This window comes from Symsagittifera roscoffensis, chromosome 10, assembly GCF_963678635.1.
Source record: "Symsagittifera roscoffensis chromosome 10, txSymRosc1.1, whole genome shotgun sequence".
Taxonomy (NCBI): domain Eukaryota; kingdom Metazoa; phylum Xenacoelomorpha; order Acoela; family Convolutidae; genus Symsagittifera; species Symsagittifera roscoffensis.
Window position 1 is genome coordinate 4,258,381 of NC_087071.1, and position 72,089 is coordinate 4,330,469.

Here is a 72,089-nt window from a genome sequence, read left to right on the forward strand (position 1 = left end):
TGAAGAACGTGCAGTGCTTGGCCTTCCACTCTCGAGGAGGAAGTTTCGGGTAGCTTCTGAAATTAGCAAAATCTTAACTTAAACGCTACTAAAAAAAGGGCATCCGATTTTTCAAAAATTTCTTTTAAAAAATACTGGGATAAATTTTTTTTTAAATTGCAGTTTGCAATAATCTGCATCGAAAATTGTGCTGATAAAAATAAAACATACCCAGTATTATAAATTTAGGTCGGTATGTTTTGTTTTTATAGGCACAACATTTGGTGAAGATTATTGCAAGCTCCATTCTTAAAAAAATTCTGTTGCCAGTTTTATTGGTCGGTAAAAGTGTATAAAATTTGAACCCAAATGACGTTTACAAAAAAAACTTTCTGTTTTGAAAATTTAGTGTTCATTCAAATCTTCAAACAAATACGCTCCATTTTTTGGAAAACCAGAATTTATCAAAAAAAATCAACGCTTTAAAAATATATAAATACGATGACAGCGATTTGCAAGTAAAATGATTGATTGTCGTAGCATCTTGAGACGATGAAAATTTCATTCATGGTTCAAATCATAATACTTCACCGGAAAAATTTACGTTACACCACGTGAAGAAGGTTTTGTCATCTCAGTTATTGCATAAGTTACGTCATATGAGTTATGTTACGTCACCTGAAGTGTTTTTTGTTACGTCACCTGAAATATTGTTCAGGACTGTCGTCAAAACTAGCCCGCCGCTTCACAGAATTATGGCCAATATTGGGGTGAAAATGTTCCGGGTAGTCGTAGCCAATCGGAACGACTTGTTTCCCGAAGGGAGACTGATAGCCAATTAAATTTGAGGAGGCGCTGAGTCGTCGGTTATCGAAGAACAGTTCTTCAACCTCTTCGTCGTCGTCCTCGTCGCTGATTGGTCGGCTGAGTTGTTCGGCGCGACTTCGTCGACCGTCATTCATCTGCCAAAAAATTGGAATCCAATGAAAAAATCAGAATAATTCAAGTACATGTCTTAAAGCTTGTACCTCTAATTCTTTTGCCCGCTCTCGCATTCCATGGATGAAAATCAATTAAATTTGAGTTTTGTCAGTGTCTATAAAAAGGAAAAATAACCGATTACATTGAACTGAAATTGATTATTTTGCTTTTGTTCACTAAAGCATTAATTAATAATAATCGATTTTTTTTTCATTTTTTGTAGATAAAGACAAAGAAACTCGATTATAGTCGCGATTAGGTTTTCTTTTTGTTGATATGCGAATTTTAATGCCAAAAAAATTTTTTCAAAGTTTCAAACTAAAGATGGTTACTTTTTGTACAGTTTCAACTTTTTTGTCTGCGCAATTTTGAATTTTGTTACTGTTTTATGTTACTCAGTTACTAAACTTCAAATAATTTTTTTCAACAACTTTTTTTGAGGGGGAGAGGGGAGGTAAAACTGGAGATGGAATAATTTAAAAAAGAATGCTATTTTTTGGCCAAAACCCTCCAAAAATGGCATTTTGACTATCTTTTCAAAAATTTCAGCAACAAAAATCAGTCGAAAAGCTTGGAAGAGGGAAACTGGGTCAGAAATTACATCCTGCGTGGGAAGGGGTTGACTTTGTCGAGGAGGTAGGTACTGGTTCAGGTGGGGAAGGGGTTGATTCAGGTAAGGAGTCGGTTCAAGAGGGGAAGGGGTTGGATCAGGATGTTGGAAGGCGGTTGGTTCAGGTGGGGGTGGTTCAAGTAGGGATGGCTCAGGTGGGGGGGGGGGGGGGGCTTGGTTAAGGTGATGGGGGCTTGGTCGTGTAGGCCAAACACTTGTTTTTCAAAAATTCTGCTTTACATATTTCTTGGAACAAAACAATGTAAAAAAAATCCATTTTAAATTGTTTTAAAAGGGTTAAAATTTTAAAAGTTTGATCAGAACAATGGACTATAACTGTTTTGTTATTCCATTTTGCTGTCTGAGGGCAACATGGGAATCAAATATATTGATAACATTTTAGACCACAAAAATCCGTTATAACTGATTTTTTTAAACTTTTCTTAGATGCAGGAGCTCCAACACACAGAAACTTTTGATTAAATAGTACCCACTTTGTGCTTTTAAAAAATTTTTTCACGAGGATTAACAAACAAAAGGCCAAGATACGTGCTTTTCAAATCTTCAAGGAAAACCACTGCTGTGCCCCTGCTTAAGAACTACATGCAGTTTTTGGCTTTTATCTGGGCTAACTACTGTTGCCTCGCCTTCTATCAGCGAGCACAGAGCAAGACGATTCTCAATCATCTGGCCATTTGTGACAAAAGCGAAGACTTAGCCACTTCATTACATATGTTTGCTTTGTACTGAACTTTATTTGACTTATATCTTAGCTCGCCAATGTGTAAGTTGACAAAAAATGGTCTTCGTTATAAACCGGAAGTTCTACAATTTACAATAAAAACAAGGTGGGAAATTGTTTTAATTAAAAACGCAAAACCGTCCTCAAAAAATTTAAAGGGGAAGACAACGTAAAAATAATCACTGACGGAAAATGGACTACACCCGGAGTTCATCCGAGTTTGAAAACAAAATGATGGCAAAATAGTGAAAAATTCACCCAAAAAACTCAAGCTACCAACAATAACCAACACACGGAACTAAAAATAGAGCTTGCAAACACGGGTTCACAACTGGTATTGATTTGAGCCAAAAATCCTGAGAAATTTAGACATCAAAAATGGTTTGAAGGATTGAGAATACCATTCCAAGTATGAAAAAAGCAATCAAGTGGATGAAAAAGTCACCTCGTTGGTTGACTATGTCTCTTGGGGGGCTTTTTCTATACCCCCTTGGTTTTTTTCTGAAACTCAATTTACAAAAGTCTACTTAAAATGAGTTTTGATGTTTTAAACTGTGTTGAAGTATGTAATCGTGACTAAGTGAACAGATTGCCACACACTTTTTCGATACAAAGTGCGGTGTGAACAACTTTCAAACAACTTAATTATGTTAGTCCTCGAGGGGGTGGGAAATTGGAAAAGTGTCATGTCTTAATACAAAAAACTTATCTCATCAAGCAGCTCAAATATTATAATGCATAGTGCACTTAATGAGATAGCTGGGAGGATGCCTAGACATTTAGCCCACAATGATGAAATGGCTTGAAACTATTTTCGATTATCAAATTCGGCCATATGGACACTTTGAAAAATGGATTGAAAAAAAGCAAAAACATGGTGATCTTGAACAAAACAAATCAAAATTTTTCAAAAACTACAGAAATGCATACTACTTATTTTGAAATTTTTCGATTTTATGCTTTTCAAAATTATTTAGACTTCAAAAGGATACAAAAAACAAACTTTTCAATTCAAATTGCATTTTAAAAAATGTTGGTCAAAATCCGTTTTTTTTTCTTTATTTTTTCACGTGAATAGCTAAAAACGGGGCATATTTTCTCGAAAAAAAAATCAAGCAAATGACTTCTAATACATTGACTGGTGATATTTAATTTGAGTTAAATTACACTGAAACACTTCCACGCATCAAAAGAATTGAGCAGAACTCAAATGAAAAACGAGAAAAGGTTATCTGCGAGGAATTGGCGAACAGTGACAGTAAAAACGGTGAACCAGAGGAAAAACTAGTTCAACCAAAAAATTGGCCTTAAAATTGTTGTAAAATGTCCTTTGTCTTACTGGTGATAAATGTTGTACTTCTGACAGTGTGTAAAATCATCACTATCAGTTTTGACTGGGGAGTTGACTATGAGCGGATTCGTTTGAGCTCAAAATTAATTGGAAGATTTGCTGTTTAAAAAAACTACTCAATATATATTTTTTGTGGAAACACTAAAAAAATAGCTGAATGTTCGGCAAAATGGATTGAAATAAACTTTCGCAAAAAATTGTGAAAATCATCAAATTTTTAACAAAGTAACTTAAATTAACTAGCTTTTTGTTTCGAAGCATGAGCATATTGGTATACTCAAGAAAATTTCCATCAGAGCTACAGTGAGCAACAGTCACTCGAAGAGTTTTTTACCGCTAACTATTGCGTTTAAGGGACTCCCTTTTAAGTTGTTTTTGTTATCAACGTTCTAGCCTCAATTTTGTTAAACAGATAACATATGAATTAAAAACTCGTATTAGAAAAAGTCATTTTTGGTGCAGAAAATTTAGATAATAATTATCTTCATACTTTATTTTCAGGCCAAATATCAACCCAAAAAATTTTCTAAAGGCGCCAATATGTACCAATTTTGTACGCATTTTTTGGTCAATATTTTCAAAAATTTTGTCATCTTGGTTAATTTAATTAATCGTCTTTTTCTATATTGCTATATTGCAAAATTAGACAAAAACAGGGTCTTTTTGGTGATTTGGGAGAGCTCAGAAAATAAATTTGGGTTTGGTCGAACTAAAAAAAAATGTCAAGTTTTTTGAAAATTTTGTCGGAAATATTTGCTATTCAGACTCACTTTTCAAAACTTTACCTTTACCTATGAAGCTTTTTTGCAGATTACCTTTAACAAATTATTAGGTATGATGTACGGCATACTATTATCTGCAAAAATTTTTGAAGGAAGTCGAAATAAATTGTTATCATAGACAAAATGTTCAATTGTCTGAAACAAAAACTTTAGACTAGTTTTTCTTGACACTTAGTTAATTTTTTTTCGAATCGGTCACCTGTGAAACTGCAATAAGTGTTACTTTTCTTGACGAGTTTGAGTTTTCTTCAGGTTAGTCACAACTGACTAGAACAACAATTAAACTTGAAAAAGAAGTCAAAACTTAAACCGTAAAAACCAAACTCGAGCTTCATAAAAAACTGAAAAAATTACTTGAGCTAGTCTTTATTCATTGGCGTACGAAAAAATTTTTATAATTTTTTAAAAATATTTTACAAAATCTGCGGTGAGAACAGTCCCGTGATACTTGCACGGCAACCGGATAATTTTGTTTACAATAACCACTAAATCAAATTTTTTAGTTTTGACAAACATTCAGCACGTTATAGTTAACTTCAAACCCTAGCAAACTTGATCTTCTAAAAAACCACATTACTTACCGTTCAATGTGGACGGAATTGAGGTCGATTGTCGTTAACAAGTATTCAAATTTTTGAATTTAGGAAAGTTTCAATTGAATTCAGAAAATAAAATAAATTAACTTTCTATTTTATTCTGTAGTTTTTGAAGCTCAATTATAATTATAGATACTGAAACTATAGTATTTCTTTCAGAAATTTAAACACTGAGATTCCACAGCAAAAATCGCTTAGAAACGAAAACCACGCAGTGACCAGTATTAAATGCACGCATTAATTATGCAAACATTTCACAGGTGATTTTTCATCAATTGAACTTTCCTGCTACAAAATTGGACATTTTATTCTTCTGTAGTTGCTAAGCAAACGACAGTTCCAAACAGCATCTTTTAGAACATAAACTACTTACACTGCGCTGAAAAAATGCTCCAAAAATAAAAATTTCAATTTCAAAATGAAGTATTTACAATTTAATGCAGATATATTTACATGTTTTCTAAATTTACATATTTACAAAATGATTAAATCTATTATGAACAAATGTAATTTATAGCAATAGGTTCTTGATACTAAATTTACCAATTAAATGGCGGGTTATAACGAAATTCATCTTAACTATATTTTATACTGCCATTTACTAGGTCAACTTTATGTTCAAAACGAAAATAATTTCCTCAATCTAAGGAAAGATATTTGAGTTTTTTGGAACTCATCTTTAGTTTTACAGTTTTTAGCTTTCAATCTTTTTAGCAATAGATTTATGAATTCTTTCTTGGGTTTTTTATCCAAGTCATAATTTATCTTTTTGTCTATATTTTGTGCCTTTTGCTCAACTCCTTCCAAAAATCTAACAATAAACTGATAGAAACACTGTTCACAAGAACAAAACGAACTTATTGATGAAAAAAGACATTTAAATCAAAATTATCACGTTTATGAATGTGTTCACACAATTTCGTTTTTCACTGCAATTTCTGTAATTTGTCACTGAAATTTTGTTGATTTTGACAAAAACTTTGTTGATTTCTCGCTGATTTTTGTCTCTCGTCATGATTTGTTCAGTAAGCTTTCAACCATTTCACTGTGATTTCACTCCTCTTTGTAGATATGTTTTGCAGTATTCTTAGAGTTGTTATTGAATTCTGTAAGACAATAGGGCGAGCAAGATACAAAAAGGAAGGGGACATTTGTCACCCCGAATATCTTCCTCGCAGGTCTCACCACTTTCAGACCCTCTCCGAACATTCCACTTCCACAACAGTCGCATACGCCCTCGCTAGAACAGAAGAGTAAAATTAGTTCAAATCACTCCCGAGTTAAGCAGAGAGTTAGGTGCAGAATTGTAGAAACTGGCAAGAGTTTCGAATCACGATTATTGTTTTATTGACATACGATGAGAACGTCACTATGCCAACTTTTTTGCTTCCGCGGTGAAAACTGAAAATAAAAATCATTTTTCATAGTAGAGTCAATCCCACCATTCGCAGGCGATTTACTTTCCATTTACCAAATGAAATTGAATGGAAATTTGAAACAAAGTATAAAATTAAACCGTAAAAAATACATTTGATCGAGAAAATCTTTTTTTTCCGAAAAGAAATCCTACAGCCTAAATGAGGGTGCCGGACATCAAGCCGACGGGACTTCAAGCCGAATCGTAAAATTAGGGACTTCAAGCCGAAAATTTTCTCATTAAGTGACGAAATAAGACTAAATTGAAAACCTTTTTAAAGAATTTCCTACTTTTATGATCTTTTTTCAGTAATTATTGACTTTTTCTTAAAATTTAAGCCTCCAAATGATGTTTAGGAAAGGTGAAATATAAAGCACGGCTGAATGCGATTTTCTTGTTTATAATTTATGCATTTCAAAAACTGTCTGAAGTTATTAACGGATGCCAATCCTAAGTGATTCATTATCATGAATAACGATTATTATGGACTAAACTTGCCTACATTTTTGAAAAGCAACGTTTTACAGATGAAAAAATTGTAATTTGAGGTGCTTGTAATTGTTAAATTTCGGCCTGAAGTCCCGTCGGCTTGTTGTCCTAAACCCCCTAAATGAATGTTCTCATTTCGTCCAATAATAGTTTAAATATAGCCAAGAAATAGTTTCAAAAGAGTCAAGGAATGCAAGGAAACAAAAACTGACTCTCTAATTTCAAGTTAAAAATATATGGCCTTGAAGAACAATTGCAATTGAAGAATCAATTAAATGATTGACACTTTTTAGACAAACAAAAAAAAGCTTAAAAATCTCACGCGCTTCCCACTAGACCATACACGCTAAACGATCGACAAACATTAGCCACAATGTAAGCAGAGAACAGATCCTATAAAATTTCCAATGATACAGATCGTGCTTAGAGCAAAAGTGCTACCAAATAAGTGAAAACTTTTAAAGAACACTTTTATTTGCGAGTTAGATAAGAAAAAAGAAGGTTCGTACAAATACACTACGCTGATCAGTTTCTGGGACATTTTATAACCACTAAAGTCGTTTTAAACAACAAAATTATTTTAAATATCATTTCTGGGCTTTTTCCTCTAAAAGTGCTTCTTATGTGACGCGGGGCGAAAAGAAAAAGAGCATTTTTGAAAAAGATTCTATCAAAAATCAAAGGGTGAAAAGATAAAAAGCAGAACATAATCGGTGAATGGCAAGGATCAGTAATAAGTAATTATGAAGAGACAGTACAGCAAACAAAGCAGAAGCAAGGTACTCAATTAGAAGAAAATTATTAGCGGAATATTGAATTACAATTTCTTTCAGCAGTTAGTCTTATTTTAGTTGGATTTGAAGGCAAGCAGATTGAGAACCAATGATATGTTTCAGGCTTAATCAGTCAATTAAACGCTAAAATGCCTTCATTTTGTTTGTTCTGCTCGTTATTAAGTTCTTTGTCTAGATCAGACTTGTCTCCTTGTTTTTCACCCATAATCATTAACTTAAGAGTGACTTACGGTTCTAGCACGTTGAGTATGTTGGAGGGTAGCTTCTTGCTACCAGCATGTATGTCTATTTTGCTGCGAGTGATCACTGCGCAACACAGATCTTTCAGGCTCTAAAACAAAAAGGGGTTTAGATATTTCAGTAATCACAGACTTTTACTGGATTTTCCGAGATCTGCAAAAAAACAAGGCGATGATGTCGACTTTTAAACTAACTTGCAGACTGTTGCCTTTGGTTGGGACTCCCAGCCCGAACAAGCTCACTTCTATTTTGGCTCTCTCTCCCCAAAAATTTGGAAATTTCTGTTTTTTATGGAGGTTTTTCGTGTAATTATAACTGAATGCGTGATACTACGATGCAAGTCATGAAGAATAAGTCTGTTCCTAATAACTAATTTATTCATCCAGTAAAATTTCCTTACAATTTGACACTAAAGCGTTCAATTTTTTTTTCAAAACTCAAACACAAATGTCTCTTTGTGTTTTTGTGTGTGTGTCGAAGGGGCGGGGGGGGGGGGGTTGATTCGGACGGCGGCGAAGGTGGGAAAGGGGTGGAAAATGTGGAAAAGATCCAGAGCCATGATTTTAACAGGAACAACAAGTGAGACACGACAGACTTACTTGCACATTGTTGCCTTTGGTGAGATTTCTCCACAAGAGAGGGTGCATGAAGTTGTTCCTCACTGCTAGTGACGTCATCCTCCTCAATCTCAACAGACCACAGGGCATGTGAGTCAACTGGTTGCCCTCCACGTTCAACTCCCGCAGATTCCTAAATCACCACAAACACTTAGACTCTTTTCCTCCTCTCCCCCACATCACATAAACATCAAATTTATTATGATGTAACAAGGGGGGTTTTACAAGGTTATGTATGAATATTAAATATATTTGACATATTGTTTAATTAGTCCTCATACCAAATCAAATTCGTAACAATCGAACAATGTGAACAAAAAAATAAATTCTAAAACTCACAGAAGATGGAAAGCAAAAAGGTTCAAAATTTAGCCGGATCTCCCCCTCCCATATATTTTTAACTCAAGCTTTTAGAAAAATTGGCGGGCGTACTAATGGCGGGAGGCCATGACAAATTTATTTGCATATTTTTCTTCATACTTATCCTTGTAGAATCCCTCTTAACAAGGAGAAAAAGGGCCAATTACGATATAGCTTACGCGTGCGAAAATTCTTTTGTTGAACATGCTAGAACAATACGTTGAAAACACTTAAGCATGGCGAGATAGTGAAGCCCGCATTTAAATAAATAATAGATTTTTGAGAGAAAATTTTGGTCTAATAATTGTGGAGAAAAGGGTAAAAACAAAATCCCACAAAAGAAAATCAGGGTCTTCAAAGTTTAACTTGCAGTTCATTCCAATTATTAGATGGTTAGAATTACACACATGTATCTTCTTTGAACAAATAATTCATGTTTTATTTTCATTTATGTTCTCCAATGTCTCTAAGAAAAAAATTTGCTAGTGAACAAAAAAAGTGTGGCACATTTTTTCATCAAACTTTACATCGTGACGTCAAGAATTTAGCCGTAGTACAGTGCTGATTCAAATTAACCGGACAAAACGCGTTAAACTTGAAATTTAAAACCCGTTTTTTTTTCAAATTGGGTTGAGTTTAGGAGAAAACTTATGAAGACAAAACTTGCTTAAAATTTTAGCAGAATTAATATGGTGTAATTTGTTTTGCAAAATTCGGGCCCAAAATTTTATCCCAAAAATGGGTCATTTTGGCTTTTCTTAGTTAATCAAAAATTACGCCAAAAACACCCAGTCGATCACAGACATAATTAGATCAAAATGAGCCTCTTACGTAGCCCAACAAACTTTAAGAAGGGTTAATTCTGCAAAAAAAATTGCAAAACGTTTAAAAATTGTTTTTAAATGAATAGTTGGTATTTTATTTAGTAAAAACGACCTTTTTTGTCTATCAAACAAGATAAATTAACTTATATAATGTTTTGGAGATTATACCCTTCTTAAAGTTTGTTGGGCTACGTAAGGGGCTGATTTTGATATAATTATGTCTGTGATCGACTGGGTATTTTTGGCGCAATTTTGGATTAACTAAGGAAAGCCAAAATGACCCATTTTTGGGATAAAATTTCGGACCCAAATTTCGCAAAATAAATTGCACCATATTAATTCTGCTAAAAATTTAAGCAAGTTTTGTCTTCATAAGTTTTCTCCTAAAGTCGACCCAATTTGAGAAAAACGCGTTTTAAATTTCACGTTTAAGCGTTTTGTCCGGTTAATTTAAATCAGCACTGTAGCAAATAAAATCGGAAAATTCGTAATAAGAGGGAGAGAACCCGGAGAAAACTGTCCCCGGATAGGAGAAAAACAATGCTTATTAATATAGTGGCTATTTTATTGCTATATAATTCTATGAGTTCTCCACGATTTTTTTTTTCGATTCTCTAGTCAATTTTCTAGAAAAATGGTTTTCCAATTCGCCTATTTTACAATAGTTGTCAAATAAGCCTAAACTTTATTTTTTCGTTTAGATCTTTTTTATCACACTACGCAGAAAACCGAGACTTGATTGAAAAAAAAAACTTTTTTGTATTTTTCAAGACTATGGTCGGAACATTCTGTGCTACTTGCACAAATAACCAGTTATCCTTGTTGAAATTTTATTTAACTGCTAAATCTCTAAGCAAAATTTTTTGGTTGTTTTGGTTGTGCGCAAAGGCGGTTCTGCGGAAATGCACCTAAAAATTCAGATATTATTTCGTTAACGATTTCAATATAGCCTGCATATGACTTGAAGCTTGTATCGATTATCCGAAAACCCAAATACACGCTTCAGAAGCCAATTGCCTAAATTCAGATCACTTGTTCAAAAAAATGACTTCGCGATCGAAAAAGTCTCAATAGATTTATAGCGTGATGACGTGCAATTTTGACCTTTAAAGGCAAACGTATCTTAATTTTTTTTGTACATTGTCCAGTAAAAATCTTTTTGACAATTGGTACATGTTTGACAATTGACAACAACCAAAATTAATCAAAATTTTGTCTACATAATACAACACGAATGCTCGTATCAGGGCGAAGGTTTATATGCTTCGACTGCCCATTAATAGGCATAGAATAGTTTTTGGTTAAAGAAGTATTGACAAACTATGAAGTTCAGGCTGATACGATCAATTTCTAAGTCATGAAATTTTCGTCGTGAACGGAAAGAATAAGCCCAATTCAATTTGAAACGCAATAGTGTTGTGCGATAATTAACCACTCGTAAATAATGTAAAATGCTCATTACTTTTTCAGCATCATAGTATAAAACAAGCATTTTAGTTAGACTGGCTTCACAGCGACCGTAACTGAATCATTAGGTAATTTTTTTTATTCCGCTGGCAAATCTGAAAAATGAATTCCAATTTCGAATCTAGAAGTCGACGAAGTTTTTAGTGACTTTAAACTTTGGCTGTTCGGTAGTGGAGTTTGCCTGCTTTCATTTTAACAAGGAAAAGAACCGAAACTACAAAAAACTAAAGCAGTCAGCCCACAAAGAATTACATTTGACCATGAACATCATTTAAAGCTTTTCCTGAATAAAAAAAATTATCACGACCGAAATCAGAGTCTTCACTGCTTCATCGATTCTGAATTAGTTCTTTAAGGGGGTGGAAAATGTTTGCTAGGAGAACCATATAAGGAGAATAATTAAAAAGATAAGCTTATACCCCTCAACGCTAAAATTGGCTTGCTTACTTTTAATGCAGTATTTATTACATACATTTTTCAGAAGCTTAAACAAAGGAAATGAACTGAATTTTAAAAGAAAGTCAACCACGAAAAAGTAATTTTGAGCCTGAAAAAAAATTAAGACCCATATAAGTCCTAAAAAAATCAACACGATTAATACAAAAGCCTCAACTTCGTTCATCGAATCTTAATAAAAAAAACGTTCTTATCTAGAACAGAAGAGTTAAACTTGGTTTCAAAATGTGAATGCGAAAAGGTCAAATGAAGAAACCAGAAAGGGAAAAAAATAATTCTAAGTTATGTGACTCGACTCTTTAACATAATTGGTCCCCTTTCTAAACCTGTGAGATAGGAGCGAATGAAAAAAAGAGCTTATTTCTTGAAAATTATATAAATTAAAACAACTTAATGTCAATTTGAGAAGCACGTACAATTTTGCTTTCAATAATCTGTTATTGACTATTTGCTGGTTGATTTTATAGTTAAATTAAGAGCCCGGAATAGCACCTAGCCCTTTCAAAATTCGTTTTTTTTCGAATATTTAGCAAAACACCTTTTGCGCTTTTCTTACAGAATCTAATGAATACGGATCTCTATGAATGAAAGAACCATAAAACTTGACTGACATGGGACAATACTTTGACCTAAACTGATTTCGATTCAAAAAACAATAACACATCCAAGTCAAATTTCACTATGAAACATAGTTTCAATTAAACATACACGCTAAATTCCATTTCAACTGAGAAATTGAAAAGAATAAATTAATTTTACTACTGCCGGATAATACGGGTATTTCCTACGGGTCTAGGCAAATAGTTTTGCAGCCGGATATTTTGTGAATGAAAGCAATGGTTAGTTTCAGGGCAATTTAAATCCCCTGGAATAACACCAGATTCGCTTCCAAATTGTAAACGCTGGAAAAACCAAGGATCGGGAAGCGTATTCTTTGACTAACATGTAACAAAAGTAATTATAGAAATACAGCAATTACACTCAAACTACAGCAGAATTCAACAAAAATACACAAAACTTGCTCCAATTCATCAAACTATAGCAGAATTTAACAAAAACACAAAATTTGCTCCAATTCATCGAAAAAATCACGAATTGGTTTCGAAAACATGTCAGACAATGTTTGAGTTAATTGGTACCGTCCAAAATTTTGCAAAGTCCTTTGAAATGAAGCGTCTTGGTGTTATTGCATTATGGAGAGAAAATTGAAATGGAAAAGGCCACGAAAAACATAAACCATAAGCACTTTAAAACACTAAATGGCTGTTTTCTGTTATACGGCCCAAATTATGAAATTGTTAATTCAGCTTCTGTTTTTACTGAAAATGCGGAGATTTCTTATTGCTGATATTAATTTCGTCCAATCAGATTCGAGCATCATGATCGAACTTCCACTAATAGCATAAATAATAAATTTTGGGCGGTAAAACAGAACAGACCCGAAAAAAAATCGAAAGCCCCTCTCGATCTCAATAAGTGTCTCGCTATGCCCATCGAAACTGAGGGAAAAAAGTTTTCTCAAAGTTTTGAAGAAAGCGACAATAAAAAACGTTTTAACAACCTACGAAGTACAGACAGATACCTATAGATATTTCAATTATGTCAAAGCGTTATCATAAGCAACTTCATAAAAGACGACGTCAAAACTGTACACCTCATTAAACTGCTTCTGCTGCAAGACTATGAAAACATTGGGACCGATTCATCTAAAAATTTTGTTTCCGTAATGATCAATTTTTATTTCAAAGTTACTGATTTCGAAAACTCAGAAACTTACATCAGAAGCACTCAACTCAGCGATAGTTAACGAAACTTCACTGGGAAGCTGAGAAATTCTGCCGATATAACCTCAGCAAAAGTTTGTTAGCAACAATTTTTCAACAAATTACTATCAAAAATTAACATAGTCAATTCCTATTCGGAAAAGGAAAACAGCAAATTTTCACAGCAACAAATCGACCCCCACAAGCCGAACAATTTGAATCGAAAGAAAAAGATGTTCATTATGAAGAGGATCTACAAAACTAGATTTGAAATTTTATGAATTTTTTTTGAAAATTTCATTAAAAAAACTGCAAACCGTGTTGGAAAATATCAAAGAAAGTCTAGAAACCAAAAAAGCTCGTTTTTTTAAAAAAAATTTTTCACATTTCTAAGAAAAAACATATGGCCTTTGAGCTCTTTTAAACTCAAGAACAATCTACGATTGCCATTTTTTTGATAAATCTACCCAATCCAGAGAACTACTTCATTATGTAAGATTTAAGCTCTGCTGGGACTTCTTTAATCCACTCGTGTTGCCTCAAGGTTCGATTTTCATCCTTTACGCTTTTCAACTTCTGTGTGCATGATGCTCCTTTTGACGATTTTCACAAATTTGTGCAATCCACTGACGTTGTAGATGCTTCCGCTATTTAAAGCACGTTTATAAACAAGCTTCCCGGTTTTGTTTTCAAATTGACACTTGGTTGATCTCCACTTCAAAAGGGTTTGTGAGTGTTTTTAGTTCCCACAAAAAAAGAGTTCAAATCAAACCCAACTGTGTTAATGAATTCATGTTATTACGGTAGTGAAAAATCACGAAGTAATTGCCGTAATTTTGATCCATCTGTAAATTCTGCGGAACACTGCAAACTATCCACAACTAAAGCCGTGCGCCGGATAAAGATCCGGAACATTCTTTCCGGTACAAAATGGGTTCACTCGAAGGACAAGTTGCTTGTGATATACAAGGCTTTAAAAAGACTAACAATAGACAGCGATTCCTCCAAGAGCAGACAACAACTCAAAACGCATCTCTTTCTTGAAGTGACAGGTTGCGCAAGGTTCAGGTCCATCGATCACGCGTCACAACACTATAACCTTTTTTCTCCCAATTTTGCCTGAAATCTTACTTCGAATTTAAAAACCTTGCATTTTTGCAGAGGTTCCCTTCACCTCCCGAACTTATCGGACGAACTTTCAAGTCAAATTTAAAAACGAACTCGACAAAAAAACTTTCGAGAGCAACGAGTTCATGTCTATTAATGGCAACAGCGAGCGACAGCAGTAACTTCGCTTTTAATAATTTTAACACAGAGGCGAAGCTGAGCTTCGCAAACACCAGCGAGAACGCGACAAAAAAGCAGCTCTAATGTGAAATTAAAAAAAAGTAGAAATAAGTCTCGAAGTACTAAAAATTAGGTCAACAAATACTAAAGAGAACAGATGCTATAAAAATTCCAATCCAACAGATCATAAATATAGCAAAAGTTCCCACAAATTGAGAAATTGTATTTGCGAGTTAGTTTGATAAAAAAAAAACAACTCTGAAACAGAGGCGAATCTGAGCTTTGCACCGCTTGCGGTACAAAACAAGAAAACTATTAAGTCGAAAAAATTTTGGAAAATAATTCGAACAAAATTAGATCAATCGATAAGGCTGGTTTTGAAAAAAAAAACGAGCCAAGACAATAGAATGTGAAACTACCATCGAAGTAAAATTTATCAAGCGGTAGCAAAGCCGGAAATACCTTAATAGAAACCCTTTAGGCCGTTACGCGTTACCCACACTCTCAAACAAACAGACACACACACACACAGACACACACTGACTTTATTCACGCGTCAAACGAAACAATATACGGCCACTATGCCGATATAATATTGGCCGAAGCCTATTATGTTAAAACATCAGAGCTCAGATTCAGTTGAAAAAATGGATTCGTTTTGCTTAAAACAAGAATTATATTCTAAAATTCGGAATAAATTTACTGAAGAACTGATCTTACTTGAGCTGTCTGATTTCAGCTGGCATGTATGTCAACACATTGTACCTCAGATCCAGTATCTCTAGATCTGTCAGTTCGAAGAGGGATAGTGGAATTGTTTTGATGTTGCAGTATGCTAGTACCAGACACTTCAGATTCGACAATAGAGAGATGTCTGAAACATAAGAAAAATTTCTACCTATTTCTCTTCTATGTGCCTAGTAACGGAGAGGGGTGGGGCTTTTCTCATGACAGAAGAACCGATTGCGTAAGAAACTGATCTCTTAAAATATTTCAAACCCGTTTTCAAAAGGGTGATATTTCGTTACTAGGTAATAATATTGTGTATGCCAAACCATTGCCTTATATCATTTAAGGATGGCACTTCGTTAATAGGTACCAAAATGGGGGGGGGGGGGAGGCAGTTAAAGAGATCCGGGAAAACAAAGCTCACTCTAAAAAGTCCTATTCATGGACAAATTTAGGGAATTCAACCCCCCCCCCCTCACCAACAAAGGGTCCCCCCTTTGACATTATTTTATGACATCATTTTCGGCCGGCCAACTCTAAAATTTTTCTAATGACGCCTTTAAAATTATTCCAAAACTTAGCCAAAACGGCATTTCGACCAGTTTTTCAATTACGCATCTTCATTTAAACAGTCGAAACTGGACTGAGTTTTCAGTTTTTTTTGCGCTTTTTGAAAACTAAATATTGATTGTCTATATTCGTCGTTTAGCGGGATTCAATCACTCTAGCAAAAGCACTATTTGTATCATAACAATTATCTTCATATAACATAAGGAGGGAAAAAAACTAAAACCCCAGCCTAATTCGAGATTATCTTTCTAAAATCAACTTTCTTTGCTTTCTTCAACCAAACTGCCTGCTAAGGAAATAAAACCACAACCAAAATAATAAGATTCCACCCAACTAATACAGTCTTTTCACTTTTGCAAGCTCACTTTTGAATGAAAAATCGATAACCACTTTTCTAATAGTAATTTTCGAACTCAAACGGATTTATAAGGATAGAATCTAAAAACATTTTGGAAACAAGAACTTAAGAGTGCAGCTCATTTGAACAGCAAACTAGTTTTTAGAAAAACAAGAGCAACAATCGATAGAAAATACACATTGTTATTGAAAGCGAGTCAAAGATTTCATATTTTGAAAGCTTTCTCGGGAATCATTCCGAGAGCTCAAATTGGAATAATACTATTTTTTGGACCCACTAAGTTGATAGCTAACTTATTATCAAGCTGGACATTGGAAGGGCTTAGTAGGTCTCACCAAACCAAACCACCCCGTAGTTTTCTAGTTCCAAATAGATATAAGGCAGTCTTTTCAAACCATTACTTGTTTATACTTTCACCGCCAAGTAGCTGAACATGTTGATCAAAGACTCATTTTAAAATCTTCAATTTCAAGCTATATTCGAAACTCAATTCTAACGTCTCTTTTTTAGATACAAACTGATATTTATGCTAATTGTATGCGGGCAATTAAAATTGAGAGAAGAATAAAAATTCAGCTCAAGTAGTATAGTATCTGTCGCTGGATCCTTACGGGGGGGACACGATATATCAAATTTTGAGGGCTTCCCCGGGATAACTCCCAGGGGCTTAAAAGAACTGAACAGATCCTGTTAAACCTCGTCGAAAGTCAAGAACAATTTATGATTGACACATATTTGACAAAACTAACGCATACATATATACATTTTGATTCCACTTGAAATTCAAAAAAAAACGAAGTCATTCGCGTTTGTTTTTTTCTCGCCTATTCCGCTTTCTTAATTGAAAAGCGCGATTTGCCTTCTTTCAGTATATAAACTTGAACTGAACTAAAAATAAATAAGAAGTCAAACCGCGAACAACTAAATCACTTCGCTCTTTTACACTTAAACGTAGCCAAGTGACACCAAGAAAAAAGTAATGCACGCAAGGAAACAAAAAAACGTTGTTTTTTTGAAAAAACTTCGAACTTCAGAAGTTTAAGGCCCTTAACGCTCTTTGAATTTCAAAAGACTTTTGTGATAGGTGCTATTGTAATAAAATTAAACTAATTTGAGAAAACTGGATCAATAGATAAACTTTAATTACGCTGGGAAATCTGATAATTAAATTCCATTTTCGAAACTAGAAGTTGATCACGTTTTTCCTGCCCTTTACAATTTTACTGTTTGATAGTGGAGTTTACTTCTCTCTTTTACACAGAGGAGAAGCTGCGCTTCGCAAACACTAGCGAGAACACGACTTAAAAGCAGCTTTATTAAGTGAAATAAGAAAATAAATAAGGAAAAATTTGCTACATATCGTATTCGAACCTTGGACCTCGAGATTTTGAGTCTCACTCCCTGCACTCTCGGCAGTGAACGCCCTACAACCGGCAAACACTAGTAAAAAAGCAGCTGCAATAGTATTGTATCTTTAACTGGATCCCTAAGGGGGGACACGATATATCAAATTTTGAGGGCTTCCCCGGGATAACTCCCAGGGGCTTAAAAGAACATTCTGAACAGATCCTGTTAAACCTCGTCGAAAGTTAAACCTCGTAGCTCCTGTTAAACCATTGCCAATGCACCGCAGCAAAAGTGGCACCAAATACAAATAGACACAATTTTGCAAGTATTAATTTGGAATATAACAAACTGAAGGAATCTAAACTAACTTTGCATGCAATTTACTGGAATGTATGAAATTGCATGCAAAATTTATATATAAATTAAGCATTTCAAAAAACTGCGAGATAAATTGAATCACAAAATTTCTGAAATCGAATTTTTATGAATTTTATGCTGTTTGAAACAAATAGCTTTGTTCGGTTCATTTGATGAAATTAAAATGCATCAACTGTGCTAAATTATTACTATTCGAATGTCAGAGCACATGCCATCAAAAAGCCGTAAATGTGCCACTAAAAGTCGGACGAATATTTGCTTTTTAGGTTAGAGAAAAAGATAGTCGTACTATTACACTAACGCTCGCAAAAGTTCGCAAGTGTAAACAAAAGAAGTAAACTGAACTTAGAAAAGAAATCAAAAGTCAAATAGCGAAAAATCAAAAGTGGGCGTAAATAAATTTGAAGACTTTTCCTGAAAAAAAAACAAAAAATCACCAAGACCTATATGCGAGTACTCACTATGTTCATTACTCTTTAACAATCATAATAACAATAACTAATCATAATAATAAGTTAAATTCCAAGCATATGCAAACTTATACACTTGGGAATACGCCAATCATTATGCCATAAAGGAACATCAAAATGATAAATATATCTGAAAGGTAGAAGATCTCTGTTAAGTAGTTATCTCTAGAAGCAGCACTGAACTGACCTTGAGGCAGATTAGTGAGTGGGTTGCTCCTCATCTTCAGAATCTCTAGATTGTGCAAGCAGAAAAGTGCCTCTGGAATCGACTGAAAAGAAAAGATTTCATGTCTTACTCGAGGGTAATGGAAGCAAAAGCGGTTCAAAAGAGAAGAACTTCATTCTTATCTTTACAATTGTATACAAATTGAATCACACCAACAAAACTGAGGCGACACGCTAAAGAATCGGTGGACTCCTTTAAATTTGGTTCACCAAGAATTTAAGTTAAATTTATATTTCAAGCAACTTAAAAATACCAACATAGCTACAGAAGTTGAAAAAGTGTGAAAAAAACCGAAAACAGCTGAACCAAAACGTTTTTTAAAACTTTTGATAAAAAATATCAGGTTAAAGCTCTTTCAATGAAGTGCATTACTAAAAACATTATTAGGTATGAATGCACTTCGATATTTATTAGAGCATTTAACGACTTTTTCCTGAAAAAAAAAAAAAAAAAAAATCATTAAGACCATCTGAAAGACAATCACTTCGTTCATTTACGCTGAAAAAATGAACAATGTTTAATAGTTAGACAAAGACTCTCTCTTAAAATTAAATATAATTACCTTTAGCTCGTTGAAGGACAGATTGATGTACTTCAATGTGTTATAGAGTGGACTCAAATCAGGTAGCGTCTTCAGGAACTGTCCTTTGAGACTGAGAGCCACTCCACCACACACCATTGCATCCAGTACTGCCAACTCGTCCGAAGTGATCAACGCCGATTCCTCCACTTTTTCTTAAAATGACAGCATGTGAACGAAAAGAGACACAGAGTAAGTAGACAGTCAAAATGGAGCTTCGCAACCTTTGCTATACAAAAATATATGCTTTGAAATAAAATTTGGATTTTTCAATGACCATCAAAAATTCGCAACAAAACTCCTATTTTTCAAATATTTCAAACTTTTGAAAAGTAGCCACAACCATTAACATTATTTATCACACTTTGAAAGCATGAAAACTCATTTGACAAACTCAAGACACAGGCGATTGAATCATCGTAAAATAAGAAACTTCAGATACTTTTCAAAATCTTGTCATCAGATAAAATCATAATTTCAGATAGCTTAAGACATAGGACTCCATTCATTGCTTTCTACTGACAAAGAGTAAAAATTTTTTTTTTTTTTTTATTTTTTTTTTTTTTTATTAGCCCCCGGCCTGCTCAGTGCAGGACCAACTGTGGGGGAGGGGGAGATGTCATCCATTTTGCCGCAGCCGGTCCCACCTTGAGGAGGCGGATGACACTGGGACCCCTCCAGCCGTGACCGAAGCGGGATTCGAACGTATGACCCTCGTGTTAAGAGAGATGTGCCTAACCCACTTGACCACGACTGCTCAAAAACATTTCGACACAGCTCATAAATTGCAGAAAAATTACCCGCAATATTGCCAGGACTAAATCAAAATTACTTCTAATCAAAATGAAATATTCAAAACAAAAGAAACGTCCATGTTGCCGAACTTGAACAAATAGACAATCGCAGAAAAAAGATAGCACGACAAAAAACGTTTCCAGCAAAATTTCAATTTTCAAAAATAAGACTCCTGACCGGGCTCGAGCCCTTGATCTTTGTGGTCTACACTACATGCTCAATGAATAATACAAATGCTAACTGAAAGAAAAAAAATATATACATATATTTTGAACAGAGGCCAAGCTGGGCTTCGCAAACAGTAGCGAGAAAACGACAAAAAAGCTCTATAAAATGAAACAAGAAAAAGCAGAATTATGCCTGTTTTGTAAAATTTTTGCTACGCGACGGATTCGAACCAGCGACCTCAAAATTAAGAGTCTCATGCCCTTCCCACTCGGCCGCTGACACTTAACAATCGCCGAACACTAGCCAAAATTAACGCAGAGAACAGATGCTATGAAATTTCCAACATTACATATGATGAGTAAAGCAAGAGTGACAGCAAAGGAGTACTCTTATTTGCAAGTTAGGCTAAATGAGTACGCTGACTAATGTAAACACTATTTGAAAAACCACAACCTTTTTCCTTTTTTCAAAACTTTAAGAAACTTCAAGTTTTTCAAGCCTAATCATGATTAATCTATTCGCTACTACACTTTGAAACTATGATAGCTCATCGGACAAACAAAAACAGGCGATGCAATCATATGTGAAACATAAGAAAAATCAAACAAATTTTCATACTTTCAGATAGCTGCAGACTGCAAAATTTTATGACTTTTCCTGAAAAACGAAAAAAAAAAAAATCAACCCGACCTAGATAAAAGTGAACAAGGTTCATTGACACAAGATCTTAAATCTGGAAAGAAAAACATAACCAAAAGACAGTTGGAAAGAGCCAATGAACGCAAAACTCAGACAAAATACGGATTTGTTGTTTGAAAAAACTTCAACCTTCAAACATTAAAATAAAAAATGGGCTTGAAGCTCTTTCAATTTCAATTTCAAGATCCTCTTATGATTGACACTTCATTGATGACATAAGTCAATTTGAGAAAACTAGATCCATAGATTAAAAAAAATTTTCGCTGGAAAACTTGGAGCATTAAAATCGGCTTTCGAAATTAGATGTTGATCACGTTTTTCATGACCTTAACATTTTGCTGCCGACAATGGAATTTGCTTTCCTTTTAACTACGGAAATCTAGAGAAATCAAAAGTCAAACCGCGAAAAATCAAATTTGAGCCTGAATAATTTTTGAAAACTTTTTCCGGACACAACTAACAAATACAAATCATCACGACCTATATAAGAGTCTTCGCTATGTTCATCGACACTTATTTACAGCTCATTTTCTTTTTAAACCAACTGTCTTTTCATTTCTTGAGCATTCTTACAAAAAACCGCTTCGAGTATTCTGACAAAAACTTTGATCAATGATATTTGTTTAATTGGACAACACTCAACTTCAGCATGTCGACCAAATAATCCTTAGAAAAACCGTTGATCAAATGCTCATTGTCATGTAATGATTATCGCAAAATGAGAAACATAGCCAACTGACAGTTGGACATGAGTAATGAACGCAAGGAAACTGAAAAAAAAACTGACTTGTGAAACTTTTGAATTTCAAAGAAAAAAAGAGAAGACCTTAAAGCTCATTGAATTTGTAGAACAATTTATGATTGACTTTTTTTGTTAAAATTAACCCAATTTGAGAAAACTGGATCAATAGGCAAAACTTTTATTTCGTTGGGAAATCTGATAATTAATTTCCATTTTCGAAATTAGAAGTCGATCACGTTTTTTGTGACCTTTACACTTTTGCAGTTCGATAGTGGAGTTTTCCTTCCTTTTAACAAAAGTACTGAGCTGAACTTAAAAAGAAATCGAACAAATCGCGAAAAATCAAAATTGAGCGTGAACAAGTTTAGGACTTTTTCCAGAAAAAAACAAAAAAATCGACCTATATAAGAGTACTCACTACGTTCATTACGCTTAAAAAACTTCATGGGTACCGAATCCTGATTGAAATTTTTTGCCAATAAAAATATCAACTTTGAGTACAGATAACAGTGCTAGAGATTTTAGCAGACCGGTTTTTTTAGCTAGGCAAACTTTTAGCAGACTCAGAACAATTAGCAAGTCAGAACGCTAACTTCAAAAGCGGCCTTGGTGATTAGCGGCCGCTTGCTCCTCTGCGCTTCTATTCATCACAAGTGATATTATGCGCATAATTCTTTGTTTTTCACCTAATTTAGACTAGTGCGTTTTTGAAGTTGATAGTTTTGTTGACAAAATTGTGGAATAATTGTTTTAATTAGGAAAGCTTGTCCCAAGACTGAGCGTGTTTTTGAGTCTGTCAATCACGAATGCATCACTTTATAAGGTTGGCCTGCCAAAATACTCATTTTTCACTTTCTATGCTAAAAGATTGGCCAACTAAACGATCGGTTCCCACATATCACTGATTCTGAATTAACATAACGCATGTAAAACAGAATAAAATGATTGAAACTTAAAAAAGCAGCTCTGATTTGTTACTTATCAACATACTAAATGATTGATGATGTTTTGTTGCACTTACGTCCTTGGACACCTGATTTGAACAACAACAACAACATGAACAAATTCAGATAAAAAACTGGATGGAATTACAGACTGTGAACAGTCTATTATTTCACTTTCATCTATTTCGCGTTTATCTATATAACCATGTACTCAATGAATAATTGTTTTCCTTTTTGAGCTCGCATGCTGCTTTTTTGAATATAAGGAAATTTGGCTCTTTTCCAGCTCCCCCCTTTCAAATTCAATTTTGAAAAGCTTATCTAACGTTGTCATAATGCAATGAAATTTGGCGTGGTGACAAATCGAAAATTCTGAACAGATTTGTTCTTCATACTTTACAGCGTAACAACACGCATTTAGTCGTAATAACACGTAAAACAAACATAAGACTCGGTATTTAGAAAGGGGGGACTTAAAAAGAGCAGGAAATTTAAACTCTTCTGAACTTAGAAAACAATTTTTGCATAAATAATTTCAAATATACGATCTTTGAGCATGAGCAATGGACTTCGAACCCTAAACTAAATTATCAAGAGTTAATTGATAAGGCTGCTTGGTAAAAAAAAGATTTCTCTGAAAAAGGAACTGGTATTTAATAATCATCAAAACACATGGTCAGAATAGTTGGACTTATGAAAACAGACATAATTTGTCCAAATGCAATCCAAATTGGTTTTTTTAAGTGAAATTCAAATAAATGAAAACAGCCTTATATTTTTGTTTCGACTTACCAATTGGCGAGTCACTCCTTTCTATGTTGTCAAAAAATTTGGCGGTTGTGTATTGATATACATCCTCCTCCGATTTCAGTACATTGTCGAATCTAGAACAGAACGCGGTCTGATTGACAAAAAGTGATTGATAAAATCTTTCTATTGTTTTAATTTTTTTCTGAACTTATTTTTTCCGAAGCAGATGATGGAAAAAAAGAAAAACAGACGAGAGACAGTTGGAAATTGTTCCATCAATCAAAAGCTCACCGCGAAACAATAATGCAAAAATGACATTTTTCGGAAAAAAGTAAACACCCTGATTAAGTGTTAAATGTCTTCGCTTTGTTCATTAACACTAAATAACAGCAGAATAAAATTAGGATCATCGCATACCACAGGCAGGGATCTAGGATTTTACGATAGGGGGGCGGGGTATGGGTGGGACTTGGCTAAGATTAGAAGGCGCCCTTAGAAAAATTTTAGGGACGGCTAACTAAAAACGGATGTCCTACAATAAAACTAAATGGGTACCCTTTGGGTGGTTAAAGGAGGTTCGGATTCCCATATACAGTACTATCATACAATTTCAAACTGACTACAAATTGAAATTATTCCACCTTTTTTCGGCTATTTTCCAGTCCCCCTTTTTGGAACCTGATCTAAACTATATTTTATGATTGGATAAATTAAATGTTTTACCAATGTAAAGTATTTAATATTAACCAATCATGATCCATCTAACTAACAACCCACTTATTTGTAAGTGCTGAAGTTACTTGTAATTTCAGCACCAGAGAGATTTGAATTTAACTTAGAAATTAGTTGGACTCTCCCGAGCACTTCAGCAGCCGCAATAAACCAGTATACCCTAGATCTATTGAGCCTAGCAGAGACTAGTTAAACAACCTGAGACTAGATAGTATAAGAGTAAGATTAGGATCGGTATTAGACTAAGAAGTTGCACGAATCTATCCGGCCGAAAATAAGATAGCGTGACGAGCAGACGGTGTACCCTATCCGAAATTACTCTATGAGTTATACACCCCAGTCATAACTCATCTGGTGCGACCATAAGTCTCGAACAAGACCTTACTAGATTAGAATTGACCAAAATTAGATTAGAAATTAGACAAAAACATTTACAAAATGTTATACGACAATAATTTAATTGAAATGTCTCTCCGACTCAATAGATCAGAGCCAATATTCCGAACCATAATAGAACTACCCGGAATTGGAAGAAGACCTCGAACCAAAGACGACATACGACAAAGTAGAAACTTGCCGTATAGTTATATGATAGTTCGGCAAAAGCCAGAACAAACTTTTATATTTCGAATACTACTTGCAATGAATTTAGATTTCCATTTGCAAACATAAAACCTTGAAGTTACTCTTCAAAATCATTTCAGGCGCTAAACAAAATTAATATTATACAATAACGATTGATAAAAAGATCTAAGATCGTTTTCCTAAAACTCTGCAGTATTATACAAAACATGTTTGAAAAATATTTATTGGAAAATAAAAATAAAAATTAGTAGCATGACAATAAATGGTTAGTAATCATAAATCATCCTGTTGTTCCAGCTTCATCACCTAAAACATAACAGCAATCATCAACTCACTAATATCATCAAAACACTAAATCTTTCCTTTACACAAATTTAAAACTTTATTAAAACTTAAAGTCACTTAATTTAAAATCAGATCATCAAGGCTTATCCTTGGATCTTAAATCATTTTCTACTTAATTAAATTTCAAACTTGATCATCAAGGCTTATCCTTGGATCAAACAGAACAACTTTGTTCTCCCCCACCCACTTAATTAGTGTCTAACGACCTCAAACGTCGATTCACTATCCAACCCTCTCTAAAAACCCAGGACTAATAGAAATTTTTAAACAAAACTAATCATTCAAATTAGGATAAATAGTGAAGAACTTCGGTTATTCATCCTTCACTTGACCCCCCCCCTCTTAACAGACCCAGGATAAATCTTAGACTTAGTAAGTTTAAAATAGTATCTAACGAACTACTCGCGTTCTAATTATACCTGAACCTTGTGGATCGATTTACTATTCTCCAACCCTTGAACACAATCACTACCCCTAAGTAAGATTAAGTAAGTTAACACCTTAGCTTATACTAGTCACGAGAAAGTAAAAATCATTCTTCGGAATCGATATACTTTTCTCTCCAACCCTGAACAAATAGACCCAGGTTAAGCTAACCAAAAAATCGTAAGAACTAACAGTTTAGGAAAATAGAAATCATTTAACAACTTTTGCATCCGTCATCCTAAACCTTATGTCATTTAAAAACCTAGGAAATAAACAAACAATCGTTTTACACAATTGTGAAATAGATAACAAAAAATACGACCTTGTAATCACACCTCATACACAAACAGTTGGATACATTCGCACAAAACGACAAACACTAAAGAGGAAAATAATAACTAAACAAAGACAAATAACACGAAAAAGATTTTCAAAAAATCGAAACGCATTTTCAGAATCAGAAACCAACAGTTTAGACGAACTTTACAAACTAAAAGAATCAATAGATAAAAATTGCCCACTTCACGATCAAATATATTTTTCTGACTCAGAAACAACTTCAAATTCATCACAAAGAGGAAAAAGAAGAATAAAAAAACAGTACAAACACAAACCAGTACATTTATACAATTGGAATCAACCAATTCGACACATTAATAATTACATATTAACAGTCATCGAACGGAAAAATGAGTTCAACACACACCCCAGGTGACGAAACTCCAGATGATGATGAAATCTTTCCTTTTATAGTAGATGCAGATACTGATAGAGGACAACACATATTTTGTCAAAATTTACTCGTAAATTTATTTGAACCCGGAATCAGTCCATGTAAAACAGAGTTCCCCGATGTAAAAATCAAAAGACAAATCATAGATCACTATCTAAAAGATATATGCAACATAACACAACAGTATGGAATCTACTCCATAGAATTCACCTCACCAAACCATAATAATAGAACATATACTATTCAAACAGACGATCTTGATTTAGAATTTTCAAAAGTTTTTTCAGAATATATAAAAAGCATCCAATACCATAACTCACAAAGAGCAAACTCCATTTTCACCAATGAAGTTTTCGCAATAATATATAGTTATATTTCGATATTAGAAAATGAACTCCCATTAACAAATGTCTCACCGACAGAAACATCTAAACATTTAAGAGTACGACATGAAATCACACTACTCTCTAGTTATTTAAACATCATTAAAGAAAATTTCACGAAAGACGACGTTTCACAACATACCAAACACGATTTACAAAAAATTTTGGCATGGTTCATAATAGATTATTTCACACACAATATTGATTTAATTGCACAAGCAAGAAAAAATTTTAGACCCCAAAATTCGAACGATGATACCGCTATCACAGAACAATCAGATTATGTTTGGGACCCCGAATGGTCTCATCCCGCATTTATAAGCTTTCCACAATCAATCTCAAGTCAAGCAATAGGTACAATATCTTACATACGAGATTATGTAAGAGTAATACCATTAACAATTGATGCAACACCATTAAACTATAATACATTTTTACCCGATACACAAAATAATAGTTTAAACTCTACAGTCATACACAACGAAAACCTCAATGGAACTAGGAATCTTACTCAACAAGATATCCAGACACCATCACACTTCATAAATGAAGAAATTGTACACACAACAACTACACAACAAAGTATTTCACCAATACGCCCAAATTTAACAACACCAAGAAATACAAATCCTTCACAAACACAGGTAACCTTACAATCAACCGTTAAACCTTCGGTTGCCCCTAAATACTCACATATGGATTACCAAACATACAGACCCATGACAATACCATCAAAAACACGCAAAACATTCACTAGAAACAACTTTGCAGACCATAATTATAATTATACACATCCATCAAAAACAAATTATCAACCACAAAGGAATTTTAATCAATATACAAAACCTCGAAACTGGGATAACCCAACGGCCCAGTATAATTCCAAAAATTTTCAACCAAATCCTCCACAGGATCGCAGTGAAAATTACCCATTTTTTCAACAAAATAAAAATAAAAAACAAACATCTTATCAAATGGATTATTTATCCTCAGATGATGATTTCTTACAACCAGATATATTTGCACCAAATACTCAAGAATATCGTAGACAAGGAATACAGAGAACACGTACAAATCATAGAAATTTTTCTCCACAACCAATAGATGCACAACATCAACAACCAATTCAACAACAAAATCTAATTAATACACAATCTTTTCAACCAATTCAACAACAAAATCCAATGACTGCACACTCGTATCAAGCATCACAAATGCAAAATGAAATACCACTCCCATATTATCTCCAACAACATGAAATAACAAGAAACCAACTTTCAAATTTTTCTCAAATGCCAAATGCAGCAGAATCATTACAAATGACAATGAATCCATACCTTATGGGTGGATCATCAATAACATCAAACAAACCTTTAATGGTTTTCACAGGAACAGACCCTGAATACTCTGTAGAAGATTACTTAAATGCAGTAACAGCAAATTTGATTTTAAATATAGGACCTGAACCAATTAATACGCCACTACATCAAAACTGGATACATCGACGCACAGCGTTAATACAAACAACCTTAGATGGCGCAGCCCAAAAATGGTTTTCAGTACTACCTCTAGAAATAAAATCAAACTGGAAAAGATTTACACAAGAATTTTCAAAAATGTTTGACTCTGAAAGAAACAAACAACAACAAAGAGTTTTATGTAATGAAATTCGCAGATTACCAAACGAAACCATCAAGCAAATAGCAGTACGAATCGAAACACTAGTTCGAAAAGCATATTCACTAAATACACATGACTATAAAAACACAAAGATGACAGAAATCTTAATGATGACCTTAACACCACAATTAAGGAAAATAGCAATAAAAAAGAGAGCATCCCATCCTTCTTCAATTCGAGAACCCGATTTAGATTTTCGAAAACTAGTAGACAAACTAGAACAAGCAGAAATCACGATGAAACTAGAAGAAACGGAAAATCTGAAATTACAATACGTTAACAGAATTGAAACGACTCCCACTAATATTAATAATATACAGGAATCAGAAACAGACCTCGTTGAAAAAATCACTGAAATACTCAATATTTACGAAAAGAACCCGAACTTTAAAGGCAAACCATCTTTCAAAAAATGGTGTAATTATTGCCGACGATACGGACATAGTATTTCCGAATGTAGGCAAAAACAGCAAGATAGTCAAAATAAACCTCAAAAATACAAAGAACCAAATAAATCATTCTATCAATACATGAAAAAAGATCAAAATTTACCGAACAAAACAGTTCACAGCAACAACAGTTCAGGAAAACCACTCCCGAACAATACAAATTATACAAGAAATCAATCCCCATATAACTCAAGTTATAGAGGAAGATCACCAGAACGAAGAAACACGTATAATTCATCACAAAATCACTACAATAGACCAAATAGTCGAAATAACTACTCCAGATCAAATTCAAATACACAACGATTTGTTTCTAGATCTAATTCCCAATCAAGAAATAATTACTATCCAAACAATCAATCACGAAATTCATCATACAATAGGAATAGAAACTACTCCTATAATCGAAATAGAAGTTATTCAAACAACCGAAACCAGAATTATCCGAACAATCGATCAAGGAATAACTCATATAATAGATCGAACTATAACAGACCAAACAATAATTACCAAAACAGATCGCGAAATAATTCACAAAATCGACACCCAAGTTATAATAATCGTTATAGAAATTATTCCCAATCACCACACCGGAATAATAATAACTATAATAACTCTAATAATCGCCACAGAAGTAGTACACCTAAACATCAAAGACAAATCAATCAAGTACAATCTAACCCAGAAACAACATCAGACCCTCCAGGTATTGATGACACAGTAACTGATACGTTACAACTCAATCAAATAAACTGTACATCATCAGATTCAGAAAGTGATACTGAAAACACTCGTTCTATCAATATGATAAAAGTCGAAAATGACTATGAATCTGTCATATATGAACAACCCTTTCCATCACACATATATGAAAATCAATCAGAATTTCTTCAAAATTATTACACTACACCCATAAATTCCACACCAACGACGCAAGAAACAAACGAGAATAACACTACAGATCAAACCAATAAAAATACCAAAACAAAATGCTTGAATACAAACCACATTTATCAAAATATACAAAAAGAACAACCCAAAGAAAAAATCTGGACAATACCATTTCTCTTAGAAAGCCCAAGAAACAAAGAATTTCAACCACCAGACCTTGAAATCGATTTTTTAATTGATTCAGGAGCAGAATCAAACATAATAAACATTCCCACATGGAATGAAATAAAAACTTTACACCCAAAGCTAACACCTCTTGAAACCTCCAGTAAGCTAGCAACAGCACAAGGATCAACATTGATAAACTACGGGAAAATCCAATTATTTCTCCTCCCTACCAGAACAATGGAGCAAAGTAAAATTCTAAATAAGCCATTTAAACAAATATTCCATATCACTGATATTAAATATAATATCATTGGAATACCATTTATTTCGAAGTATATACCAACAATTAACATCCTAAATAGTAAAATATTAATCAAAGATAAATATACAAAAACAAAAGAAACATCCTTAACATTTTTTCAAAGATTAAATAAACAACCACCATTTTTTTCAAAATTTTATCCGATATTTAATCAACAAAGAAAACACCTGAAACCACTATCAGGAAACATCTATAATTTTTCAATCAAACAAGTTCACCAATATGATAAAGAACAAAACAAACAAAAATTTTATATGTCAGATTTTGAATTCAAACCTATTCATAAATTTTTCAAAATCACAATCTCTTCAATAAAATATTTAAAAAATTCGAATTCAGATATTATTTCCTTACATGTTTATAACAACACACCTTACCAAGTAACATTACCTTTAGGACTTTTAGGATATTGTGAAACTAACGCTACAATATCACCAATACACGAAAAAGCCTATCGCGTAAATAATATACTCCAATTACTAGATATTTGCCAATCTACAATTCTTAATGAAGAATTATCTATAAATAATATAATAAGTAACGAAAACAGAAATACGGATTATTTCACAAAAACTCCATATTTCAAACCTACATTCAACATCAGTAACTACACAGAGGACCAACAAAAATTTTTAACGATGTTTAATTTCCAACATTCACAAATAACACAAGACGAATTCGAAAAGTTAGCCAAACAGCTAATTAAATATTCATCAGTCTATGCAACATCAAAATTCGATGTTGGCAAAATCAGTTCATCACTACATCTCCCATTAAAACCAGACGCAGTTTTCAAAAAACAGAGAGCAAGTAAAGTACCAATTCACTTACATGATAAAGTAAACAGATTACTCGATATTTTAGAACAGTACAATATTATATCACCAGTTAATAAAGAAGAACAACCAAAAGGCAACACATTCATCAACCCCGTTATCATTCTAGCTAAAGGAGAATCATTAAAAATCGTTCTCGACGCTAGATACCTCAATTCACTTATAGATGAATCAAAATGTAATTGGCCCATTGAACCAATACAAGTTATTTTAACAAAAATAAACGGCAAATACTTTACAACCGCCGATATGAATAGTGCATACAATCAAATGCCACTAGATGAACAATCACGACGTTTAACACAATTTGTTATCGGAAACCAACAATATGAATTTAACCGCTTATTCTATGGAATATCCATAGGACCAGCAGCATTTTCAGCTTTTATGAGCAAAATTTTTAGACCACTAATACTCAAGAAAAACGCAATCACCTATCTAGACGATGTTTTTATGCAATCACAAACAAAAGACGAAATGTTCAATGTTTTAGAAAAATATCACCAAATACTTCAGAACGAAAATCTGAAGGCCGCCCCCGATAAATCACACTTCTTTTTGACAAGAGTTAAATTCTTAGGACATAACATAGAAAGAAAAACAATCACTCCATTGAAATCACGCATTGACGCTATTCAAAAACTTCAACCACCAACAAATAAAAAGAAAATCCAAGAATTCCTTGGAATGTTAAACTTTTTAAGTAAATATGTTTATAAAATGCAATTATATCTACGACCATTTTACAACATTCTTAGACAACAAAATAATTTTGAATGGAATACAGAACATCAAGCACGATTCGAAGAAATAAAGAAACTTTTAACTGAACAAATTTCAAACACAATTCCAGACCCTGATCAACCATTTTATGCAATGTGCGATGCTTCGAACTTTGGCATCGGCGCAGCACTATTACAATCACATAATGGTACAAATAAAATGAACCTCATATCAGCAAATTCTCGATTATTCACTCAAGCAGAGCTACGACTCTCAACTCTAATGAGAGAATGTACAGCCATAATATATACACTGACAGAATATGAATTTCTGATACTTGGATCAAAACATCCCACAGTTTTATTCACAGACCACAAACCAATCATTTTTCTTTTCACACAGAAATCTAACCCAAACCACCGAGTTTACAGATTTCAATTAATTCTAATGAAATTCCCAAACTTACATATAGTTTGGACTGCAGGAAAAAATCTTGCATTACCAGACACCTTAAGTCGAAATACACCACCTGAATTACTTACACGAAAAACAACAGTTGAAATACCCAAAAACATAAAATTCTACCTTGCAGAAAACGAAACATCACCCCGATTAGAATGCAAATATGCAGTTAAAACTGATATTGAACAATCACAAATAAATAATTTACAACATTTCCCACTTTATTTAGATTGTCAAAATAATCATTATGAAGTTGACCTACTTGGAACATCAACTTTTAAACCAATTCCATATTCCCAATGGATAAAAAATAACACCCAACAAAAACGAACAAAACAACACCAAACTAAAAAAGACCATTTTCCACTAATAGAAAAAGAAAATTTAACTGATAAAATAAATTTATCAGGACCACCAACAACCGATTCGAAATACACAATAAATCAAGTTTTTGATCTTCATGACCCATTAGATACAATACCCTTATCTAAATTCGAAATTGAAAACATTTTTCTCCCTCCAACAGAAACGATTACAATTTCAACACTAAAACAATATCAAAATCTTGACCCGATAATTAGACAACTAAAATCATGGCACAAATATAAAACTAAACCTAACAAAGCAGATTCAACCATTCTAGGAAACAAAACACTCCTCCGATACTTTCGCAAATTTAACAACACAACAATTAACGAAAATACAGACCTTTTAGAGTATAACCTGAATGAATCTACAGTTCCATGTCTCCCTTTAAGTATGATTCTTATAGCTTTTAATATTTCACATACACAAAATATTAAAGGACACTCTGGATCAGAAAAAACATATTCAAATTTCATACAAAATTTTTACTTCCCAAATGCACCAATCTGGATAAAAGTACTATGCAATGACTGTATAGTATGTCAACTAAATAAACCTTACCCAAATCAAAAACAAATAGCACAAAAACAAGATTTTAAAGGACAAAGTTTGTACTTTAATCACCGTATCTCACTTGATACTAAAGGACCAATTTCACCCTCATCCGAAGGAAACTCCTACATTATGGTAATTGTTGACGCATTCACACACTATGTAGCACTTAACCCAGTACCACATTGTAATGCTTATTACGCATATACAACACTCTATGAACACTGGATAGCAAAATTCGGACTACCAGAAATTTTAGTTACAGACAATGGTACAGAATTCATAAATAATGAAATAATAACACTATGTCATTTATACAACATTAAACACAAACCACGTACATCTCATGCACCTTGGACAAACGGCTTAGTCGAAGGTATGAACCGTTCACTACAAGAATATCTTAGATGTATCATCAACGGAAATGATACAAAATATACCGAATGGTCAGCAGATGTAAAATTATTTCCCTTAGCATATAACTCACAAATTACGACAACACTAGGAATGTCACCATACGAAATGGTTTTCAACCAAAAGCCACGCAAACCAATAATGTTTACAGCAAACTCCCATAAAAACGCACAAGGTTATTGTCAACCAAATAAAGACTCAATTTGCTATAACCTCCCATTACATACGCACGATGAAGATCATTTTCATCACCCACAAATTCTTAAATTAGCCTCCGGTACACACACCGAATGGATTTTAAATAGAGATAAGAAACACAATGAAATTTACCAAAAAATAACGAAAAAGTTATTACAAAGACAAAACATAAATGAACAAATCAATTCACGTTTTACACCAGCTTCCGATTTAAAAATTGGAACATTTGTTTTAATACCTAATTTTAATACTCAAAAAGGAATTTCTAAAAAATTACAACCCCTCCGAAAAGGACCCTACCAAATAATTGCAAAACCCACTGATGTCACATATAAAATTACCGACTCAAACAAAAAAGAAATCGTTCAACATCGAAACAACCTATTACCTTATTACCCGAAAGAATACGCACTCCGCGAATTAACTCAATTATATTCTTTCACAGGATTAAAAATCATTCAAAATGAACCACATCTGAAAAACACAGAACAAAATGATAACCCCACCGAAAATCAAAACACAAAACCAACCGCCACCAAAAACAATACACAAAACCATAAAGAATCCCAAAAACAAAGAAAAAATAGAAAAATGACCGAACAAATAATACCCCAAGAAGAAATAGACAAATCTGAACATAGAAAAACAACAAAACTCCGAAATCAACCACGTAAAAACTACAAAATGTTCATCCCTCAATCTAAAATATTAAAGAAAGTAGAATTTAAAAAGTAATTTTAAGATTTTATACTTCACAATCTTGAAACCTCCGTAACATTTTTCATTTCAATTTTTCAAAATAACATGCTCACAAGTACGCAATAATTCTAGTTCAAAATAGACCAATAGGATTCATCCAATCCGCCACTTTCTCTAACTCAAACTAAGATCAATTAGACGAATAATCTAGAACTCCAGGCACATCTCTAACTATAACTTTACAACCTCCAGGTCAAAAATAAGCAAACCACTCCAACTTGACAGCTAAAATAAACATCACCATAATACCGTACCCCTCCCTTATCTAATAACCCAAAGATCAACAATATTTCCCCAACTCAGACCACGAATACCCCCAAAACAAATTTGATAACTTAGCCTAAAGTAACAAAGTGAAGATTTTAATTAGCCTAAAGTATAAAAATCTCACCATACCCCGGATCATTTGACAAACAAAAATAAAGAAAAAGACGACCTCCCAGTCACCATGAAAATTGCCCCCAACAATTTTTTACATAACTAAACCCACTTGTCAAAAAAACTAATAAATAATTCGACCACACTAGAAAATCGCCTCAAACAGCAAAAAATATTCGACCAAGAGATCATTTCTTAAATGCTCTTCTCTCAAACAGTTGCTCAAATACTTATAAATTTTAAACATTTTTTTTCAATACTTGAAGCCTTTATAATATTTCTTTTTGATATACTTGAATATTTTCTAATAATCCTAATCATTTTTTGTAACATTTTTTTAATTTTCTACACTATACTCGAACTATTCCTCCAACTTTCCAAAACCCTTGAATATATTCACAGGTACGATTTTAACAACTTGTCTAAATGATACGAACAATTTTCAGTAGAACTGATATTTTTTTATTGTTTGTAATTTTCATAACATTTTTATCATCCCTCATTTTGACAATATGTAAATGTATAAAGAAAGCAATCATCACATTTGCCCTAGCAACAATTTTTCTAATTATTTTTTTGGAAGAATATTATAATAAACATAAACCTTCCCACTAAAGTAACAATTCAAAAATCCATCAAAAATTGCTACCCAACAGTCACAGAATCAGTCTTCACCGACATCATCCCAAGATAATCCAACACCACCTTCAACTACTCAAAATCCTCAAACATCTACACGAATTTCTTTTCAAGACAATCCATACACTTTTGAAGAACGGCACGCTCGTTTATCTGAACCACTAGAACCAGTTCAACGACAAGCACCTCTAAGCGAACCAACATATAACCTATACCCAACACTACCACAAGAACTAAGTAGAATACGAAACCTTAGTCAAAACCAAAACACAACAGAAATAAATAGACAAATTATACATCCTCGACGAAATAGAAATTTTCAAACTCCCCGAGTTCATTTTGATATACCTCAATCCCCATCACAAACCACTCCAGAAAACACCACTGGTATCACACCAGAAACTCCTACACTTTTTTCACAACGAAGCACTTCAAGTCTACCTTCAGACTACTTAGGTTCAACACCAACATCTGAACAAGCACGAGAAAATCCTTTTAACCCCCCAAACCTAACATCACGACTGCCATATTGGACTACACATTCATTTACACAAGGTGAACCAAATTTAGTCAATGACCCCATAGATATTTCTACGGATACAACAACATCCTCATCACTACCAGAAACATTATCACTACCATCAACACCATCAATAAGCCAATTTTCACCACTACCCTTTAACTTAAATTTTCCAAACAATCTCGACGCCAGATATCGAGAACAATCATTAACAAATATTCCTTTAAGATTAGATTGGAATACATTCACAGCACCTCCACCATTATTTGGACAACATCAAGAAAGTAACCGCCTTCATAACTGGGCACTTAATAGATTACAATATCGCCAAGATATTCACAACGATATCCGTGATCACAATATTCAAATACTCCAACAAAACAGTTTACAATTAAAGTTTGAAATCACAGTTAAATTAAACAACATTACTCAACATCCCTACCCATTAAATCCACCTAACATAACAGCTCAATCACTACCACCACCATTTATAACTACTGAAGTAATATATAAATACGACAGATATACCAAAAACACAATTGGTTACATTACATTTTATAACCCATACTCAGGATTATCATACACATGTATATTCTAAAATTATTAATTTTTCTCCAACTCCTTTTTCTAGTAACCTCAAATCAAAACATAAACCCTTCCCCTCGTACAGGACCACAAGATTTATTAGTAACACATTACGATTGCGAAGAAAATGAACAAAAAACACTACATAAATATGCAATAAATCAAGTATCACAATGTGAAACAGAACCACAAGCTATAGAAACCACAGATATCATAGCAACACTCTATTCAAAAGCCCGAGCAACAACAGTTACAGGTTATAAATTCACAGCGACATTTTCCGAAAAGAAAGTACATTGTTCACAAGTCTCCAACGGCAACAAAAACCGACTTGACCATGAATCATTCTATCAAAGTAATATAGAACGTCTTTTACATCTCAATCCCGACGATTGTAAAAATGAATTACTTAGACTAAACATCACACAAAATAAAAATTCCCAAAGAAAATTAGTTAATTTTCAAGTTTTTTCAGACTCTGTACACCAATCACAACTTGAAAGACACCAAGGACATATAAAACTAGACGAAAAATACCCGTATAACGGCGCACACGGACGATTAACCTATGACCTACATGATAAACATTGGATACCACACATTGGTATAAATAATCCATCAAACTGCAAAGCAGACACGAAAAATAAAGGATACCAAGAAATAATGTTTTTCGATTGGAAAATACAACTCGAAAAAATACAACTCACACGAGATTTATCTGATAATACAATGATCTATCAAGGAATCCGACTACCTTGTAAAAATGATCAAGGATATTGCGACCCTACAACAAGAACACAAGCAACAATTGTTTGGTTCCCCGAAGATACATGTACAACATTTCAAGTAGCAAAAATACACGCTCGTATGATAAAATTTCACGAAAAATATTTCATACAATCAATTCCTTATGAACAAGTCCATCCATCACGAAAACTAAGTTCCGATTTTAGAAACATAGACAATATAGAAAATAAATTGACACGTTTTCAAATATATCAAGAAACAGAACTTGCATGTAAATACAGGAATCCACTTCACAGAACACAATACTCTGAAATATTAGTTGAATACGAAAAAGGATTCGACATGACCACTGGAAAAGTAAAAATCGACCCATATGCCACAGGTCATCCTCTAAACGAAGGAACATCCTATATACCAGTTAATTTTGAAAAAAGCAACGGACAACCTGGTGGACATCTAAAACCTTATGACACCAGAAGCACACGCTTACAAGAATTATCACTAATGAATACTACATATTTCGGTAATATCCACTATGATATTCATTTGGATATGAAACTAGACTATACAATTAGCCGCATTTTTCAAGAAATGTCACTCTCCGAATTAGAAACACTACACCAACTATGTGAATTGGAACGAACACAAATATTACAATCACTTGCACTAGCAGTATTAAAAATACCCTACGCAGGATACTTATTATCAGGAAATAGATCAAATTTTTTAGACTACGAAGGAAACATCTTATGGTTTTATACTTGTACCAAAAAAGTATCACCACTATACGTTTTTGAAGATAAACGATGTTATAAAAGAATCCCTATCTTTTATAAGAATAAAGTACATTTCGTGGATACACTTTCACGAAGAACCTATTTCTGGGATACCGCAGTCCCATGTGGATCAGAAAACAGCCACAATGTAGTACAACTAAACCCTGATGAAAATAAATATTATCTTCTCACTCCATATCCCACATTAATGCAATCACTCAAAAAATTTTCACCAGAAAGCATTCGCGCTATCGCTCGAAACCCAAATATAGACTTACAATCAATAGGAATCTATTCAAAATCAGATATTCAACATCACATTAGAACACAACAATTCCAAGAATTATTAACACAAATGGACACTATACAAAGACAATCAATTGACCAAAACCTACGCAAACTTGCAGAAACCGCAGGTTTTGCCGATATCTACACACAAGACTATAGCGGATATTTTAAAGACATTAAAGATTATATATATCTAAATGGCGAAAAATACCGTCCCCAAGATATATCACCAATCAACATTTTTAGCTTTGTTACACTCAAGAATGAAATCCTTGATTTTCTAGGATGGCCCTACTACATCTTAGAAAAATTGACTATTTTATACGCAATGTTTAACTTTATTGGATTTCTTTTCTCACTCTTAAAAGGAATCTACAACACATGTGCTATACACACACAAGTAAACAGACAAGCAAGCGTAGCACGCATACTCTTTGCAGGATTTTTTGGAATTTTTTCCACATCTATAAACAAAATTCTTTTAGACGCACAAATAAAAGAATATAACACAAAAATAACAACACGACAAAATACATACGACGAAGAACATAACAATGTCGACACACAGCCAACGGCACCACAATTACCACCCCTACCAAATAACCATCCACTATCCCTAGTCCCACGAAATTTTCGAAATTTGGCAATCACACATAATCCAAATTTTCGACTCAATACATCGCAAAGTCCCATCCAACATATAATGACACATCAATCACAAGATGATAATACTTATGAACAAATTATTGAACAGCCCCATACCACCGCTTTTCAATCTCAAAATAATCATTTTTTTAGCCCACGATGAGCCGCCAACTTGGATCACTACACCGATCAAATTCCCACCCAACCAATCTTACCTCTCCAATCCCAATAATACCACTTTTTGCTTTTCCGCCACCCGATTTTCCATCTAGCAATGTAACATCAGGCATGAATTCCGACACTAACTCACATATTTCAGTTTTATACTCCATTTCACAGCTAAATAACCCGAATATTGAAACCCCCGATGAATTTGCCGACTCAGAACCATCTCCATCCAATAATTTTCATAACCCTTCTAATTTTTCTCAACCTCCTTTTCAACCCATATTGTCAAATAACCCTGACCCAATCACTCCGACACCCTCTTATGCTTCCCAAGTTACCCCAACCTACTCCTCATACCATTCTGACCAATCATCTCATTCTCCAGACACCCCCCGAATCTCCCCAGAGCTAGATAATTTTATTACCCTCCAACAACAACCCTACCACCTTAACACCCCAACCATAAACCAAATCTCCTCCACTACAAATTCATCCAATCCCCCTACACCCTCTTCAAATTATACTGAATCATTAACACCATCATCCACATCCACTATATCTTCACTAAACACTAATAGAGCTTACCGCACTTTTAAAAGAAAATTCCCCAACCATCCTTTCCCAGCAAAACCAGGAACAGCCCGTGAATACATCAACCACCCCCAGCATACTAACACTAAAGAATTTTTAGCTATCACTTTACCCTCATTTCCACAATACACCTTAAACACCCCCCACGACACTAACGAAACACGCAACTTTGTAGATGAATACGTTTTAATGCCCACTCTCTCTTGGACCTCATACTATCATTTCACTAACCCTCTTTGCTTACCTTTATCCAGCACTTCCATCGATATAGAACGAAACAAAGACATGCTATATCGACTAACTACACCACTAACCGCTAGACAGTTTACTTACGTTGGATATAAAAAATCACTAAAAATACACACTGCACCTAGAGCTAATGAATATACACTAGAATACTACGATCACAACATCATCAGAGCTAACCAAGATCAATTCTTAGACGACGATCGCTTCGCTAATCCACAAATCACCGAGAAATTTTTCATCAAGACACCATATGTATTTACACTAAACATCTTCGACCGAAAGTTTGATCACATTATTTCAGAAGCACTAACAAACACACAAGCATACGAAAGTTTTAAAGAACGCTTCCAAATCTTTTCACTAACCTTTCATTTCCTTGCACCACACGAAAGAGATTTACACTGCTCACACGATATTATGTTGCGCACTAAACAAACACATACATACAGTTACTATCGTTTCATCCAAAATCACTTTGACCTCCACACACCCTCTAGACAACCACACCATCGTTTCCAATTCATCAATTCAAAATACACTTCACCGTATTTCCTAAATTTCACATATTGTATTAAAGACACTAACCTCCATGGTATTCTTCGTAATTATGACCCCATAACCCAAATGTACATTTTCTGCCCCATCACCAAGACCTTCAACGCCGAAGAATCCCGACCCTTCCTTATCCCGCACGAGTTTGTACAACCTATAGAAATCCCAATTTTAGAATTCATCCACAACACTAAATTCAATCACAAATTATATAATCTAATCCAAAACACACCTTATGAGTTTGCAGTTGGCACTGAAGAACTAACCACTATCAAGGCACTTCAATTGCTTTGGCCACTGCTTCAGACTAAAAATATCATCCGCATCTTAGCTAAACTACTAACAACTTCAGAACTAATTCACGACATCTTCCCCCACGGTTTTTCCCCGACGACTAACAGGTAAGTATGAATTAAATGAATATAACTAACTAATTGAAATATTAAAAAACTCACCATTCTTTATTCATGTTTTCATTAGATTTTTAGCTTTCATCCGACAATCACCTACAAAAACCACAAAAGAAACAATAAAAATCACAATTTTCATCAAACAATTTTAAAATTCTATTAATCTCCTACACTTATAAATTTCTAAATTTAATATCAATGCAGTAAATTCATCTATAATATTTTCCCCCAAAGCAGTAAATCTAATTATGATGAAAATTTGTATCTTAATATTCCCCCATAACTAGCAGTAAATTTCAAAATTCTATGCAGTAAATTAATAAAATGCAATTGCAGTACTAACCTTTTGATATTTTCATTCATTCGCACAGAAATTCTATCCACACTCGCACAGCTCGCCCACGAAGAATTGTTTAAAATAATGAATTTCAGTTTCAAGTTTTCACACTCAACAACTCTAACATATAATAACATGTTTCAAACTTTCCTTTAACCCGGTTGGAAAGGAATCATATACTAAACAAAACTAACCAACGCAGCTTACTAAATACCACAAATCATAGAATAACAGCATGACTAAGAAAAGGAAACCAACGGTACCCAAACCGGATTAACCCAGTTTAAAACTGGATAATTTATTCTTTTGAAGACTATTACAAAGTCTTAGAAAGAAATAATAAAACACAAAAAAGTCGAAAGACAAACCCATACCACAGACAATTTGATTTTTGAAAAAAGGACACAACCAACAAAACATAAGAAAAACCACAACAAACCCAACATAAAACGTTGTCACATAACAGGACCCCTCACAAAAACCGCATGAAATCATACTCCCACTCCTGGCCTAACCCACCAGGAAGGACGTCCTGAGCATGCTCTATAGCCGGCCTAACCCACCGCGCTACATCCACGCTTTGTGACCACACCACTATTTTTAATAAGAGCTACTCAAGGGTGAGTAACTCTTCAAAATAACCGAACTAAAACAAAAAGCTTTTGTGAAAACAACTAACTAAAATCATTATTAAAAAATATTAAACTAATAAAAGTTTTATAAAATGTAAAATCACATGATGCAATATATAGATCAGAATACAACACCAAGGACGAACATCAAAAGACAAAACGACCCCACTACACTCGAGAGAGAATGACCAACTACAATCGATATGCCGCTCACAATCACAACTCAAAGGATTTAGAGTACGACTTGACCTCGCAGAAAAGGACTTCATTGAACTAGACCAATGACCACCTCGATGTTCAAGTATACGTACAGATCCGAGTAACCAGGCATCCCCTCCACGCACAATCTCCACGCCATTCCCAAGCTAGATCAGACACAAAAGAAGTTCTCTCCGAAGAACAGAAAAACCTGACATAGCCAACCATTCTGAAATCAGAATTGATTTTGTTGCAGAGACTCAGTCGTTGTCGCGAGAAGAACACAACGTCTTATGTCCCTAACTCCAGCTCCCTGGAACTTCCTTAACAGAAAGGAAACAAAAAAAAATATGATGTTCGCCAAATACCAACGTCCATCATCCACCCTTGAATTACAGAAGAACTGTTCTAAAAAACTCTGTAAAACCCGGATGGGTGGAACCTGATCTAAACTATATTTTATGATTGGATAAATTAAATGTTTTACCAATGTAAAGTATTTAATATTAACCAATCATGATCCATCTAACTAACAACCCACTTATTTGTAAGTGCTGAAGTTACTTGTAATTTCAGCACCAGAGAGATTTGAATTTAACTTAGAAATTAGTTGGACTCTCCCGAGCACTTCAGCAGCCGCAATAAACCAGTATACCCTAGATCTATTGAGCCTAGCAGAGACTAGTTAAACAACCTGAGACTAGATAGTATAAGAGTAAGATTAGGATCGGTATTAGACTAAGAAGTTGCACGAATCTATCCGGCCGAAAATAAGATAGCGTGACGAGCAGACGGTGTACCCTATCCGAAATTACTCTATGAGTTATACACCCCAGTCATAACTCATTTTGATTTTTTTCGTAAATTCAATATATGAAAGTTTATTAAAAATGACTTTTCATGTTAAAAACTGCATTAAAACATGTCAGCGTGAACAGGTGAACAAATTTTCACAACATTTCTTACGAGTTCAAGGCCGTGAGAACAATCTTTGAACAGCTTTATTTTGTAATTTGACGAGGGGGTGGGAAACTGGAAAGAGCCCCCTTTTTGCTCTCACCGTTCAGGTTGTCTGCCCACAATCTCAGCTGCTCCTTTCGCTGTCCTGATGAACTTGTTGTATGCCTTCTGCGCAGTGGCCACACTGTCTCGCATAGTGGCCGCTTCCTCTTTCAAAATGGCAGCCATCTCCAACACTAGCTGACGCCACGGGATACGACTGGCTTTAGCTGGCACTTCCTCACCTGTGCGCAAATCACACTAGACTTGCAAAAAATTAACTTAACCAGAATTTAAGGTGTTCTCAGTTTAACTTTTTTTAATTATATTTTTTCACAATTCTATTTTTCCCCTGATTAATTTTTTCCGGAAGTCTAATTTGACTTATCCGAACTTTCATGTTTTCGGAAGTTAATTTTTTCTTGTTTTTTTTGCGGTGCATTTTTTATGCCAGTATAACTTTTTCTGGAAGTTAAATCTGATTTATCCAAACATTAAAGTGCAAGGAATTTTAATTATTTCACTTTTCAGCTCTCTAAAACTCTCTTAAGAGCCTTATTGAAAATTTCTTTACTAGTTTAATTTTAGAAAACTTAGACCAAAAATGAAGGTTTTTTCGGACCGTTTGGCACTTTTTGGACCGTTTGGCACTTTTTGGACACACAAATATAGCTGATGACAGTCATTTTTGAGCTTCAAAAGATTTTCGAACCTGAAAAGTGAATCTGATGCACGTGGTCTTGTTCGGTCCTGAATGCCTCATCCGCGAACAGTTTGGTCAGTCTCTCATAATTATGTCTAGATAACACTGCTTCTTTTAAAGCACTCTTCACTAATCGAGGACCACCTGAAAAAAAAGAAGAAAAATTTTACAGAAGCGAAGTTGTATTTAGCAGACACGAGAAAGAAAAGGACAAAGAAGAGCTTAAAAAGACATTTTCAGTACTAAAATAAACTTCAAAAACCCAAAAACTGAGGGATTCAAAACTGATCATAAACTGATCGTATAACACTGCTGCGCTGGAAATTCGCGCGTGTAATCATGTCTTTTTGCTCTCATTAAGAGAATACAGACAGACAAACTTCGTACGTTTATTTTCTAATCTCGATTCTGATTGGCTTACGACATGTCTGCTTTATGACATGACTACTTTTTGACCGTACTTCTTGAAGTAGTATAATTGTACCTGGTCTTCGTGGAATGGGTTGCTGGAAATCCTGGAGTGAGAATTGTTCCGCCGAAGCTGATGCTAGTTGTGATTCCTCAAATTGCTCAGCTGAAAATTCCTGTTGTTGTTGTGCATCCTCAAAAGCTAAAACAATTATTCATGTTTGAGATTTTTATTCAAAAGACTGACTTGTTCAATCAAAACCGTTAAAATGTCTTTTATTCAAAACATTTTCACGACAGCTTTACTTAGTTTAGAGAAGCAAAATTTTATTCTTTGTAACTTCTAGGAGAGCTCGCAAAATCGAATTGATCGTTCTAAAAATAAATGAGCCAACAGACAGTTGGAAGTGTCGATGAACGCAAGAAATCGTTAAAAAATTGACATTTCTTAGAGTACATAATTTCGAATTTACGATTTTCAGAGAAAAAATTAAGGCCTTAAAATCTTCCAACTTCAAGAGAAGTTGATTATTGACACTTTATTGAACATAGTCAACAGACAGATAAAAAACACAATTCAATTTGATAAAATTAAGTTTTTGATAAATTTAGTTCAATCTGAAAAACAGGATTAGGAGATAAAATTTTGAAATCACTTTTGAAAATAGAAGTAGTTCACGTTTTTTCGCGCCATTTCAAAGTTCGTATTTAGAGAAAGATTTAGCAGATAAATTTGAATTTTGCTCGAAAAGTGCATATGAATCTAAGTGCATTCATAAATGAATTGATTTATATGAATGCACATCTGTAGTTATTAGAGCAACACGTTTCCTTTAAAAAAGCAAGAAATCAACAAGACCTATAATTAACTCTTAATAAAATCAACTCAATTTTAGGAAACTGGATCAAAAAAGTTTTCAATCCACTAGGAAATCTGAAAATTAAAATCCACCTTCTAAAAAAGAAACGAACTGATCTTAAGAAGCAATCAAAATTCAAACCGCGTTAAATCAAATTTGAGCGAGAACTAATTTTCAGACTTTCCTAAAAAAACGAAAAAAAAACGAAAAAAAAACAATCATTACGACCTATATAAGAGTCTTCACTATGTTCATTGACATTTAACATATTTGAATCATAGTTCTACCCTGTTGAAGAAATAACCATTTTTCTCAACAAAAAAGTGACAAATAAATAATTTATTCGAACAAAAACTTTTAAAACCAGTCGATGCTTCCCAACTAACAGACAGTGATTTTCTAAACCCGAAAAATGATTTCATTCGATGAGTCATATAGCCTAAAATGATTGTTAAGAAACACCGACGCAAAAACCTAAACATCACATAAGCACTCATCACGGGCGAATTCCTCAGGTGCGAAAATTATGGGAGCCAATCAGAATTCAGTACGTTTTGGACAATTTAAAGAGCGTTGATTGGGTGATAATTTGCGCGCATTCGCGCATAAGAAAGCGCCCACACACTATAGCCCATGATAGAATAATAATTTATGAAATATGTAAAACTCGAACTAAATATTTCACACAAAACCTCAATCTATGATATGTAAACAAACACTCAAGTTGATCTTTTCCGATATTGACTGCCCAATATTTGAAAATTTCCCAAAATCTTGGACGTGGAGATAGTTCCAGTGCTTTAAAAACAGTCAGAAAAGTTTTAAATCAAAATATCTTCAAATTTTATAATTCGAGGAATAACTTAACGAAAAACTATTCAGAAGTCGGATCTCTTCGACTATTTGCCTCCTTTTTCAATAATTTTCAATAAGGGAGGAAATAATTAGACATCCGAAACTTGCTTAATGATGGGTGTCATTGCCCACAAAACATCGTTGAAATAAAAGAAAATCAAAAATTATCGATTTCGCAAATTATTTCGACTGATTATTCATTTTCAATATCTGGTGGTTATAAATAACTAAAAAGATCAACTTATTTTCAAACTTAAACAACAAAAGATTCAAGTCTTTTTCGAGTCCTTTTTAGCTTTATTCCTCGAAACTTCCGATTTCCTCCCAGAAGTTATTTCAGTTCCTGTGAATTGCATTTTGCCACAATCTACACACATCTCGAAACACGCACATGCTGATTTAGCTCTCGGTTTCAGTTCGCTTTTCGACCGAGCTAGAGCTAGTTTCGATTTCCTCTCAGCTGAACTGATGAGCGAAACTGCTGAATTTACAGCTGTTTGCTTGTTGTACGCTTTGCTTGCTTCAAATCTTGCCTGTTGTCTATTTTTAGCTGCATTTGAAAAAGGAAAAATAAGAATATTATGATTTTTATAACGTTATGACGGTGCACAAAATGCTGAACGTGGTTTGAGATATCTCCCCTTTTTCTGACCTCCCAACCATTCCTCAATTGGAATTTTCCATTCTCATAACATTTGACATGCGTGAAATGCATGGTTAAATGCGTGATTTTGCACTATAAGGTATGCATATGAACAACAAAAGTCGGATACCAAGCAACGAATTGCCACCCCTATAAAGAAATAAATCAACGGTTATGCCATTTCGTACCTAGTAAAGAATCTCTCTCCCCCCACTTGCAAAAGGAGGGAAATAGTTGAAGAGATCCCAAAAGTCTTCACATTTAGTCATCCATTTATTCGGAGTGCAAACTGTCGACCAAGTGAACAATCTCTCCCTATATCGATTTAGGAGCTGATTGTTCAACTGGTTAAAAGTAGATGCAGGCCTTACGACTTGAATTTGTTATTTAATTTTAGGTGGGAGATTGTTCACATGGGCCCGAAATTTCACAATATTATGAAATCGTTACAGCTTTGTTTCTATATCCAAACTGAACCATAGTTTGTTTGTGGAAAATAAGCCTGCAAGTTTCTTGTTTTAACGAAAGCTGGATTCGTTACTAGGTACAAGGAGAGAATTATGTCATGTCAAAAAGCTTCCTGTACTGTATTTTGAAATAGATTGCAACGCCATCAGACACCAAACTCCTAATTTAGTTTGCGTTATTCCGGTAATAAAACTGCACCAACCCAAAAAATTCCCTGTGAAAATATAACCCTAGTACAAGCACCAGCTCCAGCTAACACAGTCTTTTCATGTCAATTCAGTTGTAGCACAAAGCCCATTAAGCTTGTTTAATATTCTAAAAAATATTTGATTTGATTGACTGATCACAATTACATTCCAAATACAGTTTTTAGAGACCTGCAATATTTTTGAAAATTAAATTCAAAAACTAAACTGTGGAACTCAAAAACTCAGAGCTTACCATCAAAAAGTGAAAATTACACCATGACCTGTTTTCATTACTTGACAGTCTAAAAATTTTGGAAGCATCCTCGGGGATCTATTCCGAGCTTGGTATTATTTGATTGGTTGCATTCTGATTGGTCAAAAAATTGACAGAATTTATCTGCTTCACAATTGTCCCCCCTTCTTGAAGGGGTAATTGTCAAGTAGAGGAAACTTTTTCTCAATGGGAAATCTTCAAATATTTTAGGAGAATTCTTTCAAATTTTCTTATGCGAAGTCAACCGCAATTTTCTTTTAGGAATTGCATGAAATTTTATCTACGGTAATTCAACCAATTTTTAAGCCTGGGACAAAAAGCAAATCAAACTTCGAGCTGAAGAGAGTTGGAACCAATTTTCAAACTAGTCAAGCACTTCAATACATCAATTTTAAAAACCAAAAAAAACTATGTAAGCGAATTCAGCTCATAAATATAGTTGTCCGTTTTATTGCATAGTTCGGAGTGAAATCAGCTTTTTACGAATATAAATTTCATTTAGAGGTAAAAAGAACATTGTAACCAATATTTTATCTGCTAAAATCTGCCCTCCAGAAAACTTACGCAACTAAAAGATTTGTATTCATTAAAATCAAATTGAATTTACGGGGTTCAGAAGTAACCTGAAAACGCAAAACTGTAACCATATAGACCAATAACTCGACAAAGAAGTCAAGATTGGTCTAAATTCGGAGGGTTTAAATGATCTGAACCTGAATCGCCCAATTTTAAGTAGGTTCCCGTCCAAATTTATATAAGTTATTCTTTTCAAACTGCTTATCATCAAACAAATTCAACTTATTGATCCAAAAAAATAATATGAACGTAATTAAATTCCAAAACTAACTCAGTATTCTAATCTATGTTTGTTGTTTGGATAAGAACTGATATTGTCTCCGAACATTGAAATTGAGAAAAGTAAATAGTTTCAGATTTAGTAGTAGGTAGTTTGTCGCATCCTAACTCTGGGGGGACAACATTTACCAATTTTTGCGGGCCACCCCGGGAGAAATTCCAGGGGCTTCACAAGTTCCGAGTACTATTGGTGCAAACAGACTGTTGGAAAAGAGTCAATGAACGCAAGGAAACAAACAATCTGACTTTTTTTTCGAAAAAATCTGAATTTTCGAATTCCAAAGATAAAAATAGATGGCCTGAGATATCTGAACAATAAACTCTACTTTTAAACCTAGAATTCAATCAAGTTTTTGTAACCTTTACACTTGTTGTTCCATAGTGGAGTTTGCCTGAATTTCAAAAGTCAAACCTCCAAGAAAATCTAAAAATTTATAAAAAGCATTTTGTGTTGCTACATATGTCTTTAACTAATCTAACTCGTATAAAATAATACATACATACTTCTTTTCATTTTTATTCAAGAGTCCTGAATAATAAAACAAAACTCGAAGCTAGAGTGAAATTGATGGACTTAGGTTTTTGTTTGCCTTCAAATTGTTCGGATGAAACCAAAAGGACACAGCTTGAAGCTCTTAATCCAAAAATATAAATTTATTGATTAATTGCTCTGCAAAGTTGAGTCGTCATTCAACATATGAACATAACTACGCTGATGTCAGGGTGCCCAACGAGATTTCGAATGAAAAAAGACCTGGTAGTTTTACTCACAAAAACAGTGGCGAAGCTTCGCTTCTCAAACACTAGCGAGAAGACGACAAAAAGCAGCTCTACAAAGTGCAATAATAAAATTTAGAAATAAGCCTCGAATTAGCAAAAATTCGGCTAGCTCTGAGATTCGAATCTGCGACCTTGAGACTAGGACCGCCGATATTTGGCACACTGTTAACTCAACTTATTTTTTCTTATGTTTCATACAAAAAAGACAGCAATGAAGTTGGCTGGTCAACAGTTAGTTCATCCAGTTGTCACTCCTGCATCGACTTAATGCACAAAACTTGGTAGAAACTGTTCTGCGAGATTTCTCATCATCTTGTTCTATCTCAGCTAAATTATTGCAAGCTAAAAAGTGTCTTTTTAACTTAATTAATACTAAACCTTTCATAGCCAAAAAAAAAATAGTTTTTTTGTACTTTCTCGAATGATAACAATTCGGCGGCCGATAAGAGTTATTTTCAAGTTAATTGCCAGCAGTAGCAAAAAACATATTAATACTCAAAATATTACTATCACGGTCAGGTGGTATTTTCACTAAGCAGCCCGCATTTTTCAACCCCCTATTTCTTAACCCCCTCTGATATAATCCCAGAATTAGATAACCCCAATACAATTTAACCTTTTTTAATAACTATTATTAGAGACATAGTGAAACTTAGTTGAAAGGAGTTCGGAACCATAGCGCCGGTAAAAACCCATGCTTTAATTGCGAAACTATTTTCGGAACCAAACGAAATAACATGCAAGCTGCTAAATGCTGTTTAGATGTGAATTAAATTTGAACTTGATCTTGAATAAAATCTTGCTAATATTAGATTAATAGACTGAATTTAAATGGAATGAGACTGGCTGTGACCAAAACTTTTCAAGCCCATGCGTTTTTTACATCTCCCAGAGGCTGCAAGGAAACGTCTTCCTTCAAAGAAAAAATTGACAAGCAACATTTTGATATAAAACTATATACGAAGAAGAAATTTAGCTTAAGTTCATCATAGCGCGAAAAAAATGCAATTCAGTTTTCTCTTCGTAAACCTTCATAATATTCTGCACGTTTTCTTTTTTGCAAATTGGTGCCCGATCCAGGCGTTAAGAAATTCAGTTTTGAAGGGAGGCGTCTTTTTGCAAGTTTGCGATTACTTTCCAAATACTGGGGTGTGAACCACTAAAAACTGATTATGTTATAATGCCAGCTTTCTACAGCATTTGTTGTTCTGGCCAAACCGGATGTTGTCGCATCTCTTTGGTTCCATAGTGAAGGGGGGAGTATGAATTCTCGATTCGGGACGAGACTTCTAGATCCAAAATTCAGGCAGCTCTCGTCAAGTTTTGCAATTTTTTCCGACTCTTTAATGGTGCGATTGCATACTGTTTGAATTTCATCGATTATTTTATAGTACGAGTTAGCTATTTGCTTTTTTTTCGATGCCAGTCAGGGTAACATTTTAATTGCTCTGCAAAATCGTGGTTTGTTTAGTATTCCTTTTTAAATCCGAGTTCCGCAAATTTTTCTCATATACTTTTGAAAGATGAAGAAAACATCTAGACAGCTTGGGCACTAGGAAGTTTTTCGAAAGGCTGGAAGAGCGGCCTGCTCGAAATCCAGCAAAATTTTTCAGGTCTACTGTCAGGGGTTAAGCTTTTAATGTTGTTTGCGTTTTATCTGGTAAGAAGGAATATATGCAAGCGGGGGCTATTCCTTAAAGACTAACATGTATAGAGTAAAGTTGATAAAACATTTCAGAAGTAACTTTGAAAAGTTCGTCAGCCAACGAAAAATTTGATTTTTTCGAGCACACGTAGCATTTCCCGGTCGACGAAAAAAAAATCATTCTTTCGTGATCATTTTGTCCAATGTCCAATCTTACGAAGTTCTTAGATTGCTCGCGTATTTCGAAATTTCCTTTTGCTGTGAAGGCTGGTAAAACCTGTTCTCGTTGCTTGCGCATGCGTTGTGCAAATCGAACTAAAAATTACTGGGTTGGTAAGGCTAATCGACTGTCAATATCGCCTGTTATGGGCTGAATTTCTGTGGCGACTGTGACGGTCGGGGTATTACTCTCGCTCAGGTCCTTGATATTTTTGAAAAGGATTCAATTTGAAACAAATTATCGGTTTCGAAAGGGCGCTAAATTTTTGTGTGGTTATGAAATAGGGTGTATCAAAATTGGGTGTTAAATAACGTGGGGTTAACGAGTGGAACACCATTTTCACTGCTTGCCGCATTGCATTTTAGAGATTACTTGATGATTTGTTTCGCTTCAGTTGTTATTAACATTGATCTCCAATTGGTTTTCATGTCTTTGTTTTGGTTTTGCGGCCTCAATTTTCCTCCCATTGCGTAGTTTCTGAAACTTTTGTTGAAGGGCACCTTACCACTTGATTAAAAAGTTGTTTCTGTCGGGCATCTAGCTTGCACATTCGTTTGATATCAAAATTTAGACGTTCTTTTTTGTGTTTAAGCTTGTGTTTGAGTATTGTTTCATCGAATAAGATCAGTATAATTTGTCAAAGTTTCTCAAAAAATAACGGGCCAATTAAACGTGACTACTAAATCAATGCTAGACTTAGAGCTTGAATGATTTTAAAAATGTAAAAAAAACACGAAAAAAAAACAAAAAAAAATCAAAACAATTGACTTTTCAAAGATCACAGAAAAACGTTCTAAAACAAATATATGACATTGAACCTTTGAACCACATAGTGAAGGGGGGAGTATGAATTCTCGATTCGGGACGAGACTTCTAGATCCAAAATTCAGGCAGCTCTCGTCAAGTTTTGCAATTTTTTCCGACTCTTTAATGGTGCGATTGCATACTGTTTGAATTTCATCGATTATTTTATAGTACGAGTTAGCTATTTGCTTTTTTTTCGATGCCAGTCAGGGTAACATTTTAATTGCTCTGCAAAATCGTGGTTTGTTTAGTATTCCTTTTTAAATCCGAGTTCCGCAAATTTTTCTCATATACTTTTGAAAGATGAAGAAAACATCTAGACAGCTTGGGCACTAGGAAGTTTTTCGAAAGGCTGGAAGAGCGGCCTGCTCGAAATCCAGCAAAATTTTTCAGGTCTACTGTCAGGGGTTAAGCTTTTAATGTTGTTTGCGTTTTATCTGGTAAGAAGGAATATATGCAAGCGGGGGCTATTCCTTAAAGACTAACATGTATAGAGTAAAGTTGATAAAACATTTCAGAAGTAACTTTGAAAAGTTCGTCAGCCAACGAAAAATTTGATTTTTTCGAGCACACGTAGCATTTCCCGGTCGACGAAAAAAAAATCATTCTTTCGTGATCATTTTGTCCAATGTCCAATCTTACGAAGTTCTTAGATTGCTCGCGTATTTCGAAATTTCCTTTTGCTGTGAAGGCTGGTAAAACCTGTTCTCGTTGCTTGCGCATGCGTTGTGCAAATCGAACTAAAAATTACTGGGTTGGTAAGGCTAATCGACTGTCAATATCGCCTGTTATGGGCTGAATTTCTGTGGCGACTGTGACGGTCGGGGTATTACTCTCGCTCAGGTCCTTGATATTTTTGAAAAGGATTCAATTTGAAACAAATTATCGGTTTCGAAAGGGCGCTAAATTTTTGTGTGGTTATGAAATAGGGTGTATCAAAATTGGGTGTTAAATAACGTGGGGTTAACGAGTGGAACACCATTTTCACTGCTTGCCGCATTGCATTTTAGAGATTACTTGATGATTTGTTTCGCTTCAGTTGTTATTAACATTGATCTCCAATTGGTTTTCATGTCTTTGTTTTGGTTTTGCGGCCTCAATTTTCCTCCCATTGCGTAGTTTCTGAAACTTTTGTTGAAGGGCACCTTACCACTTGATTAAAAAGTTGTTTCTGTCGGGCATCTAGCTTGCACATTCGTTTGATATCAAAATTTAGACGTTCTTTTTTGTGTTTAAGCTTGTGTTTGAGTATTGTTTCATCGAATAAGATCAGTATAATTTGTCAAAGTTTCTCAAAAAATAACGGGCCAATTAAACGTGACTACTAAATCAATGCTAGACTTAGAGCTTGAATGATTTTAAAAATGTAAAAAAAACACGAAAAAAAAACAAAAAAAAATCAAAACAATTGACTTTTCAAAGATCACAGAAAAACGTTCTAAAACAAATATATGACATTGAACCTTTTTGAATTTCATGACTCTTTCTATGTCTGGCACTTTCTTATTTAATTAATCCCATTGGGAGAAAATTGATCAAGTTTTATTTCATTCCGCTGGAAATTCAAAAACTGAAACCCTTTTTTGAAACTAGAAGCCATTCTTATTGTACATAAATTTACACCGATGATGTTCGATAATGCAGTTGAATGTAACCAAAAATGAGATAAACTTACGAAAGAAATCAAAAAACAAACCGCGAAAAACCAAACTTCAGCTTGAACAAACTTCATTGTGAAAAAATCAATGTTTGTTTGACTGTTTCGGGTTGTTTGATTCGTAGTTGGTTGATTCATATGTTTGTGATATGATCAAATTTGTGGCTACTTTTGTGTATGACATCCAATAAGAGTCATGTTTCCGAGATTTCAGTTTTATTATCGAGCATATTATATACAAAAAAAAGCTTTTAAAATAGACTTTAAGGACTATAAATCTTACACAGAGGCGAAGCTGCACTTCAAAAACGGCACAGAAAACGGTAAAAACGGTTAAAATGCGGGTTTAAGATTTCTTATACCTTGAATCGTACTCTTTAAGCGAGTAGTTCATTTTAACTGTGCGCCTACACATGCAACTTGAAATCTGGAAATATAAAGTATTGTAATCGAATAAAGTGCTTCGCTTCGACCTATAAAAATAAGTTCTGCAGGTGTGATTAAGTATACTCGCTCAAGCATTACCTCTCCAAAAAACCCTAACTAATTATATCCCATTAAAAACAAAAACCACGTTTGGATGAAAGTACATTTTTTGTTACAAGGCTGAGGGAGTCGTGTAAATAAGTACAATCACAAAAACTTGTTGACCAGAATTTTTTTGTCAATTTCTGCTCACCGTTCAAGTATGCGAGTGAGACTACAGAGGGTTGTTTGATATTGTGGGAAGTGTGGAATGGCATCGGACCCCTCACTCTGAACGGCTGAGCCAGACCCGCCTTCGAGTTGTACGAGCCGAACTGGTACATGTCTCTAAACAGAATCCGAATAAGTCAAATATGCTGTGGAAAATCACAGTCGGCAACGACCTGTTCGTTAAGTGCAAACTAACGACGGAAAATGATGCAGAAGCCATTAAGTCAAACTACGGGCTTCGCACCAATTGCAATACACGTTTTAAGAAAAAAATTCGAAAATTGCAAAAAAAAAATGAAAACGACTCAAAAAACGACAAAATTGACAAAACGCCGAAAAAAAAACACCCAAAATTTTCAAATGCTTGTTTGAAACTGAAACTCATTTTGATGACAATCTGTGGCAGAACACAACAGCCAGTATTATACTAGCTTGAACAACTTTGCAATACGATACATATTGCGCTACAATAAAGTCAGTGGAAAAAAAGCCAAAAAAATCTGAAAATTCGAATTAAAAAAAATACTTGAAATTATAACTTCGAAAAGTTGGAAAAACCACATCTTCATGGTTGTATCGGATGATGTTCATAAACAGCCTTCATTAGCCGCTGTGTACAAAATATGTTAAATTCAAGGACAGAATCAATGAGTCAACTTACTCCTCGGTGAATTCTCTCGCCCGGCTTCCCTTCTTGCGCATCATACTCTTCAAGTAGGCTGTTCTGGGACTGACTTGTCTGTTGTCCACTCGAGGGTATGAGTCATGTGACTCCCCACTGAACGAGTCATCCGGCGCGTACGAGGAATTCTCTTCCGCTGTTTGATACTGCAACGAGAACACAACCTGTCACTGCGGAATCTCAGAATTTTATAGTTCGCAGCAGTTTGGTAGCCAGAAACATGTTCCAAACTATTTAAAAATTCTATTGCAGTCCTATCTGTTTGCGACTTTATTTCGGTTCTTAAAGTTGTACTGTATTTTTAATTTGTACAATTTTTTTTCAGTGTACTGATGACATAATGTCGAAACGTTTCATTGACCATTGATATTTATTTCCTAAGATCATAATTAAATATAAAACTTAAATATTGCCAGTTGATGAAAATTTTAGATATTAATTACTGCATGCAACTGTGGAAAGCACATGCAATAATTTGACAACATTTCAATCGTTTTTTATGCAGTCTCACTTTTTAAAAAATCATAAAGCATGGGCTAGCATAATTCTGACTGAACTTCTCATTGACAATTTCTAGATTAAATCTAGCAGTCTATCTAGAATACTAATAAGATAAGATTTATCTAGAATTTTTAAATGAGAAAATAAAGAAAAACTTTTGATTCAATTGACAATTAATAGCCCAAGAACATATATTTTTATTGAGACTGTTTATTAGTACTTTAAATTACAGTCCTTGCGTGTTGAAAATATATTCGATATTATTGACACAACTGAGTGACATTTTGTGGCATTCTGCTAACATTAAGGCTGAGGAAGCTTCAATTCGGAATTGGGTATACAAATTGAAAAAATCAGTATACACTTTAAGACATTGAGATACTAACAATATCGCTGAGATTGCGGTCGAAAATCTCATTCAGATCCTCCACAAGTCCATCAACTGCAGTAGCAGCTTCACCACTGTCTACATTTTTACTGCCTTTTATAGGTAAAGGTCTCCTTAATAGCGGCTAAAACATGATGTATTAAATAAAAAACAATTCATCTAAGACTGATAGAATGGAAATAAAAATTACCTTTCCGTTGCTTGTCATAGTGATAATGATAATATAAGCAATTCGATCATCTCATCTTGAATGAAGTAAATGTAACACAAAACAAAAAAATTATAACCGAGAATGGCAGGCCAGGGAATTTGGAGAACTGTTTTACTTTTTTTTGGAAAAGCCTACTAAAAGGGCCCTATTTCATCATACGACGTTCCATGGACAGGTTAAATGGGACTAAACTAAATTGAAAAGATCATAATTTGAACTAGTTTGGCAAATTTCATCGTTAATTTACGATGTCTGCGAACTTTCAACGCATTAAATAACTTTAACAATCATGCAAACGCCTTGACAGGCAGGGAAAACTTGATTTTAAGTAGAGTCATATAAAGCTGACGAAAATTCCAAAAATCCGAAATCTGGGTAAATCCATATTTACCCATGTTAAGGATAGAAACGGTGCAACCCGGGAACATCAAAATAATTGAATATTCAGAGCAATTAAATGGTTAGTAAATGTAACATTCGCCCGGAAGATACATATCGACGGATAACAAAACTAAATCTTAAGACGACTGGCTAGCGTCTAAACAGAGCTTTGCATGTTTTTCACCGTCTCTACCAAGCCAGTACTTTTCGGTGGTCTTTCTTACATCAGGCTGACAAAAACGTTACTGTTCTCCGGCTTCGACCAGAACGCTCAAATTAACTGAATTACATGCGAAATTAGTGAGCTCATGGCTGGGTCTCTGTATCCCCAGACCACGAGGTCACTCCTAAAAACAGGGCTACTACTTATCATATTACTATTGTTTTTGTTCAGTAGATAAAAATCATCATCTCCATCGAAGATGGATCAACCCTTTCCCCCAACTCCTAGCACCTCATCCTTGTCAAAACTAATCAAAATATCAGTTAAATTCAAGTCAGGACATGACAGGATGCTAAAAGTTTATGTGAGTTAATAAAAGTTTCCGTCCCGAGACCCTTCCGGATTCTTGAATCCGCTGAATCAAGCTCCTTACTCTTGATTTCTTGCTAATCCGGAAGGCTGGTTCTCACCCTTCACCGTTGTTGGCAACGGCCTTGCAACTATTGTAGCAGCACAATAGTTGCAACTCGGAACGTTCTCTGCTATTCTGTAGTTCGTTGTCGTTTTCCAATCTCGATTTTCGTACTGTTCGCAATCGCAGATAAAAGTTGTTCTGTTTTTTACTCGCTTTTTTGTTAAAATGGCCGTTTCAGCATTTCTCAGAAACGTGACGTCATCATTCGAATTTTTGAAAATTTAAAATACTAGAATATTCTAGCCCTCACCGTTTGGCTAAACGTTCCAATAACGTCGCTAATCCTTCGAAATCATCAACTCGGAAGGCTTACTGCTCAAAATTCGAATCCTGCATAAATTGCATTTTGGCCATTCTGGTCGAATGTCACATACTCCCCGGACAGTCCGGTCAATGTCCTCATTGAATCGCGCAATGTTCTAAATGATTACAGTGTCATCGAACAGAATTTACAAAATGCACGAAATTACTTTTATCTACGTCACATCGACTCACTGCAGAATATAAATGGCATCATACTACATCACTATAGCCTTCAAATTCTTTCATTAATCTGCACATTGAGGATATGACTTAAGATAAAACATATTTTCTGACTTCCAGTGTCAATGTCCCGATTGAAACTTTTTCTCCTAGATTTAAAAGGTGTTGGCTTGCAGGACAGTCCTGCCAACCAACAAGCTAAAATTATCCTACTATGCTCCTTCCCTTCGGAAATCTTGCTTGTTTATTGTCCTGAATATTAAAACCAAGAGACCTTGTGGTTAGAAAGAACAATGCAACAACCTCCCTCCTCAAGAAGTTACTCAAGCTCTTCATGTCACCACAAAGTGATCAGTCTTCCTAAGTGATTAAAAACAATCATGCAGGCTGTAATATTTAAATATACTCTTCCCTCAAGCCTTTCTAAATAAATAATAAGTGAGTGTCTCTAAAGCCACTTCAACTAAAACCAAAATGCAAATTTATAAATGCAACAATTTCCAAACTCAACTAAATGTTTCAGTTTTCAATTACAACTTGGTTGCTTGGTTTCTCACTTGAGTTTTTCACACACATAAAACAATTCTGAGTTTTAATGTTTCTTCATCATCCCTTTGTTCTCTTCTTTTTTCGTCGTTTAGAAGTTCTAAAACTTCTAAATTCTTCTAATTTTCTTTCTTGCTGCCTCTTGTTTTCTCGACCATTCGTCAATGCTCCATTTCCTCCTCCTGTGACACTGACTCCGCACTTTCGGTTTCCGTGTCTTGTAGCACGTCATTGACTATCCTGACGCTGTTGGAAGCCGTCCTCCAACACTTCTGCTCTTCCACCCTCTGTTTACAGCAAGGTAGGGGATCCACGTTTGATTCTCTGTTTCTACAGAAGCTGTTGTGGAGACACAACGTCACGTTCCTCTCCAAATCTTCTTTCAGCATCTCTGCCTTCTCATTTCCACTACGCTCGCTCGTCCTGGAAATTCTTTTCACAGCGGTGGTCACTGCATTCCGATGGGTCACGAAAGCTCGCTTGAAAGCTCCTGCCCCAATGTCCAGCTGATATTCACTGTACACTCTGCCATGTTTCGACATATGCTTTTTCGCATACTCGTACAACCATGCAGTCATGTTAGCTCTGAACCATGGCATCAATCGTTTTCTTGCCCATATCTTCTTCACTTCCATCGGAATGTTTAGAACTTTGCACATTGTCTCAAAAAGATCTAAATCTTTTAGACAATCTAATTTCTGCAATTGTCCTCTCGTCGGTGCCTCCTGTCTATTATTTTCTCTCACATGAGCTTCCAGCCATCGTATCGCCATCATAACTCCCACTATCACTATTGTTATGGGCTGTGATGAATCTGGTAAACCCATGGAGAGCAGCTCTCCAGAGTCCCAGATCAACACCAAATTACTACGTTTGGGATACCACCAGGTCTGCAGCAAGCAGTGGCAAGGAAACTCGTCATGTGTCAACATGATGCTCCTCCAATTGCGTTTTCCTGAAGCTTCCAGCAATGGTTCCACTTCCATCATCACTCGGTGGATTTCATCATTCTCATCTACTGCATTGTAATCTGTGACAGTTGATCCTCTCTGTTTCTGTTTTTCAAAGTCACTGAAGTTCCCGCTCACATATCCCATGAACTTCTTTCCTAGTATTGACTCCAACTCCTCTTTGGTTCTCTCTGGAACTGCTGAGAACATCTTACATAGTAACTCGTAAGACTTTTCAGACATTCTCGCCAATCTCACGCACTTTGGCACTGAGAAAGCTTGATCCACGATCGTTCTTGTACTCTTCACGTCCACAGCCACGAAATGTACAGGGTATCTGCTCTTGCACATTGGAGCCAACGTTGAACCCACCAAATATCGTGCTCCTGATGGTCTACAATAAGTTTCGCTGTGTCGGATGTTCATCTCTGTTTCGATTGCTTCCCTCCATTTTCCTATATACTTCTGCTCAGTCTGCAGAACTCCTGGGAATACTTCTACGCTGATGGCTGTGACCATCTCATGTTTCTGTTCTAGATTCAATAGTGACTCTAAAGAACCAAACATGCTGTAGAATCCTAGTGCTGTCACTAGATTCACATCGGTTCATCCATGGCAATCTGCTATCAGTTCCGTTTCCGTTCTTGCTTTCATCACTACATTTCCAAACAATACTGTCAACTGCTTGTGTTGTTTCTCCAGGGTTTTCACACAGTCTAGACTTCCACAAACGTGACCCTCTAGTCCACAGACTTCCGCCAGACAGCTACCAGGTTTGACCCAGTCTTCTGGTCCCCAGCCAGGCAACTCCACTCTATCTTCTCCGTTGCTCTTAGAGGCTGTCATCATCACATTATATATGATGTTGAGGTCACGCAGGTTACAGTCCGCATTCAGTTCCCTCTGTATGTCTTGTGTCGCCCGTAATATTGAGTCAGCGTTGGGACTAGGACACCATGATGGCTTCATCAATTCCCACACTGCCATCAAGCTCGTTCTCAGTAATTCATCTGAGAATCCCAACCCAAATTCCACTCTCTTGTCGGATTTTGGTACTGAAGGTGCAGTCACCTCTTCTTCCAAGACCAATCCCAATTTGGCCTGTGGATTGTTAACGCTCTTAGTCGTTACAATTCTGGACGTCCAGAATCTTAGTAACACCGCCTGCTCATAATCAAAGAAGCAATCACGTATGTCTTCACTCAGGAAAGGATTGTACGCTATCCCTATGATCCCGGATACATAGCTATATGACTTCTTCTTGATCGGTCCACAGTATTCACTGGATTTCGGCAATGCTCCCATAGATTCTTTAGTGAGCCTCAACTCCTTGTTTGAGAATCTCCTGATCTCGTCTATCTTTTTCATGGGTTCCAATTCTTCAGGTTCTTTCATGTTCACCCTCATCGGTTTACTTTGCTGCATATCCAGCATTGCTAGTAAGAACATGGCTTTCGTTCGCTCATCGCCTTCCTTCAACATTTTAACACAAGTGCTTAATGCAGGTACTGAGATCTGCTCTATCAGGAATCGAATGAAACAGAGAGCGTCTCTCCGCTTTGCACACGCTACTGCTGCTCCCTCCTGGACTATCAGATCCCTCAGATTCGTCATAAGGAAAACTTTTCCTCCTTTGATCTCTTCCTTTCTTCCGAATCATATTCTTCGCGAGTCAGTCCCATCATGCACCAGGCGAGCCTGAGTTGTAATTCTGTCCTTACGTAAGGTACTGCCACGAGAGCATGTATTCTTGGCGTAGTCCTCATTTCTTCTTCGAAATACCTCAATACTACTGCTTTCCATGGAAGGCTCACTAACTGCTCGATCGTCTCCGCCTCTACGTCAGACGACGCCAAAGTTCCATACGCCTTCTGCTTGAGGGTGGTGCCTTGCAACATCATTTCCAGATAACCCTCCATGGCTTTTTCGTCTTCCAGGGCCACTACATACCCTCTACCCGAGTTCCGGTATTCCAACATCTCCATGTATCCACCGGTGGGTTCATCTATCGACACTGTCTCCGACACTGTTAGTCGGTTGTATTCCACTGGTGTCAGTTGTCCTGCAACACTTCCTTTTCCATGATTCATGGGAGATGGTTTGAAGTCCCTCATTCTACTCTCTCCACATTGACTGAGTATTTCCATTTCTAAAGTTGCTCCAGTCAGAGTGCGGTCACTCCTTTTGGATTTATAACCGGTTGACTTTATCCCTGCCATGAGAATGGGTGGCACCATCGCTATATCAGTTAATATTCTATCTGTGCCGGACAATTGATAATCACTTTGCCCGAAATCCATAACTTCCTCGACTCGTTTTCTTTTCGCTGAGTTACCAGCTTTCATCGATATTTCCGAATCCACTTTCGTCTTTCCAATCCTCCTCGGCATCACTCTGCTGCCTAACTTCATTTTCATCGCATTGATTTTATCAATCACCATTTTCGATCGCATCGTTCATCTCCTGGTCCTTGACAGGTACACTACCTCTCCTTCATTATCCTGCGGTGTCATCTTGATGGGAGAATTCGCTTCACTCTCATCAGTGGCTGAGTCGATCAATAACTCACTCAGTCTCCCTTCACACTCATCAAGCTTGTCAAGTACTTCTCTCATCAAGGGTTGATTGAGACCTGTTTTGAGAATGGACTGGGTCCCATAGCTCTGAATCACAGTCCAGACTTCTTCCATGAACGCCACTCTGTCCAGCTTACATCCCGTCCTACTCTCGTGGTCTCGGTGATGTACTTCCCATTCTTCTTCGGGTAGCGTTCCCAAGAAAGGTACTCTGGCTGAGGCCTCTATTCTTCTCCTCCGAGATGATTCCATGAGGATTCTCTGATCGTTATTTCTTGTATTGCCAGGAGAGCTGCTTTCCGGCAAATTCCGTTTCATCTCCTCAGAGGCTGACGGAGGTTCCAGTGTCGAGATGCCTTCATCCGCTGGCTCAGTCGTTTCCAACGTGTCTGCATTATTCTCAAGATCACTGAAGATATTGAAATCCAGGCTGGATGTTCCTCCTGTCGATGCCCTGTCGTCCTCCCCACCAGCTTGATCTTGTTGCATGGGTTCTTCAGTCTGACGGTTTCCACCCTGTCCGTCATCTCCTTCTGACTTGTCCCTATTCGAGTTCGATGGTCCTTGTTTGTCATTGTCAGCTTCTTCCTGGAATCTCGGTATGAGCAATGTACCGGCTGATTTATCTTCCTCTTCTCCATGGACCACTTTGATTTCTTCGCAGCCGAAGGGTGCTAGGAAAATTCTCGTCTGCAATACTCCCGCAGCTTTCATCTCTTTTCTCACACTGGTCAGGATTACTGAGGCTTCAGGCAATTCAGTCCTGCCTCTCATCCTCATTGGAGCTAAGCCTAGTCCCCTCCATTCCTCATCAAATCCTTCAGGCTTGGGAGTAGCAGCGTTGCTTATTCGCCTTCTCGTCGCTTGATCCGTGTACGCAAATCGTGTGTACTGTAACACGGCGGCATTTCTCCCCACGAAGTATGGATCCATCGTCGCCGAGAAATTCCCTACTCTCCTTTCATTGGTTTCGAATGCTCTCAACCTAGGAGTTTGTACTACGGAGACTGCTCCGAGCAACATCCTTCTTATCAGAGGGAATTCAGGGATTGCTTCGGGTAGCTTCTTGTAATCGCCCCAGTCCTTCGTCTCTTCTCTCACCTTGTGATACGCTGCTGTGAGACGAGGCACTCTGGTCATTTCGCCATTCGTTTTGTCATAGGGCCTCAGATTCCAAAGCTTTGGAAACACCTCGATGTGCCCTCTTTCTACTTCTCCCATGCGGTCACAGAAGTGATCGTCAAAATTGATGACTGTCATCTCTGGCTCCGATATTTTCGCAAATAACAGATCTTCACTCATGAGCTCTCGCAATGCGTGCTGCTCACACCAGTTCAGTGTACTACCGTCCACTGCCGATATGAGGTTCAGGTGCAACACCGACCTCCTATATTGTTCCACTTTAACGTCAGGGAACGCAAAGGTGACTGCTGGTCCATAGATCACTGTCACGAACTCCGTGACTCCTCTGATCAGTGCCAAGGGATCGATTCTCATAGCTAAGCTCAAATCTGTTAACAGCGGCATGCCTCCAACATGTCGTCTAACATCTTCCTCTCTTTCAATTGTCTCGTCTTCTCCGGTTCCAAAGCGATTTTGCTGCAAGAGATACTGGATAAGAGTGTGTCTCAGATCTCTTATTTTGTTCCACGAGTCTGTGGATTTCTTCATATCCAGATTCCTCACTCTCTCTTTCATCTGCTCTGGACAACGTGCCAGTTTCATCAGTCCTCCCAAGTTTCCGTGGGTTATTGCGATCAATGTCAGAAGTCCATCTAGTCGCAGGTTCTGTATTCCATCCGTAAGCAGTATCACCGGTCCTTTCACGAAATTCTCCGCTCCAAATGTCACAAACAGGGCTATTAATTCCACTATCGATACTTTCACTACCGCTTGGAGGAATTCCTTTATCAAGTAGTGCGAGACTTTCGGGTAGACTTTTGCCAAGAAGGACGCGGTCCATCCGGCTCCCAACCCTTCTAGCATGCTGTCTGTCCTTTCAAATCCCTCCTGTCCTTTCACTTCCTGGGTCCAGAAGGTTTCCAGAGTAATCTGACACATTCTGTTCACGAACTCAGCTGTCTTTTCTCCGGCATTTTCCGCCAGGTTCACCTCCTTCAACAAGTAGGCGTGTATCTTAGTGATCATTACTGGGCCTTGCTGAAAAGCATCTGCACCCAATGCCGCTACTCTCGGATTCAGGTGTAGCCACTGGTTTGCTTCCGGCTTGGTTCTCAGCACCATCGCTTCCAGATGAGCTCTCGTCTCCAGTGAATTTTTTCTTCTCGTGTCTTCACTCGCCACTTCCATTGCTCGGAACCACAAGTCGTTGGACATCGCCGTGATCACTCGATGGTCGTCATCTATTCCTGGTTTCAGTTTGAGTTGCCGACTGAAGTTGGACAGTTCCAACCCCAGCACTTCGTCCAACACCAACATGTGTAACGCGTGGTCCTTGAACCCTCTCATCGCGTTTGAGATATCTGACCATACTGCCGGCAGTTCAGCCTTAAGTGGCCTCAGGTTCTCCATTTCTATCATGCGATTCGGGGCTGATATGATCACATCATATTTTCCCTCCGAAAGTAAGGCTACCATTGCATACACAAATTTCAGTCCATCCGGGAGATATGCATATCCCGGAGACAACGCAAATACTACTCTCAACGTCACTTTATTGAATGATCCCTCCTTTGTCGCGTCTACCACTTCACCCATTGACTCCAGGATGTCTTTTATCGCTGGCCATACTGCGTTTTCTGCTGTTGCAGGATCTCTGAGCCTGCTCAGAAAACCTCTACTGTGTAGATGGTCATTGATGCCAGCAAACACAATCGTTATCGGGTTCATTTCTGTCTGCCTTTGTACCCCTATAGCCAATGACACTGATTGCAATAGGTCTAGGTCAACTGCGGCCAGCATTATGACGTCCGGCCAAAACAAAGACTTAGAGGTGTACACGAACTCTGAATTCGCTACTACCATGATTTTGGCCTTTCTCATCTCTGCTTTGTCGTAGGCGGCGAAGATGGTCTCATCTTTCTTTATCGCTGTCAATCCGCCATATCTCTGGGCATCACCATCTTGGTTCACTAGTTTTGGGTACACTCTCTCCTTCACATGACCAGGTGGTGTCGTCAATTGCCTAAATATCTTCACGTGTTGTCCAATCGGCGCTCTCGCCGTCAGGAATCTTCCTGGCCTTTTTTCACGATTCCTCTCATCATGGTTCAATCTCACATCTTGCAACGGTCTTGCATTCACAGGTCCTATTGTGTTGTTGGAGGGCAGTCCCTCCAAGTCGGCAAACCTCAAGGCCGTCGTGGAGCTGAAATTTATGCTAGCGGCTATCAACCAGTCTACGCCGGTTATCGAGTACAATCTGCTGACGGATAGCGTCGCTCCATTCAGCATCCTCCTTGCATCTTCGATGAAGCTCACTCTCTGTAGGTCCAGCTTCATTAGTTCTTCTTTGTATATATGCCAAGGAGACGGTATGGATCGCGACCACATCAATGAGCCTCTGCTCGGTCTCTCCTCTCGACTGGTACTCGTCGTCTCCGATCTAGTGTCCGATCTGGATGTGCCTGCTACTTCCTCGATTGGTTGGTTGACAGGTCCTATCCTTTTCCTAGGATGGATTGTCCTCCTCATCGGTGCTTCTCCCAACCGATCTTGTACGTCTGTTCTTCGACCTGGTTCACTGGAGCTTTGTTGCCGGTAATTTTTGGCGGCTGGGACCGTACCCAAGCGTGTTTCCAGGTTAGGAGGCACAAAGGTGGTGATCACCGTATCACTCACCGTTCCCTCTTCCTTCAGCACTCCTGTGTCAAAGAGTTCTGCTTCCAGCTCATCCAACCGTTCTTGGAAGACTCGATTCAACCAAGCTTGTCCTTCGACACTGTCGAAGTGGATGCCATCTGTGGTCAGTCTGGCTTGATCCATGGCTCTCAATTCATGTTCAATGTCCATGAGGATCATTCTTCCGGGGTTTCGATTTGCTAGGTTTCTCAAGATGTTGTTCCATCTCATGACTCCCTCGTTGTGCCTTCTTCCTGATACTGTCAGGCTTCTTGTGTTCATTGGCACCGTGCAAACGGTCAGTACCGCGCAACTGAACTTCTGCCAGAGAGTAGTAAACAAACACACCATCATTGCTTCCCACAGTGCTTCCTGCTCATCTGATCCTCTGGAGATGTCATTCGTCCCAACTAAGATCACCACATTGGGTATCTTCCCTGGATTCATCAGCTCCACCATGCGATATAATTGGGCAATCGTCGCGCCTCCAAAGGCCATCACCGTGGTGACCCATGAGGTCCTCAAATTCGACAGCACTCTGACTAAGCTGTCTCCCAATATCAGGTGAGATGTCCCGAGTGGTGGTTGCTGCAGGTTCACAGCCGGGCTCCAGGTAGCTCGATTGAAGCAGGCTCTCGGATCTGTCTCCGGAACTCCCGTGAAACTATACTTCAATTGATTATTCTTCTGCACGTCTATTACACGAGACACTTTCTTCGCTGGCATCTTCCTTACTTTCCTCTCTGGGATTCTCGAGTTCCCCATGAGTGGTGTCACATTACTCATCCCTTGTCTGATTACTGTCTGGGAGAGTTGTACTCTGCCCGTATCGTCAATCGTTCCATAGGGTGCAGTCACCCCGGAACCTGGTGCATTCTTGTTAGCGACCAATCGTCCAGCGGTCTCTATCAGTTTTCTCACTGTCTGTTCTACGACGGGATCACCCAAGGTGTCACTAGGATCCGGGATTGTTACTCGGTTCGTCTCTGCTGGAAGCCGTGTCTCCGTTGTTTGACTCATTTCTCGAGGTGTCAAGAGCTCCATCGGGGACTGCCCACGAGGAATATCCCTTGCAGGTATCATTTTCTCAATGGACGTCGTCAACGCCACCTGCTCCGATCGCTCTTTGTATTCCTGCCTTAAGCGTTCGATCTCTTGACCCTGCTTTTTGTTGCAGTCTTCAAACAACTTTCTCCACATGTCCCGGTCTTCCTCCATCGCCAGCATGGTCTTCGTCATATCGTCTAACTCCTTCTTCGTACTTCTCAACTGATCGTTCATCTCGTCCAGATCTTGTATGGTTTGGTTCGTCTGAACCTTCTGTGTTACTTTCGCCCCTTTTGGTGGCACAGCTGCTCTCAGTGGTGAACCAGACGAGGTCGCCTCGCTGTTCATCTCCCGATGCATTCTCGTCAGCCCAGGTTTGGGCTTGGAGGGCATTGGCATCTCACCTGGTTGGTAAGTCCTAGAACTTCCCAACCCAGGCTCATTCGCCAAGTCACTCCCTGAGAGAGCCCCGTTTCTCCACCTCATCACTCTCATGTTCGGGCGGTCTAGTACTCCTCTTTCTCCATATGCTGCCATCAACAGGACTTCCGTGGGGCGGTCCCCACGGTTGTCGTGCCCCAAGATGTTAATCAGGGCGGTCAGCAACATGACCACCTCTGGGTCCTCCAGAGCGAAGTCTCGTTCGATCAGCCGACGATAGATCGCATCTACCATCGGTCCTACATATGCCTCTGCCAGGTCCATCAATTCATCCAGGTTGAAATTGTCCATACTGTTCTTTCCAAGTTTGATTTGATTTCGATTTCAAGTTTTGACTCAAGTGAGCAATTAAATGATCAATCAGGATCTAGAAAAGAAATCACGAATGTCACACCTGTCAATTTCACCTTAACATACATCGTTAAAATTTGCTTAAAGACAGTTCAGATAAAAAGATATTTATCCTAAAATTTATTAAAATCAATTGGTTTCTAAAATTTTGGAATTCGACCTAAGATTGGACAGTCCAAACTTTGGATCTATTCCCAAGATCGTCATTTAGTTGTTCATGGTCACTAACCCCTACTTACCCATGATCTTAATAACCTAACACATAACATAACATATAACACTCAGCCTATACTTAAGTAATATTTCTTATGTAGATATACTTGTATGTTCGTATCAGAGAATATCACGTGTACAAGCGCGTACAATTCCCGAGGATGCAGTCTTCCTCTATTTGGATCGTACACTGGAAGCGAAAGCTCCTTCACGTCCATTTCCACAAGGAAGTCCCTCAGCCTCGTCAAAGACAAGACTAGATTTTCTGGGTCCACGTGTTGCTTCTCTGTCGCCCTCGTTACCAGGAAGCATAAGTACTTTCCCGGTATTTGCGACACCGCCGGGGGTAAGGCTGCTACGCCCCCTATCCCTGGTCTTTGCTTCCAAAGGAATTCCACGTTTTTATATTCCCTCTTAAAATCTGCCGCTAGCGCCGTCCTAAAACTCATGTCTGCGGTGATAGCTACCGCACATGTTCTGTTTGTGAGTATGAAATCACTGTCTGTTAGTATTATGTTACTAGAATATTCATTTGGTAAATTAAAATATGACTCAACTACCCTGCCTATGTCAGGTTTCTTAGGTTCTTCACCTGTTTCTGCTTCTAAGTTTCCTGTTTCTCTTGCTATTCTCAATTTTTTTATTATCAAGTTTTCAGTGTGGGTAAGTCCTACCCCCACTCCCCGGACAAAAATATCCATCGGCGTCCCCGTCGATCGCATACCGGGTATTAAGTCAAGATTAGAAGCTGGAATGAGAAGTTGTCCTTCCTGGGCAGCCCAGGAAGGATCATCTCGTTCGGTCTTAATGTATTTCGCGCTTTCGCGATCTACGTCTTGAATCGTAACGCTGGTCTTTTCAGGGTCTGATGTCATTTCGTTCAGCCACTCTAAGACACGCAGGTTCGTCAGGTCTTGTTCATTTGACTGCTGTTGCTCATCGTCGAACTCCACCTCGGGTTTCGACCAGTCGTCAACCCACTCATCGTTGTGATCATCGACTATGTCAATGTCCTGTGACACTGTTATTTCCTCTAAACCCACTACTTCCTCCACTATTTTCTTTAGATCTATCCTATCCACTACAAAGTCGTCACCGTAAGGATTGTATTTCTTTCGTAGTCTCGTCCCGTCTTTCTGACGAGTCTGCATCGTGAACGGAAGATCTGGTTCCATGTTCTTGGGAACCTCTGTCTGTTCGGAATCCTGCCAATCTTCCTCTGCGTAGGGCAAGGTTTCATCGTCCGCTTCGATCTGTTCGTTTGGATCCAGGTCCAATGGTGTATCCGTACCTTCCTCTACGACTTCGTTTCCATCGTTCTTCTCCCTGGTGCCTTTTTCATTGACCTCACAAGCAGGATCCATCATTAGATAATTCCCTTCTTCCATGTCTGCAGGTATACACCAGTCTTCTGTCGATGGATTGTGTGGCTTGATGTTCTCGTAGTGGGCGGCTCGGCCAGTACTCAGTCTATAAAAGCGTCCCTCTTGGTGCACCTCTGTAATCATGAAGGGTCCCCTCCACTTCTTCAGAAGCTTTTTTGTCCCTTTAGGTGGTATAACGTTCTGAAATACCCATACGTAGTCTCCCACCGAGTAAGCCTTTGCACCAGCTGCTTTCTTGTCGAATCTTTTCCTCTGCCTTGCCTGTGCCTGCTGAGTGTTTCGTCTACACAAGTCGTTCAACTCCTGTTGGCGTCTGATCACATCCCTCACGTAGACCTGTGGGGATGTTTTCTTTCCCTCATACTCTGGGTAGAAGAATGTCAAGGGTAAAGACTTCTCGTGTCCCGTCAGCATCATGTGTGGACTGACTCCAGTGGTGGAGTGTTGCGTGCTATTATAAGCTCCCATCACCTGTGGAAGGTATCTGTCCCAATCGGTCATGTACCTGGAACAATATACCCTCAGCATCGACACTAACGTCCTATTCTGTCTTTCCACTAAGCCATTCGTCTGAGGGTGGTATGTCGTGGAGTGAGCCTGAGCGACTTGTGACCGTCTCATAAGCTCTTTCGTAAGCTCGCCTACGAAAGCCGTTCCATTGTCCGATTGAAACGTCATTGGACATCCGTGTCTTGCTATCCACGTATTGATCAGGTGGTCGCATGTCTCTTCCGCCGAGGCAGTTATGCAGGGCACGGCCTCTGCATACTTCGTGAAGTGATCTATCATGACCAAGACTTGGTTGTAACCGCTGTCTGTCATGCATATCTTCTGGTGATCTATCTGCACCACCTCGTTGAATTCAGACGACTCAATTGATTGTAAAGGAAATCGCAACTTCCTAGGATCCTTGACCTGTTGGCATGACAGACATGCTGTCACCCATTTCTCGCATGCCTTTTTCATCCCAGGCCACTCAAAGCGCTTCAGGATCCTCTGATACACTTTGTCGATCCCTTGATGGCCCATCTGATCATGCGACCTGAATAATAGTTCTGTCTGATAGAGTTGCGGCAACACTATCGCGTTATATTTGTATAAGACCTTGTCTTCTTCTCTTCTCCTGCAAGCCACGATCCCGTCCTTGTTCAGATATAATCTCGCCTCCTTCTGCATGAAGTATTGTCTCAGGATCCTATAGCTGTCTTCTTCCAGATCACCTTTGTCAGGTGCACCGTTTTCTATCCACCTTTTTAGGTTGCTTGTCATGCGATCATTTCCCTGCGCCCTTAGAAGGTCCGAGAGTCTGTATCTCGCCTTCAAGTACGTCTTCATGACTCTCATCTGACTGTTCAGCTCGTTGGGCTGATGTGTGTCTTCTTCCATCTTAACGCACCAAATCTTCGCCAACGGTTGTGTTTCTTGTTGAAACGGCTGAAGATCAGTCCTGACTACCTCTTTCTGCGGCAACAGGCTTATCGAACGTTTCGATACCGCTATCGTTTCTAAGTCATCCGCTGCGTTGTCAAAGACTCTTTCGCTTGGTATTAGGTAGCTATCACTGTCAGGATCCTGGTACACCTCTCTGTCCAGGTTTCTCGCCCGAGTATCCACTAGTAGCGTGTGTATCGCCAGTTCTGACAGTTCTGATCCCGAGGTCGAATCCCTGTCTGAATAGGTGTTCATTCTCGAGCTTTCTGACTTATCATCCGTCGAAGGTGTTGTGCTGGAGACTGCACGCTCCTCCAGATCATGTCCGTATTTCCTTCGCATCCATCTGAACTCCCCGGACAAAACTTTGTTCTCTAGGTCCTGTTTCTCATCAGGAATTTTCTCGTCTATCTCGGACTCCCCGGACAAATTTCCTTGTCCCGGGTGTTGATCTTGTGATCGCTGGTTTTTCTCCTTATCCTTCTCCCCGGACAAATAGTCTTGCAGCAGATTTTGTTTTACAACTCCACCCTCTTTATCCCGGTCTACAAAGGTGACAGTTTTCTTTTGCTTGCCGCTCTCCCGTCCTTTCTGTCCGTAAGAAGTACTGGTTAAAATCTCTTGGGGTATTGAGGATACTAGTTGCTGAACTATTGTCCTACAATCCCTCTTGTTCTCTTCGTGCTGTTGTCTGGACGGCATGATCTTCACTTTCTCACTGACTGTTAGCGATGCCACTGCTGCTGTCCACTCGGGGTCATCTCTGGTCACTTCTCTTTCTAACAATCCACCCAGTATCCGCATCACTTGTGGTGTGACTTGCACCGTTTTATCCAATAATGAGAGGCTGTTTATATTCATGCGAGAGAGTTCTTGCTGTACCAGGTTCGAGCGCAGCAACAAATCCAAGGGGACCGGGTCCTCCCTTGACAGGATCTTTATCTCGGCTGCTTTCTCTACATGTAACTCAGGATGCCCCGGAATTGGATGTCCAAACTTATCCAACCATCTCGTTAAGGGAAGCGCTTCATAAGTTTCTTTGTCCAGAAACGAGAATCCCTCCTTTACTTCCGCCTGATTGGCCTGCTTCTGCTCCAATCTTTCATAGAACTCAGTTTTCTTGCTGAGACTGTCAGCATTCTGATGTTTATCACGCATCCTATGTTCGATTATCATATGGTAGCCATCCAATCTGACTATCCATCTACCAATATAACTCTGATCCATTGAGTAGGTCTTCAACCAGGATAACGCTCTGTTGTCCACGCGTAACTTGAAGGGAGCGCTCCCCAAGTATGCACGGTACTTTTCCACGAAGGTGACTACTGCAAACATTTCTGCTTTCGGTGCGCCATATTTCATCTCTGTGTCACTCAAGACCTTGCTGCCCTATGCAATGGGACGGAGTACTGTTCTTCCGTTCCATTCTTGCTCTTGATGCAATATTCCTGAGATGGCCACCACCGATGCGTCTGTGTCAAGAACATACATGCCCTTTTCTGTAGGCATGCCCAGCACTGGCGCTTCGCACAGTTCCCGCTTTATGTTCTCGAAAGCAACTTGTGCCTCATCGTTCCATTCGAACTTTTTCCCTTTGTTGCGCATCAGCTTCTGCATCGGGTACACCTTGTCCGCGTATCCTTTTATGAATCCTCGGTAGTAATTGGCAAACCCTAGGAAGCTCATGAGCTGTGTGTCCGTTCTAGGAGCTTTCCATGTCAGCACAGCCTCTACTGCTTCTGGATCTGGCCTCACACCA

General features: G+C 36.8%; 2 protein-coding genes across 2 annotated transcripts in view; both read right to left on the reverse strand.

Moving 5' to 3' along the window:
• The window catches only part of LOC134855551 (uncharacterized), a 50,984-nt gene extending 50,346 nt beyond the window's left edge, over nucleotides 1-638 (reverse strand). The window contains exons 1-2 of the mRNA XM_063872093.1: nucleotides 634-638; nucleotides 1-56 (exon numbers count right to left, since the gene is read on the reverse strand). The exon at nucleotides 1-56 is cut by the window's left edge and continues 148 nt beyond it. Coding sequence (XP_063728163.1) covers nucleotides 1-56; nucleotides 634-638 — 61 coding nt within the window. The remainder of the gene's footprint in view (nucleotides 57-633) is intronic.
• A 5,003-nt stretch (nucleotides 639-5,641) lies between these two features.
• LOC134855392 (leucine-rich repeat-containing protein 63-like) lies at nucleotides 5,642-56,802 on the reverse strand. The gene is made up of 14 exons (XM_063871898.1): nucleotides 56,067-56,802; nucleotides 55,875-56,000; nucleotides 54,967-55,133; nucleotides 54,289-54,422; nucleotides 44,437-44,562; nucleotides 43,962-44,096; nucleotides 43,311-43,494; nucleotides 23,554-23,645; nucleotides 19,396-19,568; nucleotides 18,795-18,876; nucleotides 15,476-15,629; nucleotides 8,581-8,731; nucleotides 7,972-8,072; nucleotides 5,642-6,281 (listed from the first exon to the last, which is right to left on the reverse strand). Exons 1-14 carry the CDS (start codon nucleotides 56,082-56,084, stop codon nucleotides 6,095-6,097), a joined length of 1,830 nt encoding a protein of 609 aa, XP_063727968.1. The 5' UTR covers nucleotides 56,085-56,802; the 3' UTR covers nucleotides 5,642-6,094.
• Between the last annotated feature and the right edge of the window lie 15,287 nt (nucleotides 56,803-72,089).

What these genes read in the sequence shown, in the direction of transcription:
- LOC134855392 (XM_063871898.1), bottom strand. An exon ending in ACCCATTCCACGAAGACCAG is followed by an intron (nt 44,097 to 44,436) that starts GTACAATTATAC and finishes CTTTTTTTTCAG; the next exon opens with GTGGTCCTCGATTAGTGAAG. An exon ending in ACTCACTAATCTGCCTCAAG is followed by an intron (nt 15,630 to 18,794) that starts GTCAGTTCAGTG and finishes CTTATGTTTCAG; the next exon opens with ACATCTCTCTATTGTCGAAT.